This window comes from Trifolium pratense, linkage group LG6 (genome assembly GCF_020283565.1).
Source record: "Trifolium pratense cultivar HEN17-A07 linkage group LG6, ARS_RC_1.1, whole genome shotgun sequence".
Classification (NCBI taxonomy): Eukaryota; Viridiplantae; Streptophyta; class Magnoliopsida; order Fabales; family Fabaceae; genus Trifolium; species Trifolium pratense.
In genome coordinates this window covers 44,280,539-44,344,232 of record NC_060064.1, presented here as the reverse complement: position 1 = coordinate 44,344,232, position 63,694 = coordinate 44,280,539, and the positions used below count along the sequence as shown (strand labels likewise).

At 32.2% G+C, this 63,694-nt stretch overlaps 7 protein-coding genes across 7 annotated transcripts; 4 read left to right on the top strand and 3 right to left on the bottom strand.

The window, feature by feature from the left end:
• The first annotated feature begins 3,324 nt into the window (after window positions 1-3,324).
• On the top strand, window positions 3,325-7,353 carry LOC123888064 (cyclin-dependent kinase inhibitor 4-like). The gene is made up of 3 exons (XM_045937021.1): window positions 3,325-3,785; window positions 6,164-6,355; window positions 6,968-7,353. Exons 1-3 carry the CDS (start codon window positions 3,403-3,405, stop codon window positions 7,035-7,037), a joined length of 645 nt encoding a protein of 214 aa, XP_045792977.1. The 5' UTR covers window positions 3,325-3,402; the 3' UTR covers window positions 7,038-7,353.
• A 3,278-nt stretch (window positions 7,354-10,631) lies between these two features.
• Window positions 10,632-14,035, top strand: LOC123888063 (cyclin-dependent kinase inhibitor 4-like). Its single transcript, XM_045937020.1, has 3 exons — window positions 10,632-11,258; window positions 13,296-13,487; window positions 13,627-14,035. The coding sequence occupies exons 1-3, from the start codon at window positions 10,876-10,878 to the stop codon at window positions 13,694-13,696; spliced, it is 645 nt and encodes a 214-aa protein (XP_045792976.1). The 5' UTR covers window positions 10,632-10,875; the 3' UTR covers window positions 13,697-14,035.
• A 3,474-nt stretch (window positions 14,036-17,509) lies between these two features.
• On the bottom strand, window positions 17,510-19,997 carry LOC123888065 (protein-S-isoprenylcysteine O-methyltransferase A-like). The gene is made up of 2 exons (XM_045937022.1): window positions 19,723-19,997; window positions 17,510-18,708 (listed from the first exon to the last, which is right to left on the bottom strand). The coding sequence occupies exon 2, from the start codon at window positions 18,615-18,617 to the stop codon at window positions 18,024-18,026; it is 594 nt and encodes a 197-aa protein (XP_045792978.1). The 5' UTR covers window positions 18,618-18,708; window positions 19,723-19,997; the 3' UTR covers window positions 17,510-18,023.
• Window positions 19,998-27,304: 7,307 nt separating this feature from the next.
• Window positions 27,305-43,301, bottom strand: LOC123892338 (endoribonuclease Dicer homolog 2-like). The gene is made up of 22 exons (XM_045942128.1): window positions 43,160-43,301; window positions 34,375-34,456; window positions 34,077-34,254; window positions 33,863-33,976; window positions 33,653-33,787; window positions 33,461-33,545; window positions 33,260-33,324; window positions 33,032-33,163; window positions 32,821-32,949; window positions 32,627-32,735; window positions 32,237-32,532; window positions 31,984-32,144; window positions 31,673-31,891; window positions 31,310-31,524; window positions 30,682-30,953; window positions 30,187-30,581; window positions 29,962-30,071; window positions 29,654-29,850; window positions 29,264-29,473; window positions 28,525-28,932; window positions 28,135-28,413; window positions 27,305-27,658 (listed from the first exon to the last, which is right to left on the bottom strand). Exons 1-22 carry the CDS (start codon window positions 43,299-43,301, stop codon window positions 27,305-27,307), a joined length of 4,287 nt encoding a protein of 1,428 aa, XP_045798084.1.
• Window positions 43,302-45,951: 2,650 nt separating this feature from the next.
• On the top strand, window positions 45,952-48,015 carry LOC123892337 (calcium-dependent protein kinase 17-like). Its single transcript, XM_045942127.1, has 8 exons — window positions 45,952-45,961; window positions 46,136-46,279; window positions 46,367-46,519; window positions 46,637-46,752; window positions 46,841-47,008; window positions 47,127-47,254; window positions 47,364-47,463; window positions 47,923-48,015. Exons 1-8 carry the CDS (start codon window positions 45,952-45,954, stop codon window positions 48,013-48,015), a joined length of 912 nt encoding a protein of 303 aa, XP_045798083.1.
• Window positions 48,016-48,261: 246 nt separating this feature from the next.
• LOC123892336 (calcium-dependent protein kinase 17-like) lies at window positions 48,262-51,188 on the top strand. Its single transcript, XM_045942126.1, has 8 exons — window positions 48,262-48,268; window positions 49,144-49,287; window positions 49,375-49,527; window positions 49,645-49,760; window positions 49,849-50,016; window positions 50,135-50,262; window positions 50,372-50,471; window positions 50,931-51,188. Exons 1-8 carry the CDS (start codon window positions 48,262-48,264, stop codon window positions 51,054-51,056), a joined length of 942 nt encoding a protein of 313 aa, XP_045798082.1. The 3' UTR covers window positions 51,057-51,188.
• Window positions 51,189-57,958: 6,770 nt separating this feature from the next.
• On the bottom strand, window positions 57,959-58,483 carry LOC123888062 (the record flags this gene model as incomplete). The annotated part of the gene is made up of 1 exon (XM_045937019.1): window positions 57,959-58,483. A coding segment is annotated over one exon (357 nt), but the record flags the coding sequence as incomplete, so codon positions are not given.
• Window positions 58,484-63,694: the final 5,211 nt, after the last annotated feature.

The following is a 63,694-nucleotide window of genomic DNA, read 5'->3' as shown; positions in this document are numbered from 1 at the left end:
AAATTGGTTGTGATTTGGGCATCGTTAGTGTTTTGGAATGGATCACCAAGGTCCAATACGAGCGGCCCAACTAGCATTAATCCAATCCAACACGCCGCCTCTCCCATAGTGAATACAAGGTCACTTACGCGGAACATCGAATACTCCGTGCTCCCGTCAAAGCAAATTTGTCTTTCTAGTCATCTTGGGTCACCAGATTAATCTCAATAGCTACCTGCATTCCTCATTGGATATTACAGAAGCAGTTACAACGGATTAAGCCCGAACTACGTTCGCGTCAAAGTAGTATTCAATCACTTCTACTTTCAATTTCACCTTATATTCATACTGATTTGAGTGTCAGAGTGTTAACTCATTTTACAGGTTTTTATTTAAGAGTTATTCTTAGTGCTTGTAATATCGAAAAAAATGTAGTTAATTAACTCAAATGAATTTGACAAAAAAAATTATTCGTAATTAAAAGAAGTAAAATTAATCTATACCTATATATAAAGAGGATACATAAATTTTTAGCGTGAATTTTTCATAATACTAACAATACTATTTTTTTTTAATAGTCAAAATTTTTTATTAACAAACTACCATAATATAATACATGTCTTTTTTTAACGGCAAAAATCTTTTATTAATAAACTCACCAGTCACCATAATATAAGACTTTTTTTTTTCTAACATAAGTTTGCATAATAGATACAGACTAGCGCGAAACGCGCCTGTCTGGCCGCTAGTATATATTAAAAATATATAGTTATGTTAAAGAAATACCCAAAAAATATTTGAGTCTAGAATTAACTAACGAAAAATACAATGTGTCAAAAATATATATTTTTGAGAGAAACCAAAATTCCATTAAATTCAGGCACCAAGGTACACCTAAAAGTGTATCCAATCCAATTCTTTTTATAAAGTTCAATAAGTATTGTCTTTTGCAACTTTTTAATAATTATATACCAGAAACAAAATAGCCAACTAAAATAGCCAACAAGCAATAAAATACATGAAACTATACCAGGCCCCCCTAAGCCAAAACCATATACTATATGCCAACCATTATGTCATAAAAGTTTTGATCGCATGCATGATCAGGTAAAAACATAAACAGCTTCAGAAAAGCAAGAATTATTAAAAGTTGCAAAAGGCAATACTTATTGAACTTATATAAAGTATCGGATACACTTTTGTTTGTCTAATAACTTAAGAAAAGTTCAAAAGTGGAATCCCAAAAATAAGATTTTACAATATAAAAAATATTACACCACTGCAGAAAAATTCATTCAAAATCAACTAACTTTTTGTGAAAAAAGAAGTACTTTACATGTTGTATTTACAAGAAATGGGTTAGTTTATTTTTATTTTATTAAGCTTCCAATTTCTAGACTTTGACCGTGTAGTAAATAACGTCTGACAAAAAATTGTTTAAATTAGAATTTAAACTCTAGCTTCGAACTATTCATACTTAGTGAATTCGTTAATCACTTGAGTTTAATTAATTTGGTTAAAAAAACCCTACAAATAAGCTGCGTGGGAGCGATTGGAGTTTTTTTTTATGAAAAGCAAATGGAGAATTTTTTTGTTGTTGTTGAAAAGAAACAGCTCAACACATTTCATTAAAAATATACTCCCTATATTAATTATACATAAAAATCTATTTTTTTAGATTTATTGCCAAATACATCAGTTATTCAATAAATCTAAAAAATTTACGTTTGTTTATAATTTATGGAGGGAGTAACATATCGCATGCATGGAATCCAATATAAAATTTCATGAGGACTGGCCATGACAATGTCACCATAGCTAAAGTATGTAAAACTTGGTTGGTTTGTTTCCTTTTCAGCCTCACACAACTGGAGTTTGGATGTAGATAACAATATTCTCATTGACAATCTAGCACCTAATTCAATAAGCTCATTAAAATGATGATCAAGGGATCGTCAATAATATATTACTATATTTGTTAGTATTAATGACCTATAGTCCAACATTCATTAATTTGACCTATAGACCGATGTAAGATTTACATTTGTTTTTAATAAAATAAAATTAAAATGCAGTTTTTACATCGGATATGAAACCGATGTGAAATGTCTTCTTACCACATATCACCTCATTTCCATTTGGTCCAAAATTGATGTGAAAAGTCGATTTCAACGGATGTGAAATTTTCTTCCTGCACTATATCAACCATGAAGAGTATCCATTTTCTACTCCAAATCAGCTAAGGAACGAGGTGGCAGCAGTTTCAACATACTCAGAAGATTGAAGGATATATAATGCATGTGTGTGTGGTTATTGAAGATCTTGAAGAGAATCGTTGTGGCAAGTGTGAGTGGTTAAGTTTAGGGGTGCTCGCGGTTTGGTTTGGATCGGTTTTGTGGCAAAAATTTATCCGATCCAAAATTAAAATTACTTGCGGTTCGGTTCGGTTTTGGATGGCTAATTAAAAAAATCTGATTCAATCCCATCCAATTTTGTGCGGTTTAATTTGGATCGATTTTTGGATATCCAAATTACAAATTAAATTTTACTTATTTAAATATTAATATTATAAATACATGATAAAATAATATATTTTATGTAAAATATAAGACATAATATGTTAAAAATTAATATTTTGCAATGACAATTATCAAATATATTTGAAACCTATGAAATAGTAAAAAGAAATAGATGAAACCTATGAAATAGACTCTAATCTTTTCGAGTTGAAGGTTCTTGCTTCAAATCTTTTGCAATGTCTTTTTCTTGCGTAATTTTAGTTTTGGTCATTTTTTTTTTTCTTTCACCTCCAATTTAATTTGGTTTGGGAGTCGGTTCTGACATCAAATGGTTTAATCCCCCCTCTCAATCGTAGTTGCAGGGGATCGAACCGTGGTCATCTCTACCAAGTTCAGTGTCAATCACTATTGAACCAACTAACGATTAATAGTTTTAGTCATTTTAAGAGAAGATATACTTTTTAGATTCATTGAAAATCTAATATATTTAGTCTATATTATAGGCTAGATACATTGGATTTTGTGAGGATCGGATAAATATTTATCATGACAATTGTTGTAAAAAATGTAAGGATTTAATTTAAATACACCGACGGTGTAAAATATGTTACACCGTCAATCAATACCAACCATGTTTTCCGCCACATCACCCCACTTCAACCCACTTTCTTGATATGACATGGCAAAATGGTGGTTGTTTATTGGACGATCGTGTAAAACTATTTTACACCATCAGTGCATATCAATTAAACTCAAAATGTAATCGAGATATTTTTTTATTAAGACAACAAAACTATTTATACACTTTGGATTCCTCTCTCTCTCTCTCTCTTACACACAAATTTACCCTCCAATATCGTTTTTTTTTTCCTCTCTCTTTTTCAACTTTCAATTTTTGTTTCCAATGGGAAAATACATGAAGAAATCCAAAATCGCCGGCGACGTCGCAGCCGTAATCATGGAAGCTCCATCACACACCACTACTGTCGGTGTACGGACAAGAGCAAAAACCCTCGCTCTCCAGAAATCCCCGATTGCCTCGCCGCAACATATGGACTCCTCTTCCTACCTCGAACTTCGCAGTCGCCGCCTCCGTAAACTCCCTCCGCCGCCGCAACCTCGCAGGGAGAACGCCTCTGCCGGAAATTCGAGACTTCGAGAATGTTCTGGCAACACGTCGTCGTCCGTTGAAAAATTGGGGAGTTTTGGTGCTGAAGAGGAGAATGCTGATTTAACTGTGGAAGGTTCTTTTGGTGAAAATTTCTTAGAAATTGAAGGCAAAGATAGGTATATATAATCTTCAATTTCTTCAATTTTTTGTGTTTTTATTTTCTATTCAATTTTTATGGTAGATTTTTATTCAATTTCCTGTATGCATAAAAAAATTCATTTTTCCCCCTTTGTGATCTTTCTATATTTTATTTGCAAAAAATTAATTTTGTTGGGATTTATGTGTTGTATTATTTGCATGTTAGTGTTGATTTGGTTTTGAGATATTTCATAAGTGTAATTTCATGTTTTTATTTTTATCTGAATGATAATTGGGAACTTGAAATGAATAGTAGAGAATAGGGTTTTTAGATTTTGGTATGTTGCATCTTCAAAAAGTTACAGATTTTTTACTTCTACCTTATGCTTTTCCAATTTTATCTTATTAAAATGTATGCTCTTAGCCCTGTATTTTGTTAAAAGAGTATGTCTTTGTTGTGATTATGTAGTTTATTTTGGAAAATGCTAAATGTTACAAAGTTCCTAAACACAAAACAAACGATGCACTCACAAATATACTTGGGGACTTTGTCGATGTCTTTGTTTCTCCCCCTATCACTCATTATCCCTCCCTCCCTGCTGTAAAAATTGATGAAAAATTAGGATTCTCACTCAGCTTTTTTCTACTCAATGAACTACTATTTCTTCATTATAAATTTGTCAATTTGAGATGTTTATTTTTGTTTTCTATCTATCTTTGGTTGCAATATGATGATGGGATTTAATTTGGCTCACCTTCATGTTTTCCTCCACTAAGTCACCTTTTTGTTGCTTAGTCTCCCGTCACTTTGGCATATATGTATAGCAATTGTTTTTTTATAATTACTTTGGCATATATGTAATGCAATCTATAGAGGCTCCAATAGGGCATAGTAGTAGAAGGCTTAGTATGCGAGAGACTTCTGTTTGACTATTTCAGAGTGTACTACTAATTTTATTTATAAAAAAAAACTATTTAAGTGTGTTTGAGAGAAAGATCACCACTCTTGCCATTCATGAAATACAGATTCATCCTATATTGCATTACTCTTTTTTTTTTATTCAATGGAATGAGTTATAAGAATAAGAATTTTTCAAAGAAAAGGAGTTTACAATATTTTTTTGGTCAAGTGGCATAGCGGCTAGAATTCCACCCTTTAAGGTGATTAAGTGGAGTGTCGAAGATTCGAACCCCAACACCTGCATATATAATGTGATGTCCCTCACGGGATTTTACAATTTTTTATATGCCACTTGTTTTGATTATATATTTCCTCTCAGTGGTCACAACTCTATTGCTTTTACTCTTCCTATTGATATCTTTGTTTTTCTTCAATTACACAGCTTCTAGTACATTACTGTATTTATTAATGGTGAAATTTATTTGCTATAATTATCTCGTTACATTAATGAATTGTAGTATTGTTGGGTCATGATGGGTAGCCTAGGGATTACATATCAAACAAAATGGAAAAAAAGTTCTGGGATTTGATTGTAAGACAGTAGCTATCTCTGCATTCATATTTGGCTGTTGATTATTTGCGATTTAACAATCTTTATTGATTCATATTTTGAGGCCACTTTGTAATTTCCAGTTGTTTCCCACTTAAGATTTTGATGCCTTGAATACATGTTAGAAATGTATGGATTTAACATTGATTGTTCCTGTTTACTACTGATCTGGGTTCCTTGCTGCTAAGGAAAGCACGCATTTACTCATCCAGTACGTTGGTAGCATTGAATGAAGATTGGATCCTCTATGTTCACTTTTCAAATTGAATGTAAATTTACCTAGTGTAAAATATGAGTTGTCCAATCTTTGTCAACCAGTTCCAATTTACTGGCTTCTTGAATATGTGTTTTTCATGATCGAATATGTTGGCTCCTACTAGTTGGTTAGGCTTAAAATGCACATTTAGTTCTCCATAACGGTCAAGATAGAAAAATTTAACCATTAGTAATACCCAGCAGCCATAGCTCTCATGAGTCGTCATGTTATCAAAGGTTTGTCAAATACATGGGGCCTATTTGTGAAGGTTTCATGTGTTTTGGGTTCCTGTTTTGTTTTTATGCAGTGAATGAATGAGAAAGATTTGGCCATCTCTTTCTTTGTATTTTTTTGGTTGCTTGAGCCCACTGAGTCAGGGCTTGTCTCTAATAAATGCCAGTTACTTACTTTTCTAGAATAGTAGTTTGTCTCTAGTCTAATTTCATTTTGAAGAGTTTTTGTGTGAGCAAATCAATCCTTTTTATTTTCTTTTATTTTTCTGTCAGCAGTTGTCATGCAGTTCTGCTACAGAAACTTTTGATAACAAACCAACATTTGCATTTTCAATGACTGCAATTTCTTTTAATTTTTTTTTCTATAAGATTCTTTTGCTAAGCGATTTTAATAGTAATATTTTTGTGATTAACAGAAGCACCAGGGAAAGCACACCTTGTAGTTTAATAAGGGATTCAAGTGTCATTCATACCCCTGGTTCAACGACAAGGCAAAGGACGCAACGAGTAATTCACGAAAACATGCAAAGAAATATTCCAACATCTACTGAAATGGATGAGTTCTTTGCTTTGGCAGAGAAGCAGCAACAAGCAAATTTTATGGAAAAGTAAGCATATTCCTTTTAAGCTATATTTTGCAGATTAAACTACTGATTTTCTATTCTTTTTGAATTTGTTTCCTGATTATTAATATCAATATGCAATATGCCAATGTGTATCTTGTCTATATTTTGCAGATTAAATTACTGATTTACTTTTTGAATTTGTTTCCTAATTATTAATATCAATATGCAATATGCCAATGTGTATCTAGTCTATATTTTGCAAATTAAATTACTGATTTATTATCTTTTTAGAATTTGTTTCCTTTCCTGATTATTAATGTCAATATGCAATAACCATATGTTAGTTGGTTCAGTGGTGATTGGCGCTGAACTTGGTAGGGAGGACCACGGTTCGATCCCCCGCAACTGCATTTGGGAGGGGACTGGAACCACTTGATGCTAGAATTCGCCCCGAACTCTGGACTACTAGGGGCCCCTTCCCCTAGGAACCAGAGGGTGAAAACCAAAAAAATTATCAATATGCAATATGCCAATGTGTATCTTGTCTATATTTTGCAGATTAAATTACCGATTTACTATCTTTTTTGAATTTGTCTCCTGATTATTGATGTCATTATGCAATATGCCAATGTGTGTCTTGTCTATATTTTGCAGGTACAATTTTGATGTAGTTAATGATGTACCTCTACCAGGACGGTATGAATGGGTCCCTGTACTTAACTAGGACAAGCTTTAACCAGCCATTTGGATTTCAAGCAGAGCTATTAGACTTGTAATTTAGCAGAGCTAGCAACTTTCACTAACCATTTAGATCGCTTGAGATCTTCTTGTTCAACATAAGAGAAGGGTTCTACATAGTTTAGAAGACATTTCTAATATAAGTAATTTAGAGTTATTCAATGTATTTCTTATATGTAGGGGTAGGGGGTATATGGATCTCAGCATTTTCTTTTCTTTTTTGCTGTTAACTTGTGTCTATAATTTAGCAGGGATTTTTAATCTTTAATCAATGCAGTAACTTATCCTTTTATGGCTCACAATGGGTGTGTCTAATGATTTAGATTTAGACTTACAAGCTACATGTCAACGAGGCAACAAATACATACAAGCAAAATAATACGAAAAATTAAAATTTCGCGTTTTAAATTGGAATTTCATCGATGATAGGCTATATTTATTGAAGTTATAAATTGTAGCTTTAATTTTAAAATTGATTTGGTTCAAGTGGGTCGTTATCTGAATTACTAGGGTCCCTTCTCCCTAAAACAAGAGGGTTAATACAAAAAACAATCGGCCAAACCACCATTTTAATCCTTGAAAGTATAATTTGTTATCATATTGGTTCCTGATTATATTAAAATTGCAAATAGATCATTAGTGCCTCTTTTGTTAGTAATTTTATGGACTAAATTGGCAAATGAAAAATTTTTGAGGATTAAATTAACTACTAAAATTTTTTGAAATTTTTTTATAGACTATATATATATTTTCTATTAATCTCATGTGATGTCAAGATTTCGATCTTTTAGCTCATCATTGAATATGTTGTCTCAAGATTTTGCACAAATGATGACGTGACATGTTCAGTAATAGGGTAAACCGAAATTCACTAATATTTGAATGGGAAAAATGACGAAACCTTAATAAGCATATTCAATAATGAGCTAAAAGGGCGAACTATTTGGATTCGACTCCTCTAAAATGAACACTATTCATTATTGTGCATTTCGGGTTTAGAGTATAATAGCATATTCGTTTTAGAGTATATGAGCTCGATGTTAAATATTTGAATTTTTTCATAAACCGAACTATTGTAAATACATAATAATAAATCATGTCAAAATCTTAACTACACATTTGGTCCCTTACGTTTATTTTAGGTTTTAATTTGGTCTCTTACGTTTAAAAAGTATCAATTTAGTCCCTTACGTTTATTTTATGTTTCAAGTTAGTCCTTTCTGTTAGTTTTGTCAATAACACCGTTTGAACAGTACACGTGTCAGTGTGTCCAAGTGTCACGTGTCTATCCACATATGAAATTGGCTGCCACATGTGACAAAATTGACAGAAAGGACTAACTTGAAACCTAAAATAAACGTAAGGGACCAAATTGATACTTTTTAAACGTAAGAGACCAAATTGAAACCTAAAATAAACGTAAGAGACCAAATGTGCAGTTAAGCCAAATCAAAATTATTAATTTCTCTATATCAAAAAAAAATTATTAATTTCTTCTTTTTACAAGGATAAAACATATCAAAAGTATTTTCAATTTTTTCTTTTAAAACATCGCTTTATCAAAAGTATTAAATGAAAATTTAATTCTGTAAAAAATAATAAATGAAACTAAATAATATTTCCCCTCGGATCCTAATTATAAGAAAAGATTTACTTTTTAGATACATTGAAAATTTGATGTATATAGTCTACATTGTTTTTTAGATATATCAAACTTTGAATTATAATTAGGATCGGAAGGAGTAAAAAAAGAGTACTATCATCAGGGACGGATCCAGACCTAATATATTGGTGTGACTAAAAATGTTACCGGTATAATTAACGATAAATTTTGTAAATTTTATACTCGTTAAAATGTTACCGGTATAATTTAATTTCTCTAATATATATATATATATATTGATCACTTCTTTATAAAAAAAAAATTACCACAACTATTATTCTTGATTCTTTGTAGTTAACTAGCAACAAGGCAGCAATTTCTTTGTTAGAAAAAGAAATTAAAAGCCAAAAAGCAACCTATATAGGACTTGAACTCAGGACCCTTGAGTAAATGAGGGGATACATAACCACTAAGCGAAATGAATAACTATGATAATATTAGTAGTTATACATATATATACAATAATTCTGGTGTGGCTATAGCCACAGCCAGCCCCTACATGCATCCGTCCCTCACTATCATCCATAACAATGACGTATTCCGCACCAAATCACCTCAATACCTCCATCTTATTCCAATTTTTATTAGATTTCCGTGTAAAGATAGAGAAAGATTATCTACATTGGCTAGGATTGAAAATAGGCTAGAATTTATTTTTTAGTTAGACGAAATGACAAAATCATTATAAACTCACACATAAATGAGAGTTGAAGCTCGAAATCCGTTCATAATATCTAGCCTAACAATTTCGATATTTTTATCTATTTATTAATGTGGACAATTGTGTTTAATAATTCTACTTGATCCAAATAGATACTTAGATTTCATAGAATTTTCATATATCACTATAAAGCATATTTGCTCTCGTAAAAATAATTTATGCTAAGAAGTGTCTCGTCCCTCCGCATCACCCGCAAACCCCAACAGGGGATGTGTTTCCGACGAGGTATGTTAACTGCCATCGGCGGTAGTGCGACCACCCTTCATGAAGGTGGTTTTTTCTACAGGACGATGGTGCAACAAACTCTCCCTCTACATCTTCTCTCAAGACCGTTTATGGTGTTCTGTTTTGGTTTGTGTGGGCATCCTGCTGCAGTTATGTGGTAGTGGTGACGGGTCTGGCGACTATGTTTTGTTTGCCGGATCTAGTTGTAACAATGGTAGTTTTGTGGTAGTTTCAGTGGTTGTGGTGAGGTGATGTTGGCGTTGGCGCGTATGGTGGTGGTAGCGACGCGTCCGACAAAACCTCTCGCAGGCTATGTTATGTTTCTTGGTGTTTAGCTCATCGTTTTTGCGACGGGTTGTGGTCTGTTTCTAGTTAGTGGTGTTTTCGGTTTGTTTGAGTCGTGTTTTGTTTATTGGTGCTTGGTTGTGGTGGTTTTGGCGCTACCACCTCATGGTGGCAGTTGCTAGTCAGTGGTGTGTTGGTTGCTGGCACATGCGGTGTTTTTCTAAATTTTTGATTCGGTTATTGTTTTTCTAAATCTGTTGAGATATGCAGGAATATTCATGGTATCTAGTAGACCTCTGTTGCGTCAGTGTCAACTGTTTTATCTTTGGGTCGTTTTCTATTTCTTTGAGTTGAGACTTGTCTGCCTAGGTTCTAATTCTTCCTTTGCACCATCAGCCTTGCACCTTATGGAGTTGTTTTTAGGTTCTCATAGACAGATCGCTTTTGTTTTGAGATCGAGAGTTAGTGTCTAGTAACATCTTTCTGGGTCAGGTTGGTGTCTTTACTAATGGCCTAGAAGCTGAGAGGTGCCTTTCAAATTATGGAATTAGTCGGTAGACCACGTTTAGGCGGTGTTTATTTTCGGTGTTCCGCATATGTACGACACCCGCTCAGTTTTTTTCTCTTTGAAACATAATTTATGCTACGGTTGTTTTTTTTTTTTTTTTTTTTTTTTTACAATAATTAAACTCGCAAATATAGGGAGAGAGAGAGAGAGAGAGAGAGAGAAAAGACACTACTACATAAATTGCATTTCCCCCTAAAATCCTCCAACCCTAAAAAGTCACAATCTTCCCCGCACTTTTGATTCCCCCCCTTTCTCTCTCTCTCTCTCTCTGCTTTGCCATAAACTCTTCTCACTCTCCCACCATATACCCTCCAAAATCACTTCTCTTTTTTTCCTCTTTCAACTTTCAATTTTCATTTCCAATGGGAAAATACATGAAGAAATCCAAAATCGCCGGCGACGTCGCCGCCGTAATCATGGATTCTCCATCTCACGCTTCAACCGTCGGTGTACGAACAAGAGCAAAAACCCTCGCTCTCCAGAAATCGCCGGTTTCTTCGCCGCAAAATAATGACTCCTCATCCTATCTCCAACTTCGCAGCCGTCGCCTCCGTAAACTCCCTCCGCCGCCGCAACCACGCAGGGAGAACGCCTCTGCCGGAAATTCGAGACTTCGAGAATGTTCTGGCAAAACGTCGTCGTCCGTTGAAAAATTGGGAAGTTTTTGTGCTGAAGAGGAGAATGTTGATTTCACTGTTGAAGGTTCTTTTGGTGAAAATTTCTTAGAAATTGAAGGCAAAGATAGGTATATATAATCTTCAATTTCTTCAATTTTTTTGTTTGTGTTTCTAATTTCTATTCAATTTTGATTTGATGGTATATTTTTATTCAATTTCATATATGCATAAAAAAATATCATTTTATTCATTTTCCCCCCTCTGATGATTTTATTGTCTATTTGTAAAAAAGTAATTTTTTTTTTTGGGTTATTTATTGTGTGCATGTAAGTGTTGCTTTAATTTTGGGAATTTTCAATTTTTCATAAGTGAAATTTCATGTTTTTATTTTCATATGACAGAAATTGAAAACTTCAAAGGCATAGTAGAAAATAGGGTTTTTATATTTTGACATGTTGCATCTCAAAAAAGCTGCAACTCTTTTGCTTCTACCTTATGCTTTTCCAAATTTATCTTTTTTTGTAAAATAAATATGCTCTTAGCCCTGAATTTTCAATTTCATGTGACTGTTCTGTTTTTTTAATTTTTTATTATTAAATTTTTTTATGTTTTTCAGTGGAATGAGTCATAAGAATCAGAATTTTTCAAATAAAAGGATTTTACAATTTTTTAGTATGATTATATATTTCCTCTCAAAAGTTACAATTCTTTAGCTTCTACTTTTTGTATTTTAATAATATATTATTTTTAAAATATAACAATATATTACTATTTTTTTCTTAGAAAAATAATATATTATTATTTATCACTGAATATTGTGTTGTCATTGTCCCTAGTTTTTCGTTTGATGTTTTAATTTTCATGTGATTGTTTTGGTTTCTTTCTCTGATAGCCGGTACTGAGGTAAAGTTCTGTTGGTACAAAGGATTGCTCATATTTGTAACTTCTGTGACTTGTGATAGGTTCTCTGCAACTTGCATCCTCCTCAGTATAGTTATTTACTGATTACTATTTATTTTTTCTGTGCATTGATATCTGTGTTTTTCTTCAATTACACAGCTTCTCGTACATAATTTATTAATGGTAAAATTTATTTGCTATAATAACTATATTGTCACATTAATGAATGATAGTACTACCAATAATGCAAGGGGTTGACAAAGTTTATGTCTTTTTTCATGTTAATTGATTTATTTCATTACATTAATGAATGGAAAATAAGTTCTGGGATTTGACTGTAAGACAATAGCTATCTCTGCATTCATATTTTGCTGTTGATTATTTGTGATTTAACTATCTTTGTTGATTCATATTTTGAGCCCATTTTATAATTTCCAGTGGTTTTTCACTTAGGATTTTGATGACCTTGAATACATATTAGAAATGTATGAATTTAACATTCATTGTTCCTGTTTATGGTTGATCTGGGTTAATTGTTGGTAAGAAAAACACACATTTACTCATTCAGTACATTGGTAGCATTGAATGAAGATTGGATATTCTAAGTTCACGTTTTAAATTGAATTTAAATTTACCTAGCGTAAAATATGATTTGTCCAATCTTCATCAACTGGTTCCAATTTACTGATTGCTCCAATGTGTGTTTTTCATGACCGTATATGTTGGCTTCTACTAGTTTGATAGGCTTAAAATATGTCACATTTAGTGCTCCATAATGGTCAAGATAAAAAGATTTGGCCTTTTAGTAATACCCAGCAGCCATAACTCTCATGACTCGTCGTGTTATCAAAGGTTTGTCATATACATGGGGCCTATTTGTGAAGGTTTCATGTGTTTTGGGTTCCTGTTCCTCTTTGGTTTTCCAGTGAAAGAGAAAGATTTGGCCATCTTTTTCTTTGTATTTTTTTGGTTTGCTTGAGCCCACTGAGTCAGGGCTTGTCTCTAATAAATGCCAGTGACTTTTCTAGAGTAGGAGTTTGTCTCTAGTCTAATTCTATTTTAAAGAGTTTTTGTTTGAGCAAAAACAATCCTTTTTATTTTTTCAATTGTTTTTCTGTCAGCAGTTATCATGTAGTTCTGGTACAGAAACTTTTGACAACAAACCATCATTTGCATTTTCAATGACTGCTATTTCTTTTGATTTTTATTTTCTATAAGATTCTTTTGCTAAGCCATTTTAATAGTAATATTTTTGTGATTAACAGAAGCACCAGGGAAAGCACACCTTGTAGTTTAATAAGGGATTCAAGTGTCATTCATACTCCTGGTTCGACGACAAAGCAAAGGACGCAGCGAGTAATTCACGAAAACGTGCAAAGAAATATTCCAACTTCTAGTGAAATGGATGAGTTCTTTGCTTTGGCAGAGAAGCAGCAACAAGCAATATTTATGGAAAAGTAAGAAGAATATTCCTTTTAATCTATATTTTGCAGATTAAATTACTGATTTACTATCTCTTTTGAATCTGTTTCCTGATTATTAATATTAATATGCAACTTGCAACATGCCAATGTGCATCTTGTCTATATTTTGCAGGTACAATTTTGATGTAGTGAATGATGTACCTCTACCAGGACGATATGAATGGGTCCCTGTACTTGATTAGGACAAGCTTTAACAAGCCATTTGGATTTCAAGCAAAGCTATTAGACTTGTAATTTAGCAGAGCTAGTAGCTTTTACTAACCATTTAGATCGCTTGAGATCTTCTTGTTCAACGTAAGAAAAGGGTTCTATGTTTAGTTTAGAAGACATTTCTAATATGAGTAGTTAGTTTAGTGGTTTTAGAGATGGTTATAAAATGTACTATTTCTTACATGTAGGGGTAGGGGGGTATATGGATCTCATTCTCATCCTTTTATTTTCTTTTGTACTGTTAACCTGTTGTCTATAATTTAGTAGGGATTATTAATCTTTAATTATTAGAATAATTGTGTTTATCCTTCTATGACCCACAATGGGTGTCTGTAATGATTTCAACTGCAATTTACATGACAACGAGGCGACAATACATACCTGCAAAAGGGTACGAAAAATTAATTTTTTACATTTTAATTTTAAATTTGAATTAAATCGATGATAGTATTGCCAATAACGAACAAAAAGAAACACATGAAGTATAAATATATGAGTTTAATTGATATGCACCGACGGTGTTAAATAGTTTTACATAATCGTCCAATAAACAACAATTGTTTTGACATGTCATATCAAGAAAGTGGGGTGAAGTGGAGTGATGTGGCGGAAAACATGGTTGATATTGGGTGAAAGTGTAAAATTATTTTACACTGTCAGTGCATATCAATTAAATCCTAAATATATATTCAGTAATTAATTTTGGTTGTTTATTCTATTGATTAGAAATTTCACTTTGTAATAGTGATTAAGTGAAATGCTCAATTCTTGCCTATATAATGTAATGTTGCTACTAATTGAGTTAAAGTCATGGAGACTTAATTTTAGTTGTTTTAACGGTAGAAACATGAGTATGTAACCAACAATGAATTGATCAAAATTGTAAGGGTCTGGGGTTTGATTTTTGGCTCATGCGTTTATGTGTGCTCCACAGGTTCTCTGAAGGAGATTAGTCATCGCTAACGGCGGTATAAATTTCATACTAATATCATTGTAACAAAAACAAAAATGTAACAAAAACAAAAATGTGAGTATATGTCCCGTATAGTTCCACTTTTGGAGAAATAAAAATTTATTTTAGAGGTGTATAATTGATTTCAGCATGATTTTTTAAAAATATAATTGATTTTGCCTCAAGAGTTATTTAATTCTATTTACATCACAAAATTATTGTTTAATTCACTTTTATTGAACGGGTATCTATGTCTAACCGCAAACTCTAAAATTTAATCTAGTAATAAAAAAAATAGATCTTGAATTTGAGTTTTGAGAGTTCTCAAGTTTGAGTCCTACTTGTACTTAGTTTGACTACCATCCCCTTCCTAACTTTTATAAGCCAAAAAACAAAGTGTGCTCACCGCATACACTCCCTAAGTATTTTCTTTCTCACAAGCGACTTTTATCTTTCAGCTTTGGAAAGGAAATCGGAGGATAGCTCCTTACGCGAAGCAGATATACTGCTGCAAGATTTCTCACAATTTTGACACAGTTTTAATTTAGACAGTTCGATCTAAAATATTTGCGTGAAATCATTTTAAGTGATTTTATAATTTCATGAATTGAATCTAAACCGTCCGATCAATAATTAACATCCAAGATTGAAAACGGTAAAATTTTGTTCTTATTTGCCACCGCGAATCACAATTCCAAATGCCTCTTTACTTGTATATACTCCATTCGGTCCTTAATATAAGAAGAAATTCACTTTTTAGATACATTAAAAAAAATGATGTATCTAGACTATATTATAGACCAGATAAATTCATTTTTTAATGTATCTAAAAAGTCAAGTTCTTTTTATATTAAGGACTCGGTACAAGTTAATTTTGTCTTTTTAAAGCTTAAAATAATTTTGAGAAACACAAAAAAAAAGTTTGGCAAGGGATATCAACAATAAAATCAAAGTCAAAAAACGACACAAAGTAATTCTTTGGATGTGATAGGTAATTTACTCAACATGCTAAAAAATATATGCCCCCACCTTCCAAATTTGAAAAGCCTATTAAACCAACGATGGAATTGGCTAGATGTATCCTTTGGCATTTTAGAGCAAGTTAATAAAATAGTACTACTACTTGGTTGTTTTTTTTGTTACATTCAAAGAAGTTTATCAAAAGAAAATAAGATTCATAGTGATTTTCAAATACAGGGCTGTTACACCAAAATATATGTTAAAATACTTATGGCAAACTTCCATTTTGTACTTGAGAGATAGACCATATTTTCTTGACCACTACATAAAAACAAAGAAATAATCAAAGGGTTGTGCTAAGTGCTAACAGAACGAATTAACCATATACTTTATAGTTTCAGAATATCCTTAGGATCTATCAACTCAAATCGGATCACTTTCACCTTTACATTTTTTTTTACTAACCTCCAAGAAATCTATAGTTTGTGCACCAGTTAAGTAAAGTCTCACAAATAATTGAATTGAACGCAAGTTCTCTCAAACAATTCATTATAGTAAAAGTTTATTAACAACTCGAGTCTGATGTCTTTGTTACTTTTACCTTTACTTTTATGTAAGAGTATCATTCACATAACTATGACATTTTACTTTGTAATTGGATTAAACTTTTGAGTGACCAAGTTATTTATCAATATTCATGATAACGCTAAAGAGAAAGCTAACATGGGTTCTAAAGTCACATGTTAAAGTATTTAATAGTATAGAAAATTAGAAAATCTCGTTTGTCTAAATATAAAACTCCATTTTAAACTCCTTGATGAAATGCCTGAGAGGAACTTTGTTACTTGGAATCCTATGATATGTAGTTTGGCTTCTCATCATGGACATGTTGAAGATGCTCTTATTCTTATTTTAGAGTATGAAGAAGAAGGGGATTATTGTTTGTTCCCATTCATTGGGTGTTTTATCTGTTTGATTGATGTCGGTAACGAGGTTTTTTTTTCCGATGAATATTATGTTTGGAATTGAACCGAAGATTGAGCATTATGGATACATGGTTGATCTTCTTGGGAGAGGAACTGATAACTGGGATGCACGACGTCGATACCTGAGTATCTGACATGGTTATTTTGGGAGCTTTGCAGCAGATAGATTTGTAATACAGACATCAGCTGACTTAAATTTTATCAATCAAGCTGACTTAGATTTGGACATTTATGGTCTCATAACTTTAACAAACATATACTACTATTTAGGGACAAGATTGATTCAGCCAGGGTCTTAAGTTGGTAGACTAATAAATGTTTATGACATGAATCCATCAAGAGATATACTGTTAAATTCTGTTTGGCCACTGGATAAGTTTTGAGCAGTTATTGTTTTAACTTTTATATGAAAATATAACAGTGTTTCTAATGTACATAGGTTTTCAAATTTCATTGGAGAAATCTTTCAGTTAGGATATGACATGAACACAAATTAAAAGATATGAATATAAATAAAATGATAATTAATATAGCTTATTTTTTCTCAAAAAAAATAAAATTAATATAGCTTATTTATTAGAATATGGAATTCATGTTAATCTCAAAACTTGATCTCCCTTGCACTTGGATAAATATGGCTTGTTTTTGGTGGAATTATTGGTTCACTTACGGGATAAACATGAACTGGAACAGAAACCGGTTCACCAGTTGGTAAAACACAGTTTGAAGTTTTGTGAAAAGCATGAACCGGAATAACCGGCTGACCAGTTGGTAAAACATCTGAAGCAGTTGATTCTATGGCGGAAATAACAGTCAGAAAAATGGCACTGAACACTCATCCAAACACAGCTACACATTTATAATATTTATATCCAATGTAATGGCACTGAACATTAATATGACCTTTTATTAGTAATGATTTTAACATTTTTCTTCCAGAATAAGTTATCAAAGATTACAACAGTGTCCAGATTACATCACAAAAAGAGCATACATGTACTCGGGAACACAAACAGAACCCTAGTTCTCATAGTAACAAAACTAAATTTCATCGGCTAGTATATGACTGGGCAGTAGCAACCCAGAACAGTTTGGCAGAAGTAAAATCAGCAGGCTTGGAATCAGTAATCTGCAACAATCTGATCAAGACCCTGAAACTTAATCTTAAACACCGTCTACCGAACGATGATTTTTATCCATAGACGGAATCCAGCAGAGCTGCATGTAATAAAAGAAAGGGTTGGCGTAGCCACAGGCTGAAAGCAAGCACTTCATATCTAAAGTAACGTGAAGGACAGGTTGAAGCTGTTAGAGGAAAAATGGGTTCAATTTCAAACTTTATTGATTATTTTGAGTTAATGTTACATGATATACGGTTCATCTCACATAACTTACTGGTCTTCATTTTATAAATGGCACCCCAGACACAACTTGTTGGGCATATTCAACATACTGCATTCCGAAAAACTGTCTCAAAAAGTATTCCTCGTAAGGTATTCGGCTAGAAAAGAACTTCCAGACAACAACTGCAAATCCAATAGTCGATAAAGGATTACAGAGCATTATTTGAGTTCCAACAGACCAAATGAAGAAACCGCAATACCCTGGATGACGAATAAACTTATATATACCATGTTTAACCAATTGGTGACGTTCATCAGGACGAACCCTTATCATATGAGTGAATGATTGGCCTGCTGTTATTATTGCCATCTTCCTTAAAATTTCCCCGATAACAACCAATACCAACCCGAAATCACTGATAACACAATGTTCCTTTAAATCAGGGAATAAAGCAATCTCAATTAAATATTCTAGCAATGAAAATATCAATGCTAAAAGATAGTCTTTGCTAATCAAAAGGGACCTCAAAGTTACACTTGATTTCCCATGAATGAAGGCGGCTAGAAAATACTCTGAAACGTGAAAGAACATAACTGCAAGGAACATTTGAGATAACTGCCTGCAAGCAGTGTCGCTAAAGATTTCTGTCATTTTTGCCAAATTAAGACAGTAAACTAAACCTCTCTTGTTTTATGCCACAGAAAGACTTGGTTGATTAAACAATCTGAGATATAAGACAGACCTGAAAAAGATGCAAAATTAGTATGGAAATAGTATTATGTCCTCTTGTAGGGACGCAAAATCGTAAATCGGAAAGGGGAAGTAAAATCATAACACTAATCATAAAATTATACAAAGATCATAAAACTCAAATATATGCATATAAATTTGCATACAACAAAAAAACTTTAAATTCATATACATGCATGTAAATTTAATTTAAATTTATTAGCACGAGAGATTGAAGCCAATTGGAAATGAAATAGAAGAAGGATGGGGGATAAGATTATTATTTTTTTTAAATGGATGCAAGCAAAATCACTAAATCCCCAGAAGATTTGTGTGTACTCTTAATCACCGAGGGCAAGCATAATCGCAAAAGTGTAAGATCCTACGAATCAAATTGGGATTCCAGCTGATTCCACCAAAATAGGATTATATGTGTACTCTTAATCGCTAAGAGCAAGCATAATCGCCAAAATGTAAGATTTTATGATTGAAATCAGGATTTTAAGTACCATGAGTGAGTCTTATATAACATTATAGATTGAAAGTGTGACCAGTGTCAGACATCAACACAACACCTACACATTTTCTTAAATCAACATGTCAATGTCCGTGATGTGTCATATCCGGTGTCTGCCCGACATGATACCAACACATGCAGTTACATTTAATTACATCAATTTTTTCAAATTATTAAACATTGTCAACATGTCAGTGTTGTGTCTATGATTGTGTCCCCAAAAAATAGTTCAAGTACAGCATTAAGCTTTGGACACAGACACATGTAGTTAAGTTCAATTCAATTACTTCCATTTCCTCAAATTATTATGAATATCAATCGGTGTTATGTCGGGTGCCGGTGTTTGTGCTTCATAGATTGCATTACTAAATAATGGTTGAAATGCAAGATGTGAAAAATATAGATGTAAGTAGATCATAATAAAGGACCGTCGTTTGAACTAAGATAATGATAAATTCTAAAATGCAGAGTTTCATCTTCTACGAAATGCTTTTAGAATGGCGATGTTACCTGCAGTGTTGTCAAGAGAGAAATTGAGAAATTCGAGATACAGAGAGAGAGTCGGGGTGGACAAAAATCCGCAAGAGTCCGGGTGGGTGGAATCGGGTAAACGGGTTGTGAGACGTAAAAAATCGGTTTTGTTGAGGTTGTATTGGGCGGGTTCGGATCCGGAAAAGCTACCTGTCGGTGTCCGAAACCGACGGATTGGTAGAGATCTGACGGGAAGATGAAGATGAAGATAGAAAGTAAAATTACAGATGAAACAAACATGAACTGTAGTAATTTTTTTTCTCTCTCGTAAAACGTAAAAGTAGAGAAGGTGAAGCCGTTCATTTTTTAGTATTTAACCGCATCTCATGCGTACAAATCAATTTTTTATAATTTTTTTTATAATATTTCAACTTAGTATCTCTTAAAAAAAAAAAAAAATCTAAATCAATTTTACTAATTATCGTACATCGCATTGATAACTCTATACGATTATAAATGGATTCCACTAAAATATATAGGTAGCAATGTTTATTTAAAAAATAATATCTATTGGGTATCCAATTGTGTTTTGCTCTAATGGAATATATATTAAGTACTACTAGTACTTAAAATATAAGTATCCACCATTAAAGATAATTTAAAAGCCTAATTTTATGGTGCAGTGTTGCTAGTTGATAGTTGCAACACAGAGAACTTGGCAATAAATTCATACATGCGAATACCCGCTCCACTCGCCTCAATTTTGACTTTTTTGATGAGGAAAATTTGAGTTGATTGAGTTTTTTTTCGAGATATTGATATCCAACCCGATCCCCCCCCCCCCCCCCCCCCCCTCGTTTATATCAATTACATTTTATCAATCTTAAATTAGAAACTCTTATACAAACTCTATATTACATTCATATTTTTAACTTGAGTCTTTTTGGTAAAAATTAGCGGACCACTAATAATATACCTTATGGAGGATGAGCTTATAGCTTATAATATATAAACTAATTGATTGAGTTTGTAGTGTTTGATAAAATTAGTTGTTGAACTAGTTTATAAGTATGAAATGACATAAAAAATAAATATTTAATTAATATTTAATTTTTTTTATGTAGGATGATAGGGGTAAAATTTGAAGAAAATATGATAAGTTATAAGCTCGAAAACTAATTGAAATAACATCTGAAAAATAAGCCATAAACTAGTAAAATAAGCTATAAGCTTGTAGCAAAGAACAATTACCAAACAGAACTTCTTTTGTCATATTAGTTTATAAGCTAAAATTGAGGTCTTACCAAATAGAGCCTTAAACAATTTGTTTTCTCTATTTATTTTCCTTGTATAAATATCGTTAAAACAAAATTGTTTTTCACTTTTAGCTTTTTTTTAATTAAAAAACACCTAAACGCAACTAAGTTCATAAATAGTGTGGAATGAAGATACCCGAACCACGTTTATGTATGAGTTTGAGGTTCTAGTTTTCATCCCAATTAAGAATTAAGACGGGTATGAGGATACTCGAATTTTATAGGTTTGGGAGGACAAAATCCGTCCTTGCCCCGCCCTAATATGACTTAAAACAATTTTTTTTTGTTTTCTAAAATTTTAAAACATCATTTTATTTTTTAAAACATTTTGTTATTTATTTTAAAAATGTTTATTTAACTTTAAAATGTGACGTAAGCAATTGTTAGTCAAAAAGTCAATGAGTAGCAAATGCAAAAGGGGATAAATTTGAAAGGCCAAAATTGAGTAATTGAATCTTGGGAGGTCAAGATTGAACAATTATAAAATTTAGAGGGTTCAAATTTAGCAATTGAAACTTCAAAATCAAACAATTGTAAAATTTGAGTGTCAAAACTGTATTTAAACCATATTTTTTTTTTATTAAAGACAATCTTAAATAAAGTGTTTATTTCAATATTTATTTATTTATTGTGAAAGCTATTGTATGGGGTTAAAATATCATTAGTATATGATGTACTAATTAATATTGTTCAATTGTAAAATTAGTAAAATCTTAACTTTACTAAATACTTTGACCGGTCAATTTCGATAATAAAAGAATGAAAAAAAAAAAAATCATTTTTTATGTTTTAGTTAGGTTTGTGTATAGATTTTTTAATAAGTGTTTTGTTAAAATAAGTTATTCTTATGATGAAGATAAAAAGTTATTTATATTAGTTTTTGAAGAAATTCATTTTTAACATAAGTGACAAAAGTACAAAATCTCTTTTATAATTTTAATCAAACACAAAATAGTTTATGTTTTTCTTTTATTTTTTAATAATTCTTTTATTTTACTCTTAAAAATCTCTAAATTATTTACCATTAAAATCAATTTTTTTATCCACATTCTTGGTTTTGTGGTCTTTAATATATTAATAAATTATTTGCAACAGATACTCTCAACCCATCCTCCTAAGAAAGATAATTCTACGAAAGAGGTGCATGTAACCTCGCTTAAAGATCGAATATTCTCTGTTAGAGAAAGAACAAGGAATTGGAGAATTGATTTGAGTAAACGAGATGATAATCGAAGACGGGATGCTGTAAGATATGCCCACACGTTTTTTCGCGAATAATAAAATGATTTTTTTATTATATATTTAATTTTCACTATGAATTGTGACAATTTAACTTTTTTTTTGTATATCTTTAATAAATTTGGCATTTCGTGACAACTAACATTTTGTATGATTAGTTATGCAGTATTCTATCTATTTACCCTCAAATAAAAAGTTTCGTTCAAAATTTGAAGTCATTAATTTCATTCTTTACGAGGCTTCTCCAGATGCTAATTGTAGCAAGAAGAGAAAGTTGGATGAATTTGCTGTTGAAAACAATGTACATTATATTTAACATTCCAAACAGTGAATTATATGAAGAATTGTATGTTTCAAACATTACAATAACATGAAATTTTTTTCCTACAGGTTGTGATAGGTTCAACATCGAAGGCGCCAGAGAAGAAGAAAAAAAATTGTTCTACTAGGAGAAAAAAATTGTGTAAAATTCCACAACTTATGAAGACAGAGATCAATATGACGGAATGGTTTTCAAAAGAAAACGAGAAAAATGATACATATGGAGGTTCAACTATAAAGGGTAAATTTGGAAAACTAAATGAGCAACAAAGGAAGTACCTTGAAATTCTTGAAGACATACAGATGCGCTTAAGTAGAACGATGATACATGAATTTAAAGAATTTATTGATGTTCCAATAGTCATGTAGAAATTTTATTTTGTATATGTATAAAAAATTGAAACAATTTTTTTTCTTACAAACAACTATTAAGAGTAAATAAAAAAGACATTTTTGACATGGTTGACTTTAGCAATTTTTTTGGACATATATGGATAAAATCTAGACTGAATTTCTTTTTTATTTATTTTTAATAAATATAATAATAATAATATTAGTTAAGCCGCTATAAATTTGATCTAATGGTGCGAGATTTGAATAATATGCATGAGATTTGAATATTGACACATTTTTGTGGACTGCGGCATTGTCAAAGTTATACTTGTCACCCTACAGTCTGCCCTTATAAAGATTCCTGCATGCAGGGGTCATAGTTTGAATATTTTGGGGTGTATAAATGACATTTGGACCCACTTGATGTCACATTTTTGCATTTATATTCCCAAAACTATATAATAATGGAGGAAATGGAAATAATTGGAAATGGAGAGGATCCTAACTCTAGTTTGATAAGCATATATATCCAATTACTATTAGCAACATTTGCCCAATACTTGCATTTATCCATTGTATTTATATTTGTCTTAGCTTTTATTTTTCTGTTTCTAATTGATGATCTTATTTTTCGTCTGTGATCGTAAGATCTCTTGTTTTGTGGGTGAATGAGAGATTAAAGAGTACAACATTTGAATTCATTTTGAAATTAGTCCAGGATATGATGGTTCTAGGTATATATATGTGTTAATTAATTGCTGAAGTTTTGTAAGAAATTTGAATCATGGTTCTATTCTATATGGCTTTAACTTAGAAGATGGGATATGTTTTTGAAGGGATGGTTTAATATTGGTTTCTCTAATTTTGATGAAATTAGATGCTCATGTAGATATATGTTATGCTATATAGTGATGAATTCACTGCTGAAATTAAATTTATAATATAAAATAAATTTACAATAATAATTAGTTATAGTGACAGACAAAACCGTAGGCAAAAGTTATATATTTGCTTGCAATGTGATTTTTACCTACGGTCAATACCTACAGTCACAACTGTAGGTAGAACCGAAACACTTATAGTCAAGTGTTTCAAGTGACCTACTAAAAGGTGTCACAACTCACAAGTAGGGATTAAGATTTGTTGCCGTAGAAAAATCACACAGTTTCACACTGTTTTTGATCTCAACCGTCAATGTCAGATCGGACAATTTAGATTAAAACTGTGTCTTTTCGGCAATATTGATCACAACTGTTGATTTTTTATCGAACGACCACTATCAATTACTGCGTGTAACAGTGTGATAATCTGGCAGCAGGGAATCTTTTTACCGCAAGTAGGCCCCTTATATAGTTGACACTTGAGACCGGTGTCAATCAAAGTCCAGAAGACATACCTATGGGGTTATTGACATTAGCGACGAATATCGACTGTCACTCATAGTGGCAGAGCCAGACCTTGATCGAGGGGTGCAAACTATTAAAATTTAGGTTAAATTGCACTTTTAGCCATCTATGTTTCAAAAAGTTACAATTTTGGCCCCCTATATTCCAAAATAGCACTTTTGACCCACTATCTTTATCCCTTTTGCAAAAGCTCAATTTTGACCATGTCAAAGCTAATGTGACAAGTCACTTAACTGACTCAGCTGCCAAAGTGACTCAGCTACCAAGTTTTTTTTTTTGTTATTTTTTTGTCATCTTATAATTTAAAAGAATAAATAAAAAAATATACAAAAGGGGATGGAAGAGTCACGTTGAGATGAGAATATAAATTGGATTAACAGTGTACACTGTTTCATGTCACGTTGAATGAATTAATCAAATTGAAAATTTTCCGAGGTTGCTGTACTAACAAAAGATTTCGTAAACAAAAACCATTTGATTTGAGTTTTGCTAAACACTAAACTACCATACAGTGACTTTCTTCTTTCTCTTGGCATTATAATGTGCCGAAATAGTAAAAGATGTAAAGAAGATGTTTCGCCATGGATTGAAGTGGACTACTATATATCACCTTTTGTATATATATTTTTTTAAATTATAAGATGACAAAAAAAAAGATAACAAAAAAAAAACTGGTGTGACAGCTGAGTCACTTAAGTGACTTTTTTTTTTATAAGCAAAAAAATGAATTATAAGGAGTACAAGGGGTACTCAACCCTTACAATTCAGAATAGATCACTTTAGATGCGTTGAAAACAATATAAAGGATTATTACGCCATTCAGAAAAAACTAAATTAACATTGTTCTCTGTTCGGCCTATAAACCAAAACCAAGAAAAATAAACAATTTGCTCCACTAAAGATGATATGTTGACACAGTCTCCTTTAAAAATAATGTTATTACGCGTACGCCAAATACTCCATGTCGTCGCCAGCCAAGTCACTTAAGTGACTTGCCACATCAGCTTTGATTTAGTCAAAATTGAACTTTTGCAAAAGGGATAAAGATAGGGGGTCAAAAATGCTATTTTGAAACATAAGGGGTCTAAATTGCAATTTTCTGAAATATAGGGGGCTAAAAATGCAATTTAACCTAAAATTTAATTTAAATATTAGTGGGTTCAACTTAAAAAAAAAAAAAAATCTTACGAAATTTGAACAAAATTAAACCGATGAAGAACATATTAGTTTGGTAAGATTGCCACAATCAAATTGAGATTTGTCAAATTATCAAGTATTATATTTAAATTTTAAAGCAAGCAAAATTATATAATATACTATATTCATCCCTAAGATCTTTTGAGATTTTTCACCGTCTCTTTTTATAAGACCTATTTCAAATTTTTAAGAATATTAATTACTTTTTTATCAACATACTCTTAATTATAGTGCATCTTTTTTTATAATCTATAAAAAAAATCAACTCATTATCTCTCTTAAAAGATAAAATTATAAAAGCAAATATGAATTGTTAACCAATTTAATACTATATTTCACTTTCTTAATCTTTGCAATTTTTTCAAGGTGTAGTATAACAAAGTTATAGCTATATATAATAAATTTCCCAATTTTAACATTATTTATGTGCTATCCTAGTGGATACATTACTTTTATGTGTCTATTTCCAGACTTATGTTCCATTCCCATGGTCAAGTTTCTATTTTAATTCTAATAGCGCAGTGTCAATAATAGGTGCAAAAAGCAAAGTGTGCAATTATAGGTGCAAAGTAAAAATATGAGGGGTGCAAATTGAATAACAGTAGAAAAATAGGTTAAAAAGTCTAAAATCCAGGGGTGCATGTGAAGTGAACCCCCTCATCTCCATGTGGCTCCGCCACACTCAATTTTCCCGTAGTTCCTTACGGGATGTTTTCTCTTCAGGCCCTCATGGTTCTTTTCCTTTTCTGAAATTTACTTTTTTGCCCTTCAATAAAAACTTCGGTTGCTACGAACCGAATTTTTTTTGCCTTGAAAAAAAAATTCGGTTTCTGCTAACCGAAATTTTTCCTAAATTTGAACTAGAAAAAACTTCTATTTCTGCGAACCAAAATTTTTATCAAGGACAAAACTAGAATATTTGTTGGTATAAAAAATACATGGAAGACCTAGAGAAAAAACATCTCCTTAAGGGGACTGCTTTAGCCCAAACAGGGCCTTCTTTAGTCGACACTCGACACACCTTGTTTAAGAGGATCATGAATCATCTAAGAGCGAAGTAACACATAGGCATGGCAACAGAACCTGTACCCGCGGGTACCCGCCCGAACCCATCCCGAGTTTGACGGGGAAAAACCGATTTGACTGGGTTTGGGTTCGGGTTTGGATTTTCCCCGATTTCAAAACATGGGGATGGGGCGGGTAACGGAGATATTGGTACCCACCCCGAAACCGTCCCCGAACCCGCCGGTTTATATAAAATTACTATATTTTGGAATATTGGTTTGTACCGGTACTATTTTATGGTTTTGATAATTTTGGTTTGATATTTTGGAATATCATTTCATTTGTATGTTTAATGCATTGAAATTTTGGTTTGTACTTTATTATTTGAAATTTTTTGTATTGTATGAATGTCAGCGTTTAGGAAAATTTTGGGTTCGGGTAAGGTTCAGCAGGGCAGGGCAAGGTTCGGGGATACCCGAACCCATTTGAGTATACCCGAACCCATTTGGGACGGGGATTGGGTTCAATTTTTTATCCCCATCGGGTAATGGGCGGGGAACGGGTATTTATCAATGATTCGGGTATGGGGAACGAGGAAGGTAAAAACCGTACCCGCGGGTACCCATTGCCATGCCTAGTAACACACTTTTCTATACTTTTTTAATGTTAATGTATTTTTATTAATAAAAAACTTAGCACACACATGTTATTTATGTCTGAAAAATTGTGATAAAAAATACTAGTATAATAGTCACATCCTTGTGTTTTTACAATTCATAAGATATACTACACAAGTTAAGTATATCACTTGTCTTGTGTTTCCTTCAACTTCAAGGAATTCAAAGCTCTCTTGCATGCTATTCTTGTGGCTGTTTTTTTATCAGTAGAACCTATGTACTCATATTGATGAATTACTCCATCCACAGTTATATTGATTCCACAAGTAGTAACGCCATCTTTACAGGACAATCTCTTCTCCATGCTATAATTCATTGTTTGGCACAGTTCGACTAATTCTCGAACGGGATGGATCGTTAATGTTTCAGGTGTCACAAGTGGTTCCAAAAGTGGCCTTATGCATTGCCACACAACCTCTTTCTTGTATCCTGAATCCACAAGTATAGCACCAGCTAGAGACTCTATGATGTCGCCAAGTACCTGCAGCAACAATAGGAACAATCTTAATTGGTGTAACAATTTACTCATCCTAGTTGATTATCGGATCCTGATTCAGATTAGTCAAGATGCATAGTCTGCAGTCAGGCGTTAAGGACTGCCTGATTAAGATCAGACTGTCCTGATTTAAAAATCAGTGTTTTTTAAATTATTAAATAAAAATTATATTTTCTTTTTTTAGACCATCTGATTTTAATTAGACGGCTAAAAACTCGGTGACTGTGTGACTGCATGTAATCCATTTCCTTGATTGTCACATTCACATCAAAGAAAAATGCACAAACATGAATACCAGACACGCCACAAACACTGACATGTTCACACCAATAATAAAGTAATTGGTATGTCGGAGTAATATCGATGTCAGACACCATACACACTTTCAATCTAAAGTTTTGGTGCTACATAGATTACAAATGTAAACATCTAATATTTTGATCACAATTACTTCGACTAACCTTGGGGAATGAAGCCTCGGACTCCCATCCAAAAGTTGACGATGAAGATAGTTCGTTGTATTTACTAAGTGTCTCTGCAATATGTTTATGTAACTCCTGCGAGGTATGGAGTACATGTTTATGCAATTGAACCCTTATGGCAGACCTCGCGTAACAGTCATTGTTGACAGAGGCCGCCCTCATGTCTGTTAACATCCCGGGTGACATGCCGGGGTATTCTTTGTACAGATGCACTGTGATAAGATAATCCAACACTGCGTCCCCTAAATATTCCAAACGCTGCACGGAAAGGAAAATATCATACAAAAAATGAGACAAAACTATAAGACGAAAACATAATTGATATATATATATATATAGAGTCGAAGAAAATTATAAAACATTATGTACCTGATAGCATCTGGGAACCTCGGGCAGCATGTATGAAGCATGAGTCATAGCTTCTACTAACAGAGAACGGTCCTTAAAGGAGTAGTTCAATATGGATTGTAAGAAAGCGACATTAAGAACATTCTCGGGAATAGCATTCCATTGCCTCTCATACGGTGAAAATTTAAAATTAACTTTGATTCCCACCCAATCCATAAACATCAAGGCAGACATCTCACCACCAGCGCTGAGGAAGGCACCGATCAGTGCTTCAACCACATCAGCAACAACTTTTCTTTTCAGTTTTCGAGTTTCTCGGGTATAAACTTGTGCTCCCTTGTTAGAAATCACTTCTAATTTAAAACCCCTTGGTTTAGCTCCAGGAATGATCCAGTTCTTATGATCAAACGATTCAGTCCGTATGAAGCCCTGCAACTCCGAAGAATAGACTTTCAATAACAGAATTAATACATTATATATAATCAATAGCCAAAAAATACAAACATAATTATAAGTTCATAAGACATCATCATTATAAGATATATAAAGCTTAAATTATTGCGAAATGAATTTCCTGCAGGACGCAGTATTTGATCTGAGCCGTCCGATTTCAAATCAGCGGCTGAGATTATTTTTCAGTATTATGATCTGAACAGTGCAATTTGAAATCGATGGCGGAGATTCAATCCAGAACTGTGTGCAATCCTGGTCCAAATTTTTAAGTATAATATATTATGAAAGAGAGGGAGAGATAGAATACCGCAAGTCCAGAACCGCAACCTAACTTACAAAGGGAAGCATTAGAAATGATCTTCTCCCTCTTCACACTAAGAAGACCCTCATGCAGATTTTCATACATATGAAAAAGCTGTTGACTAACAGCATATTTCAAAAAAGAATCGCCAAGTGTTTCTAGCGATTCGTAGTGGAAGGTCTCATTGCATGACTTTGCAGTCATTGCTTCCAAGACCTACAGTGCAAAATGTAGATACCATGATCAGTGCAAATATCTTTAAAATGACTGGAAAAGAAAAAATCAAACATTCGGATACCATTCCACCAAGAGGTCCAAGACAAATTAACGAAAAAATGCAAGTGGAGAAAGTTCGAAACCAAATTTTTTCTCAATCTATTCAACTTATGTTCACACCTTGAATATTGGAATCCTGTTGTGGGTACAATGAACCAAATACATCTTCATGAAGTTGAAAGCTCCAAGCAATGACTCAACTCGATGCATGATAGATGGAATAAATGAAAACAAATAAACTGTGCTAACAGAAATCGGAGACATGATTATAGAGCATAGTTCAGGAGGTAATTCCACAAAGGCCTTCTTGCTCATATCTGAAAAAGAAAAATACAAGATTAAGATAAGATTACACAGTGATAAAAGAAGAAACTATATCTTTTGTGCCTCTAAGGAACGATTAAGGAATCGAAAAAACAAATTAAAGCTTAAACCTCTGTCTTTCGCTTCTCTGCGGCCATGAGAATAATTTTTTACAGCAAAAACTTGTCTTGCTTTAAGTAGGCGTTGATGTTCAAAATGTAATTGAATGCCATACCTGAAATTCATAAGAGGATAATTAGAACAATGCATCAGTATATAGATTAACTTAGAGAATAAATTTAACTGATGTGATTAAAAACTGCGTATAACTGTGTAAAAATATAACTTACTTCTGTCCATAGTACTTCTTGTACGTAGTACGTTGACCATTCCCTACTTCTAGAGTTGAGTTTCCATCCAAATCCAATATATCAGTGGTGATGTACGTACGGCCATTATGTGGCGTACAAATCAAAGCATTCTGCAATTTGCAACGGCAAACTGAACTCTCTGTAGTCCATATATGGGCTTCGTTTTGCAGACACCGGAGGTTATATGGATCTATCGAACAAATTGTTGACCAATCAACAACTAATTTATCATCTATTACAGTAGATGGGAGTAGAAGATAATCCATTTGAAGATCATCTTCCAAACAAGATTTTCCTAGATTTGATTCCTTATCGATTTTAGAATTCATAAGAATTCCGAGGATATTAACTTGAAATGTTTTACAAAAAAGAACCTGAAATATGAAAAAAATAAAATAATCATAATTGTATTGACGACATTTCCTAACACTTGCAAATATGTCGGATACAATTAAAGGAATACTAGAGAGATACCTGATTTTGTGAGAGGTTAATGCTTCCGTTGTATTTGAAGTTTACATGCAAGTTACCTCTATCGAAACACATATTGAATTGCATGCATCCGATTTCAGGGTCAAGCTTGACTCTAGTTGCAAGAAAGACGTCTTGCACAGTGATACCATAGCTAAAATCTTGTTTTAGCTCCATCAAATAACAATAGTACTTTGTGTTACTATTGTTCGACACACGATTGACCAATTCAGATGGTACATAACTCGGCTGTTCCTCATCGTACGGTTCATTCACTGTAATTTTTTTTTATGTTGATGTCATTCAAAGAATTATTATATGGTTAAATAGAATTCTACATTCAAGTAATGTGAAAAATGAAAGGCAATATACACTAAAGGAAATTCTTTCATTACCGACAAATAAGTCTCCACGGCCTCATTGTTGTGGGTAATTTTTAAAGTACCTACGACTTACTCACGACTAAACTGTCTATAAAATTAAAAAAATTTATTGTGAATTGTTTAAAATTAATACCCACTGTCTAGCTGTGTGGACAATGCGTTATAACAATTTTATATACTACGAGTAATAACATAATATTTTGTAGTTATATTAAAAGTAAAAATGAATAGAAGGCGAGAGAACTTACCAAATTCCTCCGCCTCTGCTTCTTCAACGAGAATAGAAGGAACGAGATTATCCGTCAAAGCTCCAATCTTATGAAGTTGTTTGCATGCTTCAAGGCATGCAATATTCTTTAAGAACTTTGGGTCACCTTGTACATGAATAGCCTCTAGAGGACAACTCTTAGGAAGATACAATATTCCTTCTTGTTTATCCCACCTCGGATTTGGTTTAAAGTACCTAAAAGTTTAAAAAACCAAACGAGATGAATGATGAACGGGACAAAAAAAATTTACCGGACCAGATTTATGCAAAAGAAAGCATATCTCAAGGTTCATTAAACGAAGAAAAATTACTATGGAATAAGGGCAGCAATAGACGAACTAACCCATCTGAAGGGAGCCGTGCACAATATAAGTGTATCAAACTAATGCTCGAACTAAGATTAACAACAGCTCCAGTGCTAGCAACACGATAAGCATGCTCACCAAGTCGATCATTTTCAACACTCTCAAATGGAAGGGAAGAATAATGCAAAGACTCTTTCCTCATCATTTCCTCACTAGCAATGTATTTTTCTATTCGAGCATGTGAAGCTAAATCGCCGCTGTAATTTTGGAACAAAATAAGAAGGTTTTATGAGAAATTTTACTTTGAATGAAACAAATAAATTTTATATTACAATAACACAATAGTTACCTCTCTAACATCAATATGTAATCTGAATTTTGCATTCTAGCACGGCCTCGGGACTGTACAAAACTGCACACGGTTTTAGGTAGGTCAAATCTAATAACCAAATTGCAACTTTGAATATCTAAACCCTCCTCGAGAACTGATGTCGCAACAATGATGTTCACCTGCAAATTAAAATATTTATTTAATAAGTAATAGTATTTATTTACTTATTAAAATTACAACACAATGGATATTATCTAAGAAAGAAGCATACCAATCCCTTGCGAAATTCTTCCACAATTTCATCTTGAACTTTCCTAGTATGGGTTTTCGATACACTACGGTTTCCAGCAATATGTCTAACCTTCCAGCTATTGTATTTCGGAAGCAAAATGTTCAATAGAATCTCAAGAACCCTAGCTGCAATAACCCTTTCGACAAAAACTATGCATCGCATTTCAGTAACACCCCTGTACTCAAGTAGACAGTCAATAAGACAGGACACTTTCGAAGTCATTAGCCCCATTTCCATGTCGGAATTCATATTTTCGCCAATAGTCCATTGAGGATCTGAGTAACAAGAAATTTTCTAAAATTAATTAAAGAAAGTAACAAAAGATTTAATTAAAATCTCACATTTTCTCAATGCTTATAGAATCATTACCAGATGGTATGTAACTTTGCAGTGTCAAGGTACTAGCCGAAATAAATTTTTTCACAATGGGATACCCTGCTGAGAAAGGTTCAATGGAAAATAACGACGTCTCCATAGCCTATCACGTAAAAAAACAGTTAATGTTACATATTTGAACCTACGACGTTTCCATAATAAAGTCGCGGTAGCAAAAGGGAAAGAACCTTCAAAGCGAACCAAACACCAAGTAGTCCTAAGCAAGATATTGAGGATTTCAAAATCTTTGAAATTTTTTTGTTTACAGATTTGACAGAATCCGCGGTAAAATCCAAACTTGTCACAGAAAGCTCGTGCTGAAGAACAAAATGCACCCATTTCAACAAAATAATCAATTTTTAGAGCATACATTTGAATGATTTGATTAAATGCACACACCTGTTGTTTTAATTCGTTGAGTTTTTTGGATACTTCTTTGCACAGCGAATCGAAAATCACATTTTTCTTATGATAATACCGGAATTTTAAGGTAGACTCTGAGATGACAACATCACTTAGACGTGTATAAACCTTCAATGCAAAAAGATATTTCAGAAAAGATATAGGGATAAAGTATTCCCGGTGAATACAATACATGTATATAAAGAGAATGACAATAAAAACAACCTTTGAATTCATTAGAGTCATTAGTTCCCAAACTTTTTCTGATAAGGTCGACTCAGAATTCGCAGCTGGATTAAAAAATAAAAGTGAAGAAAAAAGAAATCGAATATATTAAATAAATAAAAAACTAACACAGATAAATAATTAAGCACGAAAAAGCAAGAAATGTAAATAAATTAAAAGAAATTTTCTCTAGGCTTATACCTTTCGACTTAACTGGGGATGCGGTCATCCCAAAAATTCGAGGAAGCTCAGTGGTACCTGATCTTAATTCATGATGATAAAATTCCTGCACGTAGTCAAACAAAAGCAACTCTCAATTTCCACTATACCTCTATAGCGCCGCTATTTGACAACATTAGTTAAAATAAAGAATGTAAAGGGTATAAGACTTACATTCATGATACAAGCATATGGATGATCACCCGAAACATGATGGCATTCATCCATTATTAAAACCTTTATCATATTCAGTTTGATAAAGCTATGCCTCAGGCAAGAAAGCAATATTGCAGGAGTCATGACAAGCACCTGTAACAAGATTAATATTAATATAAAATTATAAGACATCTATTAGTCGCGGTAGAAATTCAAAAACCCCGTCACCTCGTGTTTCTGCATCTCTTCTTTCCACATATTTTCGTCCCAACAGTCACGACCCATGTTTCCCCAATACATTCCGATGTTTAAATCAGTATGGTTTCTCAAGACTTCAGCTTGCTAGACAAGTGAACAAAACAAACAAAGTGAATCCTCAACCGTCACATAAAAATCATTCATCGTTATGGCTTCTATCATAGAAGAGATCAAAGTAGCATACCTGTGTAATCAATACAATTTTCGGAACTAAAAAGACAGCAATGTATGGAGAAGGTTTCCGAAGGTGACAAGTATAGCTTCGGAGAAGCATGGTAGCTATCAATGTCTTCCCGGACCCTGTTTCCAGGTACACTATCGTATTTTCCCGAACTGCTTGCTCCAGTGCTTCAAGCTGATAGCTACACACAAAAAACAACAGCGTCAACAACCTAAATCATCAATCCATATATATGACATTACAATGGAAAAGGGATTTTTTTGAAAAAAACAATTAAAAAATATAAAATAAAATAACTAACCTTCTAGCAAATGGAAGAGGATCAGGTATAATCTGTTGTTCATCGATATCCATCATAACTTCTTCCATATTCTCTGATGAATCTACATTAATCAAATTAAAAAAATCATCAAAATTCAAACTAACTATGAAGCAATGGAAATAAATGAGCATCAGACACGACACCAACTTCATATAGACACGAGTAATAATTTAAGAAAATAGATCCAAACACAAAGAATATTAGACATCTTACGAGCATGTTAGACGCCAAACATGCTTTCGATTTAAAATAAGTGAAAGTGAAAAAATCTTACCTTTGTCTTTTCAAAGCAATGAAGTGGGTGCTTGCTTAGCACCCAAAAAGATACCAAGGACAAAGAAAAGCCCTAATGACTTAAGAGAGGAAAAGAAAAATACACTGTTTGAAGTTATTTTCAAAAGATCAATTTATGAACAAAGAAACATAGGTATTGAGGAATCTTAGAAATGAAATTTGAAAAAGACACCGTTTGGTCGGTGCGCGCGAATACTTACTGCTTTGTTTTTTTTAACCGTTGAATAAAAAGTTAATTACCATGGAATAGTTACATTTATTGGAAGTATTTTTTTTTTGTACAAGATTTTTTTTTTTAACAAGCTGAATGTCCACAAACCATGGTTTTATCCATTTTCACCCATATACTCCTCTAGTTAATTTTTTTTTTTTTTTATCAATTAACAACATTTAAACATCTATGGAAAATTATATCGGTACCCCTAATCACCTTCATCCTATAGTTAGTACATCAAACATTTTTTTTTTAAAAAAAAAATGTTAAATTATATTTTAATTTTATAAATGATAAATAAATTGAAATGCAAGAAAAAACCTTCTTTTTTTTTTGTTGAGAAATCAAGAGTATCTAGACATCAAAGAAAAATTAGAGATCTCAACTATGTTGACATCCGTAATCACCGATCCTATAGTTAATACATCAAACCTTTTTGTAAAAAAATTGTTCGATTAGATTTTAATTTTGTAAATAAATGATAAATAAATTGAAATGCAAGAAAAAACCTTTTTTTTTTTTTTTGAGAAATCAAGAGTATCTAGATATCAAGGAAAAATTAGACATCCCAACTATGTTGGAAGTCATAAATAATCACCTCCATCATATAGTTAATACATCAAACATTTTTTAAAAAAATTGCTCGATTAGATTTTAATTTTATAAATGATAAATAAACTGAAATGCAAGAAAAAGCCTAAGTTTGAACAATAGTTTTTTTCCCATTAAACCCTTCAAATCATTTGATTGCACCAAATTGTATAACAATGTATCATTCACACAAAGTCGATAAATACACTAAAAAGTAATATAAAGTTTCGAAGTACTAAAATTTCAACAATAATACAACATCGATCTGAAAAATGAAAAATAGATGAAAAAGAGACACGAGAAAATGGAAGCTAGAAATAAAATAAAGAGAAGCAAAATAAGTACCTTAGGGTGATGATCTTATAGGATCACACGACGAAGTCATAATGTACAAGTGCAGAAAAGGTAGGGTTTTTGTGTTACGCGGCTGTGTTATGCGGCTAACGAACAGAGCAATGGATGATGTAAAATGTGAAATAAGTAGTAGGGTTGAGAATATATATAATGGGTCAGTTTCAACATATTTTCTTTTTTGTTATAGAAAATATTCGGAATTGATTTTGCGTTTTTAGTTTAAGAGAGGAGGAAAAAGTAAAAAAATCACAAGAAAATAAAATAAAATAAAATAAAAAGGCAATTTTTAATTGGATGAGCTTTTAAATTTCCACAAACCAAAATTATCATTATTTTCATTTAGTCAAAAAAAAAATTATCATTATTTTCATGGTTTTGGGTCATAAATGTCGATGTTATTCACTAATTTTCTTTGTAATTTTTTTACAAAAACAATCTTATATTATTTCATGAAACAATAAAGTGGGCCATAAAAGTCGGATGTCTCTTTATAAACGTCACCTTGAAGCTTGAATCTAAAGACAACACATACTTAATCTTGAAAATTATAGAGCTAAATTAAGACACTCTGGCGATGAATTGCATCCAATACAAATTTAGAGTCGGTTTTAAATATGACAGTAGTAATCCCTATTCGATCCAATTTCTTACTAGCTTCTAGCAAGGCAATTGCTTCCCCTTCAATTATAGAGAAATTTCCTTACACCCAAGAAGTTCCAGCTAAGTCAAACTGACTCTCGTGCAGTTACGTACACATCAATCTGCACTCGTCTTGGATGATTCCCTACCAAAATGGTGTAGGCTAGACATCCCTGCTGCACATTTTGAATTCAAGCTTGTGATTTTTCAAATGCTGCAAACTATATGGAGCATTTTTTTAGTGTTGTAAAAAAAAAGATCCACAGTTTGACCTTAGACAATTTAGTGTTGTACTCATTGAGAGTATCACTGCAAACACTTATCAGTGTCCAACGGTAAGAGAAACACTTGATTGGACATGCAAAGAAGTCCACAAGAGTGCATAAAGTTGGTGAAACCACCGTCGTTGCTTCTCAAGTTGCTCAAATTCACAATATGATGAAGATTCTACTTAGATTTTTTCTAGTAACACCCCAAAAATACCTAGTTACACCCAAATTTATTTTAAATTTAATGACAATATCAATACTGCCCTTATTCTTACTTTTCATTTTATTTTCTGGGTGTGTCAGTGAATGTACGTGAAATCAAATTCACGTACTTATCTTAAAAATTGTAAGTTCATGTGTTATGTGAATTGAATTCATTTATAAGTTTGCAAACTCAATTCACGTATGAAAAAAAATCTTTGAAAATAGCACTCGGCAAAGTTTGTGGAAATTTTGATATGTGACGGTGATATGTATCTACCAAAGAAGTAGTACCTATCTAGTATAATCCATCTTTGCCCATTCACTGAGAGGAAAAATTTATCATATTTTGCTTTTACCTATTGCCATTAATGGCTGCTTTAAAGTTTTTTCTACAATAATACATTATAGACGAATTGGAGTAGTTCGACAAGCACAAGCCTTGAATGGGTTTAATCGTGGGAACAATGGTTCAAACTTTCAATAAGTACTACAAGCCTTGAATGGGTTTATATGTACTTGAAAAATGTTTGATTGAATGAATGAAGGAAGTGAAGATGAAGTGAAGAGAAGATGAAAAGGTTGAGAAAATATGGAACGAGAACATATTAAAGAGACGAAGAATATGGGGATGTTGGAGAATTAAAATTTAAAATAGGGATATTTTAGTCTTTTTGAGGTGTGGGTGGATAAATTAGGAGTGTTACTAGAAAAAATCTTCTACTTATACCATCTGTCGTGCCAGAAGTGGAGCCAGCCAAAGAAGTAACAGAACAATGTAAGTTGGATATTGGAGAGGGCTTTGCCTAAGGGTACCACTATCCAACAATGTAAGTTTTGGATATATAGTCTTTCAAAATTTGACCTCAACCCACATATTTGGTAATAGAGTATGTAATCTTTTATGTTTGATGTGTATATATGTGTATATTAGAGTATATCTAAACTAAATGTTATACTGAACTATTTTTATAAGTGGTTCACCGTGGATTCTGTTTAAAATTATCAGAAATTCTAAAGATTGTCGATAATACTCCTTAACAATAAAAATAAAAATAAAAATAAAATTATGACTCTCATTATGGCAAAAATAATGATAATTCACGTCATTTCAATAAGACTTACATCTTTATTTTATATTGTTTTAATCAAATCGGTATCAATAAAATCATTATTTCAATCTTAAAAATGAAGATGACAATTAATACATACTTTCAAACAACAACATATATCGTTGATAGAATTTTAAATACCAGTCCACAATAAACCATTTACAAAATTAATTCATATTAAAAATTTCCACATATCTAATACTTAGGTTGAAAATTTCACAATATTAAAGAGCCCCACTTGTCGCTTACCTCAGTTGATAGACACATCGCATATATTATGCAAGAGTCGGAGTTCAAATTTCAAACACTTCATTTATTTACCTTTAAGGTGAAATTTTCTAGCAACTAAATTACTAGGAACAAAAAACAGCTTAAATAAGTTTGAGATAAGTGGCTCCCCAAAAGGCCAAAACTAAAGTTGGATCACATGCCCGAACTTTAAAAAAAAAAAATTAATTAATTAATAAAAAATAAATAACTCTTATGTTTGGATATTCTCATCTGCATTATCGCTTAATATTTCCTCTTCCTCTCTAAATTTTTTTCATAAATCATATTCACTGTCAATGTAATTAGTTTAACTTTTATCATCCCACTTTTAAAGACATCAGTGGTTATGAGTTATGTGAGCTCATATTTTATCATGAATATTAAACTTAAATGATAAGGGGGAAGAAAAAAATATAAATTATATTTATAATTTTATCATATTGCACGGCAAAATTATAATTTTAAAAAATTAATGTATAATAAATAAAAAAATAAAAGTATTGAAATTGACATAAAAATTATTAATAATAATAATAATAGAATATTTATATAAATGACCATTGTACCAAAAACATTTGACTTTTATAAGAATGATAAAATATATTTTGCTAGTCTCATAAGTGTAGCTCAAATCGTAACTACAAAGGACATTATTGGAGTGTTCGTCTTGTGACACACACACACACACACACACACACACACATTTTCTTCTTCTCTTCCTCTACCCGGCCCTATTTTCTTTTTCTCTGAGTTTCTATTTCCTCTACTAGTTAGGGGTGATTTTAGGTCATATTTGGCCTAAAATCACCCCTCTTCACCTTTTTTCTTGTTGTTTTCAATCTAAATAAGTGATTTTTCACATAGATTAAGTTTTTTAGTTGTTTTTCTTTTTTATTTGTGTGATATCGTCGTCTGAGTGCGACGTTTGTGTTGATCGTCGTCTTGGTACGACATTGTTGAATTCTCCGTCTTGTTACGGTGTTCGTTTAGTTCATATTGAAAGATCATTTTCAATCAATTGCAGAATCAATCAATGATTTGGACATCAACGTTGCAGATCCGGAAGCATGGATATTTCGGTGACTTTAGTTTTTATCATATTATTATTTGTAGGCATTTTGCCGTTGTATGCTATTAACACGGATGCTGTGAGTTTGTTCGCAGATTCATCCTTTTTGTTTTTAGCGATGTTGAATGTGTATTTGGATCTGATGTATTATATCAATTATTGGAATGAATGAATATCGTTATCGTTTTAGTCAATATATATATATATATATATATATATATATATATATATATATATATATATATATTGCTTAATTAGTATTTTAGTCTCTTAAATAAATTTTTGGTTTTACGTTTGTCCCTTAATGAATAAACGTTCTATTTTGGTTCCTTAAAGATATCTCTGTTTGTCACATTAGTCCTTTCCGTTAATTTTTAACCCCAAAATTATAAGGTGAACCAACTTTATAGTGGTCTAGCATAGACCACATTAATTTTTTAAATTTTAACAATTTGATATTAATTATTATATATTATTGGTATCCATATACAATGATTGCATCACAAGATTTAATAGTTACTAAATTATCTTAATTTTGTCATCGGTTTAACAACGCAGTTTGTTGTCTGCCTACTTTTCATTTATATATGTTCGCTTACATTTCATCCCTGTATAATTATTTTGAATATATATATATATATATATATATCATTGTAAGAAAAATAGTTTCTAAATTTTCAATTTGATAGTATTATTATTAATTAAAATAACATTAATTGTAAATTTACAACAATCATGGAAGTCCATGAGAAATGTCATCGGCAGCAGCCGGTGGATATTTAAAACACCAACACCTCCCGCTAAGACACTTTGGGCGTTGGCCTGGCTTACATCCAGGTCTACAGTCTTCATTAGATTTACAAATTGCATCAACTCCATCTGCATACACAAACAATGCACGTGGATGTGGCATTAATCTCGTATGTAAAAAATGAAAAATATAAATATAATTTTTTTTAGGATTAAATAAGTTTTGTGTAAAAAAAAAAGTTTAAATAAGTTTTTGGTTTTTATAAATATCTCAAATTTTGTTTTTAATTTATATAAATTTTTTTAACAACTTTTGATCCCTCGAATATTTTCTGTCACAATTTTTGTTCCCTACTTTTCAGTCAATTCTTGTGTACTTTCAAATTTTTTAATTAATTATTTTTTGTATTCATGTTTTTAATATTCTAAAAATATCACCCATAAAAAAAATTAGAATTTTTTAACATAAAATAAATTATTTATGATTTTTTTTGCATAGAAAACTTAAAAATGCATATTTAATTTATATCTTTGTTAAAAAAAATATAAATTTTTGCAAGAGACATTACGATAGTGTACTAAATATTACCACGAAAAATTCAAAATTTTGAATAATATACACGAGTTGAATAAAAAGCATAAAAAATTGTGATAGAAAATATTTGATAGACCAAAAATTACAAAAAAAAATATAGAAACTAAAAATAAAATTTGAAGTATTTATAAAGATTAAAAATATATTTAACTCATTTTAAAATAATTAATGCTAGGATTAATATTAAATTGTCCGTATTATAAGATTTAAACTTCGAACATATCACTTATAAATTAATTTATCACTTCAATCATCAATTTAACAAAATATGATGAATAGGTTAGTTAACAACACAAAATGATGCATCGGTTAGTTAAAACAAAAAATGATGAATAGATAATTTTGTCTAGTATTCTAACCTGGTGTGAGGATGAAGAAAGCAAATAAAAATACTAATGCGAGAACACGTATTCTTCCGGCGGCCATCTTCATCTTGTACATATAACATACTAGTATAGAGGATTATTTATATATGCATATAGTGAGACTTTTCTTTGACCATAATAACTATTAAAAATTAATGTATTGAGTATATAAGACAAAAATATATTTTATATATTGTAAAGACAAACTTTTTTTTTTGGACTAAACAAAAGTTGATAGAACTAACAATAGTATAAAGTTGTTATTAAAAAAAAAAGAGTACATTCAAAACAAAAAAAGTATTTAAAGTTGGGAAAAAATTAATATAGACCACTTTTAGAGATAACTTACCGTGAATCAATACTTAAAAGATATTTGAAATTTTATTAACGATATGTGTTGTTATTTGGAATTATTTTATAGATGATCTACCTTGAATTAGTATTAAAAAAGATTTTAAATTTTATCGAGGATATAAGTTGTTATTTGAAAATATAAGTTATTAATGATCATCTTTATTTTTATATTGAGAATAATGACTTAATTGATATTGATTTGATTAAAACAATAGAAAATAAAATGATTAACTATATATTTGGTCTCTTATGTTTATTTTAGGGGACGTTTGATTCAAGGATGATAAATTTATGTCCCGGAATAATCTTCCCAAGAATTAATAATTGGAATCTTAATTCTGGGTATTTTTAAAAAAAAGTGTTTGGTTAATATTTATGATATTCCTGGGATTATTTGCAAACATGGGGTATATGTGTAGTTATTAGATGGTTACTTCATTTTTATTCACACCTTCATGGGCATATTTTATTTCCACCCATTTCCTTGAGAATAAAAACATGGGAAATGAGAAGTTATTTTATTCCATGGAATATTTTATACCTCGAAAATAATTTCCTAACTTTAAAACAAACATGGAAACCCATTCGTAACATCCATATTCCTGGGAATCATTTTTATAACCATGAAACAAACACCCTTGGATTTCAATTTAGTTCTTTACGTTTAAAACATATCAATTTGGTCTCTTACGTTTTAACCGTTTGCAATAGTTAGTTCTTTCTGTCAGTTTTGTCACGACCAGTTTGCATATGTGGACAGACACGTGGACACACACTGACAAGTATATAGTTCAAATGATTTTATATTGACAAAATTAACAAAAAGTACTAAATTGAAACCTAATGAAAACTTAAGGTACAAAATCGATACTTTTTAAACGTAAGAGAACAAAATAAATTTATGGAAAAAGAATTATATTATGATAGAGAAGCTAATACATGGGCTACTCTTTAATAGTCATGTCATTATTTTAGTCGTAAAGACGAGGCGTGTCAAAAAATTTTACTTTTAAAGAGTGCTGTTGACAATGGTTAGAATTTTTAATAATTTTAAACATCGAAGTTGTGGGCTAACATATACAATAGATAAACACCAAGCTGGAGGTGAATTCCGTTAATATTAAGATGGATAAAATGGTGAGAAGTAGAAATCATTGTAATAGGAGGACAAAGACACCAAATTCCCCTAAAAAAATCCAACAGCATCAACTCGAACATAATTATCCACCAATTTTCTTAATAACTTTTTTTAGCTGTGTTACCACCGATGTGAATCTCTCGAATGAAATCAATATGATAAATTCTCGTGTAATCTCAAATAAGTGAAGGAAAGTTATGGCCTCTAGCCCCTCTACAATTCCACACAAGACATATTTAGTACTACATGTATATCCTTATTAGACTTCTCATGATCACTATTAATAATGATCAAATTTCATGAAGTGATCAAATTTCAAGATGAACAACTCCACCTTCAATTAGCTCTAGAGTCTCAAAATATTCATTCTTTGTCCACATGTGATAGGAGCATCCAACGTCTATGACTCAATACTCCACTGATTCCCAACTTCCACTAGCACCTCCGGATAATAATAACGTTGTTGTTTCAGATAGTAACCCGAGTATTCTTAGCACCGCCTCTCCAGGCTGATGTCGAGTATTATTACCACCGCCTCTCCAGGTCGACCTTCTTCTCTATCTTCAAGGCACCAGATAACAACACTCCATGTTTTATCCATCATCCCAAACATTAAAGTTGCTTCCATCTTCACTTTCCATAATTCCAAATTGCTTTTGGAAAGTCCCTCGACATCCGACTTAGAACCCATGGCGCTCGCACCAATTATTGTGAATTCTTCGATAAAATCACACAAATACGAAACTTGATGTGTGGAGCAATAGAACGGCAACCAAAGCAAGCGGATAAGCAATAATATAACAATGATAAATTAAACAAGATAAAGGAGAAGAAAGAACACGATAATTTGTTTACCTAGTTCGGTCCAACAATGACCTAGTTTGAGGGAGAGAGCAGCCCCTCCGTTCCACTATATCAAAGAGTAACTTTATAAAGAAATTCTCAATTGGGTTACAAGAATTAATCCTAATTCTACCCAAAACCTGAATCTCTTCTCGTGGCCAAGAGACTCAATTTGATAAGGGTTTCACAAGGTGTACCACAAATATAGTTCGCTCACCCTAGAGTTGTACCGAGGGAAAACCTTTTTTATCTCTAAAACCCTAGCCTTGTGTGGTGGAAAACCCTAATCCTTGCCTCTATATCTACTCTCTTCCTCAATTTTTCTATGAATAAAGCACTTCCTATTTATAGAAAAATATATGCCAAAAAATTAATAAAAAATCGGTTTTAAAATAAAACAAATCCAAGTCAGAGTCCTCTAAGAAAATATATTTTTTCCCAAAAAAATCTCCAAAACAGCAAAGATGCAAAAGATTCAACAAAAAAATTTTTGACTTCTTGTAACTAATATTTCAAGGCATATCCAACATCTCCCAAATTCGATTCAAATCTTGTCTGCAGTATCCTTCGTGGAAGAAAAGGATTTGATAAAAAGTCTTCCTCGTAGTGAAGCTGATCTTTTTTGACCAAAAGATGTGTAGTCTGCAACAAAGCAAAAACATTGCTCTCAAAAGTCAAAACATTAATTTAATACAAAGATTGCTCTAAAAAACAAAACAAATCCCTAAAATTGGAAAGCCGAAATCCCCTACAAAATGATGATTTTTTTCTATAAACAAAATCACTTTTTTTTTGGAAGAAAAATCACTTTATATATACAACCTAAATAAACACATGACAACCTAAATTTTATTTGTCTTCTACAAAATCTTGGGACCGGCTCTGTTCTCAACTCCAATGCCTCTAAACTTCTAAAGATTTCGATCCACACCAAGAAAGCATTATTAGAATTCAAAAATAGATGAATCGACGACTCAATCATACCTTCACACGCCACACACCGGCCCTAGGAGCCTCGGGAGGAAGAATATTAATTCCAGAGATCAAGATTAATGTGGCCTATAACATATAAAGTATATTCTATATTTTAGTAAAAAGTTATAATAATTTACAAAATTAAACAAATTAAATGTACAAAATTGATTTTCTTTACATTGGATTATCATAATCATAATAAGCTAAAAATTAAAACATGCGTCAACAAACAAATGACATCACCTAAATCTAATACAACAAATGAAATCACTTTGAAAAATATTAAAAGTTCTATTTACCTCTTATCTTTTTAACCTTTAAGTCACAAGTGGAGGTAGAGAGAGATACAAACAAAATTAACATGTTGTTTAATCTTTTATCATTTGGCATATTTTTTTATTGAAAAACAACAATAAAAATATGCGAAATGATAAAAGAACAAACAATAAATGTTATGAATTTCTCCATTCCAAACATCATCATCAAGATTCAAGACTCTACATATAAACATATGTATTTGGAACTATATATCCATCATCATTGCCAAGCTAATTATGAATAATATTGGATTATCACTAGTACAAATATAACATATTACACAGCATGTTTACATCTGACGAGCATATGTCAGATGTAAAAGGCTATGTGGAGTAACCTTTTCATCTGGCTTCAATATCCACAGATGTAAAAAATAAATAGACAAGACTTTTTACATCTGACTTCAATGTACCAGAGGCATAACTAAACGCGGTGGCAATCTTGTAATTATGGTGAAAATTATCTAAAATATGTATGTATCTGGCCATATTTAGGCACAGATGTAAAATGTCAGGTTAAATACAAAAAAAAAAAAATATTTTTGGAACAAAGGTAAAGAGTGTATCTGTCTCTCTCCCAAAAGAACTAAACCCTCACCTTCAAATCGCGTCCTCACCTTCAAATCGCAGCGCCGTCCTCACCTTCAAATCCACAGCGCCGTCCTCACCTTCAAATCCACAGCGCCGTCCTCACCTTCAATTCGTAGCAACCCAGCAACACCCACCCTCTTCATCTTCACGAACGAAGCAAAACCCGTCTCACCTTCACGAACGAACGAAGAAGCAAAACCGTCCTCACCTTCGATTCGCACCCAAAACGCATCAACCCAGCGCCGTCCTCACCTTCGCAAGAACCAGCGCCGTCCTCTCTCTCAACTCACCACCAGCGCCGTCCTCTCTCTCACGAACCCTAACTCCAAATCGATTCAGGTACTCTTCTTTCTATTTTAATCCTTTTTAAATATTTTCCTTTTTGTGATTTCTGTCGTGATTTTCCTTTTTAATACTGGTGTTAAGCTAAATCTAAGTGCTTATAAATTTCTATCGTGATTTTTGTCGCTTATCCGTAATCTCTCGCTCTCTCTCTGATTTGATGTTATTTAACGCTAATACTGGTGTTAATCTCTTTCTAGAAAATTAGCTTATTGCATTGTGATTACTTACTAATAATTAGTTTATGCTATTAGTTTGTGATTGAATTGATTCATGGTTTGTGGTTTGTTACTTGGTTTTAGCTCTTAGAATTGTTTCTACTGCAATTGATTGCATAAACATTATTATGAATTACTGACATCCCAACTATGATGATTGCGGCACCAATTTTTTTAAGGTTTAGTTATAATTTACAAATTCAAGCATATTATAACATGGGAGTCATAATTTTTGACAGGAGAAACATTCAAAGATATTGTTGGAAGTGCATATTACATTGCACCTGAGGTGTTGAAGAGGAAATATGGACCAGAAGTAGACATTTGGAGTGTTGGTGTCATGTTATACATTCTTCTATGTGGTGTTCCACCATTTTGGGCAGGTTTATATCCACTCACTTAATTTTCTCTTTGAATTGATTTTATGTCTGCATAATTTGAAACTGAAACTAAGATTTGGTTTTTGACAGAATCTGAAAATGGGATATTCAATGCCATCCTAAGAGGCCACGTTGACTTTTCGAGCGATCCATGGCCCTCCATTTCACCTCAAGCAAAAGATCTTGTAAGGAAAATGTTGAATTCAGATCCTAAGCAGAGGCTAACAGCATATGAAGTTTTGAGTAAGTATATGCACTGCTTTTATTCAATTATGTTTACATGGTTTGCAAATTAATTTGATTTCATCGCTATCGAATTGATGTAAATCAATTCTAATTAAACACTTATGCAAAAAACAGATCATCCTTGGATCAAGGAAGATGGAGAAGCACCAGATACACCTCTTGATAATGCTGTGCTCAATAGGCTCAAACAGTTTAGAGCAATGAATCAATTCAAGAAAGTTGCTCTAAAGGTAGTGCCATTTTCGTTAAAACAAATCTTAGGTACAGTTTCTTGTAGTGCAGTTTCTTGACAGTATCATAAAATTTACATATGGATAGGTTATTGCTGGCTGCCTATCAGAGGAAGAAATCATGGGATTGAAGCAGATGTTTAAGGGTATGGACACTGACAACAGTGGAACCATTACAATTGAAGAGCTCAAGCAAGGACTTGCAAAACAAGGAACTAAACTGTCTGAAGCAGAAGTTAAGCAATTAATGGAAGCTGTAAGTTATCACTCCTTCATTTTTGTATTGCACTGCATGACAAAATGACTTCTGCGAAAAAGCAGCTTCTGTGCCTACCATGATTACTTAGTCATTTTTTTTCTTTTGCAAATTACAGGCAGATGCTGATGGTAATGGAATCATAGACTACGACGAGTTCATCACAGCAACAATGGCCATGAACCGAATGAACAGAGAAGAACATGTTTACACTGCCTTCCAATACTTCGATAAAGATAACAGCGGGTAAAGAAAAATAATTAAATAAAATCAACTGGATTGAACATATATTTACCCCTCATTTGGATACTAATTGGTGTTGAATCTTCTAATCTCATTGCTTTTCCATAATCAGGTACATCACCATTGAAGAACTAGAGCAAGCTCTCCATGAGTATAACATGCATGATGGCAGAGACATCAAGGAAATCATTTCAGAAGTTGATGCAGATAATGTAAGTCTTGTACTGGGCAAGTTAAATTTGATGATATTTTAGATAGTGTTTCTTGTGTGCTTATAATTGAGATTGTAAGAATTAAAAGATTAGTTTATGCATTAGAAATTGGATGCAGTTTCCTAGCTGTGTGCATTCTGCATTAGAAATTCTTAGCTGTGTTTTGGATGCAGTTTCCTGCATTCTTGTTCTTTCCTGCATTAGAAATTGGATGCAGTTTCCTAGATGTGTGCATTCTGCATTAGATATTCTTAGCTGTGTTTTGGATGCAGTTTCCTGCATTCTTGTTCTTTCCTGCATTAGAAATTGGATGCAGTTTCCTAGCTGTGTAGGACTTCCTTCCACATCTTAGCTGTGTTTTGGATGCAGTTTTGTATTTGGAATTATAATGGCATCATTTTAATCCTAGCCTTCTCACTTCTCATATGCTTCATTCTTGATCATGTATATGTATTGTAGGTGTTCGATGATCCCACGTCATTAACCGAGGAGGAGATGTATGAATTGCGAAACAACTGGGCTACTTGTTTTCTTGACCTGTACAATCACTAGTACAAATATAACATATTACACAGCATGTTTACATCTGACGAGCATATGTCAGATGTAAAAGGCTATGTGGAGTAACCTTTTCATCTGGCTTCAATATCCACAGATGTAAAAAATAAATAGACAAGACTTTTTACATCTGACTTCAATGTACCAGAGGCATAACTAAACGCGGTGGCAATCTTGTAATTATGGTGAAAATTATCTAAAATATGTATGTATCTGGCCATATTTAGGCACAGATGTAAAATGTCAGGTTAAATACAAAAAAAAAAAAATATTTTTGGAACAAAGGTAAAGAGTGTATCTGTCTCTCTCCCAAAAGAACTAAACCCTCACCTTCAAATCGCGTCCTCACCTTCAAATCGCAGCGCCGTCCTCACCTTCAAATCCACAGCGCCGTCCTCACCTTCAAATCCACAGCGCCGTCCTCACCTTCAATTCGTAGCAACCCAGCAACACCCACCCTCTTCATCTTCACGAACGAAGCAAAACCCGTCTCACCTTCACGAACGAACGAAGAAGCAAAACCGTCCTCACCTTCGATTCGCACCCAAAACGCATCAACCCAGCGCCGTCCTCACCTTCGCAAGAACCAGCGCCGTCCTCTCTCTCAACTCACCACCAGCGCCGTCCTCTCTCTCACGAACCCTAACTCCAAATCGATTCAGGTACTCTTCTTTCTATTTTAATCCTTTTTAAATATTTTCCTTTTTGTGATTTCTGTCGTGATTTTCCTTTTTAATACTGGTGTTAAGCTAAATCTAAGTGCTTATAAATTTCTATCGTGATTTTTGTCGCTTATCCGTAATCTCTCGCTCTCTCTCTGATTTGATGTTATTTAACGCTAATACTGGTGTTAATCTCTTTCTAGAAAATTAGCTTATTGCATTGTGATTACTTACTAATAATTAGTTTATGCTATTAGTTTGTGATTGAATTGATTCATGGTTTGTGGTTTGTTACTTGGTTTTAGCTCTTAGAATTGTTTCTACTGCAATTGATTGCATAAACATTATTATGAATTACTGACATCCCAACTATGATGATTGCGACACCAATTTTTTTAAGGTTTAGTTATAATTTACAAATTCAAGCATATTATAACATGGGAGTCATAATTTTTGACAGGAGAAACATTCAAAGATATTGTTGGAAGTGCATATTACATTGCACCTGAGGTGTTGAAGAGGAAATATGGACCAGAAGTAGACATTTGGAGTGTTGGTGTCATGTTATACATTCTTCTATGTGGTGTTCCACCATTTTGGGCAGGTTTATATCCACTCACTTAATTTTCTCTTTGAATTGATTTTATGTCTGCATAATTTGAAACTGAAACTAAGATTTGGTTTTTGACAGAATCTGAAAATGGGATATTCAATGCCATCCTAAGAGGCCACGTTGACTTTTCGAGCGATCCATGGCCCTCCATTTCACCTCAAGCAAAAGATCTTGTAAGGAAAATGTTGAATTCAGATCCTAAGCAGAGGCTAACAGCATATGAAGTTTTGAGTAAGTATATGCACTGCTTTTATTCAATTATGTTTACATGGTTTGCAAATTAATTTGATTTCATCGCTATCGAATTGATGTAAATCAATTCTAATTAAACACTTATGCAAAAAACAGATCATCCTTGGATCAAGGAAGATGGAGAAGCACCAGATACACCTCTTGATAATGCTGTGCTCAATAGGCTCAAACAGTTTAGAGCAATGAATCAATTCAAGAAAGTTGCTCTAAAGGTAGTGCCATTTTCGTTAAAACAAATCTTAGGTACAGTTTCTTGTAGTGCAGTTTCTTGACAGTATCATAAAATTTACATATGGATAGGTTATTGCTGGCTGCCTATCAGAGGAAGAAATCATGGGATTGAAGCAGATGTTTAAGGGTATGGACACTGACAACAGTGGAACCATTACAATTGAAGAGCTCAAGCAAGGACTTGCAAAACAAGGAACTAAACTGTCTGAAGCAGAAGTTAAGCAATTAATGGAAGCTGTAAGTTATCACTCCTTCATTTTTGTATTGCACTGCATGACAAAATGACTTCTGCGAAAAAGCAGCTTCTGTGCCTACCATGATTACTTAGTCATTTTTTTTCTTTTGCAAATTACAGGCAGATGCTGATGGTAATGGAATCATAGACTACGACGAGTTCATCACAGCAACAATGGCCATGAACCGAATGAACAGAGAAGAACATGTTTACACTGCCTTCCAATACTTCGATAAAGATAACAGCGGGTAAAGAAAAATAATTAAATAAAATCAACTGGATTGAACATATATTTACCCCTCATTTGGATACTAATTGGTGTTGAATCTTCTAATCTCATTGCTTTTCCATAATCAGGTACATCACCATTGAAGAACTAGAGCAAGCTCTCCATGAGTATAACATGCATGATGGCAGAGACATCAAGGAAATCATTTCAGAAGTTGATGCAGATAATGTAAGTCTTGTACTGGGCAAGTTAAATTTGATGATATTTTAGATAGTGTTTCTTGTGTGCTTATAATTGAGATTGTAAGAATTAAAAGATTAGTTTATGCATTAGAAATTGGATGCAGTTTCCTAGCTGTGTGCATTCTGCATTAGAAATTCTTAGCTGTGTTTTGGATGCAGTTTCCTGCATTCTTGTTCTTTCCTGCATTAGAAATTGGATGCAGTTTCCTAGATGTGTGCATTCTGCATTAGATATTCTTAGCTGTGTTTTGGATGCAGTTTCCTGCATTCTTGTTCTTTCCTGCATTAGAAATTGGATGCAGTTTCCTAGCTGTGTAGGACTTCCTTCCACATCTTAGCTGTGTTTTGGATGCAGTTTTGTATTTGGAATTATAATGGCATCATTTTAATCCTAGCCTTCTCACTTCTCATATGCTTCATTCTTGATCATGTATATGTATTGTAGGTGTTCGATGATCCCACGTCATTAACCGAGGAGGAGATGTATGAATTGCGAAACAACTGGGCTACTTGTTTTCTTGACCTGTACAATCCCGAGGTAGATTATGTTGTTTCCGATGATGAGGTTTAGGAGCTAGCTAGTTACGATAGATTGACATTAACTAGGATGTTTTGAATTGTAATGACTTGTATTTTGCTTGAATGTTATAACATTTTGGATTGTTTTGGTATTTTGCTTGACTTGTAAGACTTGGTATTTTATTTGAATTGTAATGACTTTGGTACGTAATTGTATTTTGGTTGAATGTTGAATTTTAATGACTTGGTTGAATGTAATTGTATTTTGGTTGAATGTTGAATTGTAATGCTATTTTGGTTTTTTTTAATTACAAAATAGGATTTAAAAATATAAAAAAAAAAAAAAACGCAGGATTTTGAAAAAAAAAAAAATTAAATATAGTTACTATTTCACATCTGGTGACTTGGTCAGATGTAAAAGGTCCAATTTAATTAAAAAAAAAATTGGTCAGCTGAAACTTGAGAACAGAGGTAAAAGGGGATACTTTTACATCTGGCGAATGTCAGATGTAAAAAGCATAAACTTACTACTTCTCGTACGTCTACCTCTGACTTGGGCCGGATGTAAAAGGGGGTTTTGGCCAGATGTAAAAAGTGTTTTCTGTACTAGTGAATCCCGAGGTAGATTATGTTGTTTCCGATGATGAGGTTTAGGAGCTAGCTAGTTACGATAGATTGACATTAACTAGGATGTTTTGAATTGTAATGACTTGTATTTTGCTTGAATGTTATAACATTTTGGATTGTTTTGGTATTTTGCTTGACTTGTAAGACTTGGTATTTTATTTGAATTGTAATGACTTTGGTACGTAATTGTATTTTGGTTGAATGTTGAATTTTAATGACTTGGTTGAATGTAATTGTATTTTGGTTGAATGTTGAATTGTAATGCTATTTTGGTTTTTTTTAATTACAAAATAGGATTTAAAAATATAAAAAAAAAAAAAAACGCAGGATTTTGAAAAAAAAAAAAATTAAATATAGTTACTATTTCACATCTGGTGACTTGGTCAGATGTAAAAGGTCCAATTTAATTAAAAAAAAAATTGGTCAGCTGAAACTTGAGAACAGAGGTAAAAGGGGATACTTTTACATCTGGCGAATGTCAGATGTAAAAAGCATAAACTTACTACTTCTCGTACGTCTACCTCTGACTTGGGCCGGATGTAAAAGGGGGTTTTGGCCAGATGTAAAAAGTGTTTTCTGTACTAGTGTATGTAGGTTGTTACTATCCAAACCCCTATGGGCTATGAGATCATTCCTTCATAGCCAAGCTAATTATTTAACGAAAAAGAATAACTTTTCAAGAAGAGCTTCTACTTTTGCAAAGAGCTTAGGCTTGGTAAACAAGATAATTTAGAAAGAGAATTTGTGATTTATGTGGCCTTATATTGATCTATTTATAAGACTATAAAATTTTGTTGCGATATTTGTGTGCACTAGATCTTAATTTATCCCATACTTTTAGATAAATTTTTAGTTACATGATTTTATTTTAAATTAAAAAGCAGTTAAGAAATAGATCCTTATCTTTGCTGGTTCTCCCTGACTTGTTGCTTACTTCTTATAGTATTATCTATCTTAGCTATTAATATTCAACTATAGGCAAATGATAATTTAAGAAATGGTTAAATATGTTTTTGGTCCCTATAGTTTTTCAAAATTTTCATTTTAGTCCCCAAAGATTTCACTTGTTTTATTTTTTATTTATTTATTAGAAATGAATCAAGAGAATTTGAAAGAAGAAAAAAAGAGTGAAATCGATTCATATTAAGTTACCCTGAAGTCTAAGGCTCAAGTTATGGTAGTGGAGACCGGAGAGCTTGCCTATTTTTTTTTTAATCAGCAAATATATTATAATACTCAACCATAAGTGTAACATATACAAATGGCGAGAAAAAAAATACAAAAATACAAATAAATTGTAGTAGAACAACAATAACATCACCGAATTAAAAGTACAAGTTACAAATAAATTGTAGAGAGCATGCCTTAATGTTGGGAAGATGAAAATAATTTGTGTGATAGTGGGGCAAGTGTGAGCATGATGCCCCTTTCAATTAGCAAAACTGGCATAATAGTCATACGTATGCACGGGTCACGGTGTTGCCGTGATATTTTTTATCATAGGATGATATTGTGTGTAGTGTGAAATTAGTCCCGTTAGAAAATATTCGTCATCGTAAAAATTGTTGTCTCTGGTGTATGATAGTTATATAGTAAGGTAAGATTATTTGTGATGGTATAACCGAAAACCATTTTTTTATCATTTGGAAACAGATGGAGTAGTAATAGGGATTCCTACCGACTTGCAGTTATTTTAAGCATCATTAATAAATATATATCTTGTATTCTTTTATTCCATATTTATTTGAATTATAAACATTACTAAGTATTAAAGTTCACATATTTGTTGAAAAAAATATTTTTGTTTATAATTAAAAAATTGATATATTAATTATTTAAATTTTTCATCAGCAAAAATATCCATAAAATCCTCCCTATGCAAATATACATTCGGTAAAAAATTTCAAACCTGCAAACATAACATATTATAGATAAATGTATAGGTTGTGAAAAATTAGACAAAACAAAGATTGCAATACAAATCAGTGTAACTTCATATCTCACAACACTTGTATGCTCCTAAGAAATCTCCAAAACATCAAAGATGCAAAAGATTCAATAAAGATTTTTCTGACTTCTTGTAACTAAGATTTCAAGGCATATCCAACATCTCCCAAATTCGATTCAAATCTTGTCTGCAGTATCCTTCATGGAAGAAAAGGATTTGATAAAAAGTCTTCCTCGTAGTGAAGCTGATCTTTTTTGACCAAAAGATGTGTAGTCTACAACAAAGCAAAAACATTGCTCTCAAAAGTCAAAACATTAATTTAATACAAAGATTGCTCTAAAAAACAAAACAAATCCCTAAAATTGGAAAGCCGAAATCCCCTACAAAATGACATTTTTTTTGGAAGAAAAATCACTTTATATATACAACCAAAATAAACACATGACAACCTAAATTTTATTTGTCTTCTACAAAATCTTGGGACCGGCTCTGTTCTCAACTCCAATGCCTCTAAACTTCTAAAGATTTCGATCCACACCAAGAAAGCATTATTAGAATTCAAAAATAGATGAATCGACGACTCAATCATACCTTCACACGCCACACACCGGCCCTAGGAGCCTCGGGAGGAAGAATATTAATTCCAGAGATCAAGATTAATGTGGCCTATAACATATAAAGTATATTCTATATTTTAGTAAAAAGTTATAATAATTTACAAAATTAAACAAATTAAATGTACAAAATTGATTTTCTTTACATTGGATTATCATAATCATAATAAGCTAAAAATTAAAACATGCGTCAACAAACAAATGACATCACCTAAATCTAATACAACAAATGAAATCACTTTGAAAAATATTAAAAGTTCTATTTACCTCTTATCTTTTTAACCTTTAAGTCACAAGTGGAGGTAGAGAGAGATACAAACAAAATTAACATGTTGTTTAATCTTTTATCATTTGGCATATTTTTTTATTGAAAAACAACAATAAAAATATGCGAAATGATAAAAGAACAAACAATAAATGTTATGAATTTCTCCATTCCAAACATCATCATCAAGATTCAAGACTCTACATATAAACATATGTATTTGGAACTATATATCCATCATCATTGCCAAGCTAATTATGAATAATATTGGATTATGTAGGTTGTTACTATCCAAACCCCTATGGGCTATGAGATCATTCCTTCATAGCCAAGCTAATTATTTAACGAAAAAGAATAACTTTTCAAGAAGAGCTTCTACTTTTGCAAAGAGCTTAGGCTTGGTAAACAAGATAATTTAGAAAGAGAATTTGTGATTTATGTGGCCTTATATTGATCTATTTATAAGACTATAAAATTTTGTTGCGATATTTGTGTGCACTAGATCTTAATTTATCCCATACTTTTAGATAAATTTTTAGTTGCATGATTTTATTTTAAATTAAAAAGCAGTTAAGAAATAGATCCTTACAAGAAAACTGCTTTGGAGCGTCGGCCAAAAAGAGACGCTAAATGGCAAAAAGCGGACGCTACAAGGTACTTAGCGTCAGCTTAGCGTCTACATCGTGGCAGACACTTAAATGCCCGAAGCTAGACAGTTGCGTCCAGCAGACGCTATTTGGCGTCCGTCCCGTTAGATGCTAAGCGGAAGCTAGTGACATGTATATGAGGCAGACGCTAGTAGCTTCGATTTTTGGGTGACGCTACACATATATATTGGTGTTATAAAACGTCACCCTTAGAGTCCGCTTGACAGACGCTAAATGTAGCGTCTGCTCTAAATAGATGCTATATTTTAGTTTCTGAATTATATAGCGTCCGCTAAAGCAGACGCTTTTGTTTTTTATTTTTTAATTTAAAAAACTCATCCTAGAAAGGAACCTATCCTGTATTTCTAAAAATACATCAAAAAATTATTATCTTTCATAGGTTTCGACCATAATTTCTCAACCATAAAATCTCTACCAATATATTCATTAAAATATCAAAACCAAAGATAACAATCATAAAATCTCTACCAATGTACTCATTAAGGTCATCAAAACCAAAGATAAAGAGTCAAAAGCATAAAAGAAAGCCAAGAACACAATTGTATTTATACAATTGATAACTTAGAAATGCGACAAAAATAATGTCATTAGTATAACTCATACTGCATCCTTGGACCAATATGCCTATGAATCTAGGAAAACTTTAAATACACCGGTTTAATAGAAATTCACCTACCTTCGACCTATGTAAATGATTGCATATCAATTGTACATATATAGATGCTAAGAGATTCAATTATACCAATCTAGCATAAGCAAGATATTTTGGTACAAGTGCTGAAATAGTGGCAATGATGTGCAACTTAATTTCATCATCTTCTTCGACTGTCTTCATTTTGTGTCAATTGACTCAAACTCAAATGTTCTAGATGTTGTTCCTGTAAATCGATATGACACTAATATCATTACAAACCCCAAAAGCACTGTCAATTGACTCAAATGTTCCAGATGTCTGTCCTGCATATTTAAGCATTCAAATATTCAATCAAAATTCCCACTACATAAAATGTACCAGCATATTTTATGAAAATGAAAATTGAAAAATCAATAAATCCAGCAGCTAGAAATTATAAATTCAGTTTCAAAGTGAGTATAGAAGACTAGTGAGTGTGGCAAGGTAAGCTTAGTGGCTTATGACTTTCCCAAAAATGCTATAATTTCAATTTACATAACAAAGAGTAAATACTAAGTTATTATCAAAGATAATCAAACTCAACTTCTTTACTAATACGTTATTAGCCTCTTGGTAAGATTAGTAATATTTGTTGAAAATGCCAAAATTTAAGCCTTCAATAATATCAACACTATGCCACTAGCAAAACTAACATGCAATATCATGTGCAAGTAAGCAATTAAACAATATGTGCCCATGATTTATAAGTATAAGTATGAATAAAATTTAGGAGTTTTTTCTCTATACTGACCAATTGTGAAATTTTCTCTTCAAGAGATCGGTCCATTTGATTTGAGGAACAGATCAAATTCAAAGTGTTTATGGACACATTTACTAAAAATTAAGAGTGTTACATGCAATACGTATAAAAGGTTTCTTACACTCTTGGAGAACATATTAATATATTCCCTATGGTAAACTAATTTTATAATAAAAAGCCATATATTGGTAAGTAAATCTGAAACTGGTAAGTCAGATCTTCATCAACACTTTAAAGAGATAATGCATAGAGGTAGATAATAAAAAGCCATATATTGGTAAGTAAATCTTTTAAGTATTTTTGTCATAGAGGTAGATAATTATATGCAAGTACATATATGTGTAATTATCTAAAGATAATGCAACAGCAAGCTTCTTATTGGTTGATCTTGTGCATTTTTAAACAATTCAAAAGAAAAATTCCCTTAAACTAAAATAAATCTTAAACATAAATTGGATAACTTAGCCATCATGCAAGCACATCAAAAGTCATCCAAATTCAAAGAAAATCATGCACAACTCAAGATCCAAACACAAATCCTAGCTCTTGTTTCCATTTCACACACACAAACACACACATATCTATATTATTACCAAAGAAAACACCATGTATCTATGGACAACCAATAAAGACACGACCACCTAACGTAATTAAAATCCAATTCTACATATAGAACCCACTAAAATGCATTGAAGTAGAATAACAATAAAAAATCACCTGCATGGAAGCAAGAAGGTCTTGGCAATGACCCTTCAAGATTGAAATATATTGTATCTTTTTGTTCCTTGACACAAGATTCATAGGGTTTACCTGCATATATAAAACCAATTTCAGTTTTAAGCACAAAGTAGGTACAAACTTTGAAGGCTTAAGTCAATGTCTATCATTAGTTTTTCATAAGAATCGAAAAAAATTGGTTAAAATGGGTGTGGTTAAATTAGAAACACTTCAATTCATCAGAATTTGAATATAATATACTATAATAAAATGAAAGTTAGCTTGTAAATGGTAGCCAATCAAAACAATCAATAGTGGGAGGGAGAATTTGTTTCCACCATCATCCAAATACACGGTTAGCTAAGGAGGAAAAAATAGACGTAAACAAAGAAAATACAGTCAGTGAACTCAGAAGATTAGAGATCGAGATGAGGGAGCAAGATTGAGATATACCAATTGAAGGAGGAGTCATCGGCAGTGAAATGATGACTGAACGACGGAGAGAATTAGCGAGTGGAGAGAAGTTTCCGTGACTATCAATTTCCAATTCCTTTGATTTTAGGGTACTTCATTTAATATGTGGTGACAATTTCTAAATCCACCAATCTTCTCTTTCGCCAAACCTGATAAAAAAAAAGCGCACGGAGATTGAAGCTATTCAAGAGAAACACGGACCCAACAATATTAGTGAACGCAGGTTGAACACAGATTCTGAGGTAGAGAAAGATTGGTGAATGGGTTCGTGAACAAAATCGGGTTCGATTGAGAAAAGAGTTGGCTTAGATTGTGGATTTGTGTAGTTGGGAACTGAAGAGAGTTTAATGAGATTGAGGGTTTGTGAGATTGAGGGTTAGTTCATCAGAGAGGGAAATTCATAGTTAGCCCATACAAAATTCCAGCTCTCAATAACATCATCGTAACCGGAAATTCCTTTCAAACCAGGATGAACACAGCATACCTCGTCCCTTTTCGCCCACATTGCTTGCATAGCTGCAAGGTCACCATTCCTGAATGAATTATAAAACTTGTTGTTTGCTCCAAGCACTTCTGTCTTGCTATCTTTATGAAGGCTTTTTAGAGTATCTCTTATTTCTGCCGCTTTAGCATAATTCTCCTCAGCAATTGCATTCTGTAACTCCTCCTCTAAAGTTTTTTCATCTAATGCAATGTTCTCGCTACTCAACATACTCTCTGAGTCTTCGCTTTTTTACTCCCTGTTGTGTCCCTGAGAGAAACCAACGACATTTTCATAAAATGAAACATTAAATTTAGTAAAATAGTTAGTACAGAATAATTAGGGCCATGGATGAAAATATAATCAGACTGCAGCAAAATCAAGACAACAGAAAGAAATAACCAACAATTTCTATGCTCGTTCACTAGACACAAACTATAATAAACAGTTGTTTAGGTCCTTGAACGTGTCATGGGCTCTCACTATATTGCTTGAATGTATTACAGTTACAAAAACATCCCTGGAATTGTCTGTCCTTAGAGAGTTTGATCCACTAATGTGTCTTTCATTAGTTAGAATAGTCCTTAAATGTCTCCTCTTAATAAGTTTAGTCCACAAAATCACTAACAAAAAACATAATCGAGGATGTTTTTGTAATTTCAATTCCAATACATTCAAAGACTATAGTAAACACAACTTTACACATTTAGGAACTAAAATGACGATTTACTCAATTATAATATTATACAAAAAGAGCCCTGAATTGATTTTTAAGGGTTGAAGCAAAAGAAACTTACCTAATCTTCTCATTTGAAACTTGAGGCATTGATTAGGAGAAATAGATAGTTGGTTTCCTCTTTCACTTTTTCCAAAAACCAACCTATTTGGCTCAAAGGATGACAGACAAACATGATGTCGCTTGTTAAAACTATTCATGAACAAACCCGGCGAGAAATTAAACTCCTTGAGAGTAGAAGAAAGTCCCTTCATGAAAAAACTCAAAATTAATCAAGATTGAAAGGGAAAACATAACTTCATCTTTATTCCTCAGCATTTCATGAAGTACAATTTCCTTTAAGTAAAATTCATAAAAAGGTCACCCTTTTTTCAATCATTCAACGAAATTCTAGGTAAACAAAATACTAACATTCAATCGATTAGAGTTATAAATCATTTCTTCCTCGTGAGCTTAGCTCAATTGGCAGGGACATCGCAGTTTATATGCAGGGGCCGTAGTTCGAACCCCCGGACAACCCACTTATTCACCATAAATAATGAAATTTCTAGCCACTAGGTTACTGACAAGAAAAAAAAAACTTATAAATCATTCCAAAATTTCCATTTCAAGTAGTTGAATTGAATCTATATTAAATCCAGGAAGTTTTAAATCAATTTATCGTTGATCAACACACAAATACTCTAAAGTGGTGATTTTAAAGAACCTATAAAAGAGACTTCTAAATTCCGCTAAAAAAAATAATAAGAAAAAGAAGCAAAGTTTTAAGGTTTAAAACAATGAGAAGCTTACATTGAAGGATAAGGCAGTTCCGGAAAGCGCCATAGTTGAAAGTTGTTATTGAAAGTTTACAACAAGTAGTAAAGGACTTGCATGAGTTGAACCGAAACACCAGATAACGATGCTTATGCTGAAATTCAGAAAATAAATAAATAAATAAATTAGTGATAATCCTTCACCAGAAATTGATGTGTACAAATACAAACTCAAATAATCTACGAATACAGCAGCGGCTGCTACTTTAGAAAGTATGAAGGAATATGAAACTGCTAACTGAGTATCAGCAACACAATCCTACTTGTTTCTATTAGCAGTATTATCAAGATTAATTGTGATGCTAACCTCGCTGGCAAGAGAAGGCCGATGGGGTTTGGGAGCTACCTACCTTTCGCGACTCCGACGGGTTCCTGGTGGCTGGCTGCAGCAGCGACTTGGGAAATGGCCGGGTCTGAAGACCCTGCTATATATCAAGCACTTCAGATGGCGTTGGATTGGATTGCAGTACTATCGTAGAGATGATGATTCAGGGAGAAAAGCAAATCCCTAGAACGTGAACATTATAGGGAAAAGATTATCCAATTTAGCAAAATCGGGTTCGATTAAGAAAAGAGTTGGCTTAGATTGTGGATTTGTGTGAAATTTGAGAAGTTGGGAACTGAAGAGAGTTTAATGAGATTGAGGGTTTGTGAGATTGAGGGTTAGTTCATCAGAGAGGGAAGATAATTGTTGGCAAAAACAAATATTTTTATTAATTTAAGTGTTTTATAATATACTGTAATTTTTTTTTTCTTAATTTGGTTTATTTAGCGTCTGCCATTATAGACACTAACATATTTTTGTATTTTTAATTTCTTTAGCTTCTAAGTAACGTCTGCTTTGGCAGACGCTATATTTAATGCCTCATTAAAAATTTAAATTAAATTGAAAAAAGATGTAGAGTCCGCCCAACAGACACAATGGGGACGCTTGTAGCGTCCGTGTCGTGGCTGACGCTAAAATTTTTGAAGCTAAAACACACTTTTGTTGTAGTGTTATCTTTGCTGGTTCTCCCTGACTTGTTGCTTACTTCTTATAGTATTATCTATCTTACTATTAATATTCAACTATAGGCAAATGATAATTTAAGAAATGGTTAAATATGTTTTTGGTCCCTATAGTTTTTCAAAATTTTCATTTTAGTCCCCAAAGATTTCACTTGTTTTATTTTTTATTTATTTATTAGAAATGAATCAAGAGAATTTGAAAGAAGAAAAAAAGAGTGAAATCGATTCATATTAAGTTACCCTGAAGTCTAAGGCTCAACTTATGGTAGTGGAGACCGGAGAGCTTGCCTAGAGCTTGCCTATTTTTTTTTTAATCAGCAAATATATTATAATACTCAACCATAAGTGTAACATATACAAATGGCGAGAAAAAAAATACAAAAATACAAATAAATTGTAGTAGAACAACAATAACATCACCGAATTAAAAGTACAAGTTACAAATAAATTGTAGAGAGCATGCCTTAATGTTGGGAAGATGAAAATAATTTGTGTGATAGTGGGGCAAGTGTGAGCATGATGCCCCTTTCAATTAGCAAAACTGGCATAATAGTCATACGTATGCACGGGTCACGGTGTTGCCGTGATATTTTTTATCATAGGATGATATTGTGTGTAGTGTGAAATTAGTCCCGTTAGAAAATATTCGTCATCGTAAAAATTGTTGTCTCTGGTGTATGATAGTTATATAGTAAGGTAAGATTATTTGTGATGGTATAACCGAAAACCATTTTTTTATCATTTGGAAACAGATGGAGTAGTAATAGGGATTCCTACCGACTTGCAGTTATTTTAAGCATCATTAATAAATATATATCTTGTATTCTTTTATTCCATATTTATTTGAATTATAAACATTACTAAGTATTAAAGTTCACATATTTGTTGAAAAAAATATTTTTGTTTATAATTAAAAAATTGATATATTAATTATTTAAATTTTTCATCAGCAAAAATATCCATAAAATCCTCCCTATGCAAATATACATTCGGTAAAAAATTTCAAACCTGCAAACATAACATATTATAGATAAATGTATAGGTTGTGAAAAATTAGACAAAACAAAGATTGCAATACAAATCAGTGTAACTTCATATCTCACAACACTTGTATGCTCCTAAGAAATCTCCAAAACATCAAAGATGCAAAAGATTCAACAAAGATTTTTCTGACTTCTTGTAACTAAGATTTCAAGGCATATCCAACATCTCCCAAATTCGATTCAAATCTTGTCTGCAGTATCCTTCATGGAAGAAAAGGATTTGATAAAAAGTCTTCCTCGTAGTGAAGCTGATCTTTTTTGACCAAAAGATGTGTAGTCTACAACAAAGCAAAAACATTGCTCTCAAAAGTCAAAACATTAATTTAATACAAAGATTGCTCTAAAAAACAAAACAAATCCCTAAAATTGGAAAGCCGAAATCCCCTACAAAATGACATTTTTTTTGGAAGAAAAATCACTTTATATATACAACCAAAATAAACACATGACAACCTAAATTTTATTTGTCTTCTACAAAATCTTGGGACCGGCTCTGTTCTCAACTCCAATGCCTCTAAACTTCTAAAGATTTCGATCCACACCAAGAAAGCATTATTAGAATTCAAAAATAGATGAATCGACGACTCAATCATACCTTCACACGCCACACACCGGCCCTAGGAGCCTCGGGAGGAAGAATATTAATTCCAGAGATCAAGATTAATGTGGCCTATAACATATAAAGTATATTCTATATTTTAGTAAAAAGTTATAATAATTTACAAAATTAAACAAATTAAATGTACAAAATTGATTTTCTTTACATTGGATTATCATAATCATAATAAGCTAAAAATTAAAACATGCGTCAACAAACAAATGACATCACCTAAATCTAATACAACAAATGAAATCACTTTGAAAAATATTAAAAGTTCTATTTACCTCTTATCTTTTTAACCTTTAAGTCACAAGTGGAGGTAGAGAGAGATACAAACAAAATTAACATGTTGTTTAATCTTTTATCATTTGGCATATTTTTTTATTGAAAAACAACAATAAAAATATGCGAAATGATAAAAGAACAAACAATAAATGTTATGAATTTCTCCATTCCAAACATCATCATCAAGATTCAAGACTCTACATATAAACATATGTATTTGGAACTATATATCCATCATCATTGCCAAGCTAATTATGAATAATATTGGATTATGTAGGTTGTTACTATCCAAACCCCTATGGGCTATGAGATCATTCCTTCATAGCCAAGCTAATTATTTAACGAAAAAGAATAACTTTTCAAGAAGAGCTTCTACTTTTGCAAAGAGCTTAGGCTTGGTAAACAAGATAATTTAGAAAGAGAATTTGTGATTTATGTGGCCTTATATTGATCTATTTATAAGACTATAAAATTTTGTTGCGATATTTGTGTGCACTAGATCTTAATTTATCCCATACTTTTAGATAAATTTTTAGTTACATGATTTTATTTTAAATTAAAAAGCAGTTAAGAAATAGATCCTTATCTTTGCTGGTTCTCCCTGACTTGTTGCTTACTTCTTATAGTATTATCTATCTTAGCTATTAATATTCAACTATAGGCAAATGATAATTTAAGAAATGGTTAAATATGTTTTTGGTCCCTATAGTTTTTCAAAATTTTCATTTTAGTCCCCAAAGATTTCACTTGTTTTATTTTTTATTTATTTATTAGAAATGAATCAAGAGAATTTGAAAGAAGAAAAAAAGAGTGAAATCGATTCATATTAAGTTACCCTGAAGTCTAAGGCTCAAGTTATGGTAGTGGAGACCGGAGAGCTTGCCTATTTTTTTTTTAATCAGCAAATATATTATAATACTCAACCATAAGTGTAACATATACAAATGGCGAGAAAAAAAATACAAAAATACAAAT

Bases quoted from the DNA above. Each gene is read 5' to 3' on its own strand.
- LOC123888064 (XM_045937021.1), top strand. From the start codon at position 3,403: ATGGGAAAATACATGAAGAAATCCAAAATCGCCGGCGACGTCGCAGCC. The intron at 3,786-6,163 runs GTATATATAATC...TGTGATTAACAG, and splicing joins GAAATTGAAGGCAAAGATAG to AAGCACCAGGGAAAGCACAC. The intron at 6,356-6,967 runs GTAAGCATATTC...TATATTTTGCAG, and splicing joins CAAGCAAATTTTATGGAAAA to GTACAATTTTGATGTAGTTA.
- LOC123888063 (XM_045937020.1), top strand. From the start codon at position 10,876: ATGGGAAAATACATGAAGAAATCCAAAATCGCCGGCGACGTCGCCGCC. The intron at 11,259-13,295 runs GTATATATAATC...TGTGATTAACAG, and splicing joins GAAATTGAAGGCAAAGATAG to AAGCACCAGGGAAAGCACAC. The intron at 13,488-13,626 runs GTAAGAAGAATA...TATATTTTGCAG, and splicing joins CAAGCAATATTTATGGAAAA to GTACAATTTTGATGTAGTGA.
- LOC123888065 (XM_045937022.1), bottom strand. From the start codon at position 18,617: ATGACAGAAATCTTTAGCGACACTGCTTGCAGGCAGTTATCTCAAATG.
- LOC123892338 (XM_045942128.1), bottom strand. From the start codon at position 43,301: ATGGGTTCTAAGTCGGATGTCGAGGGACTTTCCAAAAGCAATTTGGAA. The intron at 32,950-33,031 runs GTGTGTGCATTT...TTTGTTCTTCAG, and splicing joins TCAACGAATTAAAACAACAG to CACGAGCTTTCTGTGACAAG. The intron at 27,659-28,134 runs GTTAGTCGAAGT...TTGTTGCTGCAG, and splicing joins CCGAGGCTTCATTCCCCAAG to GTACTTGGCGACATCATAGA.
- LOC123892337 (XM_045942127.1), top strand. The intron at 46,753-46,840 runs GTAGTGCCATTT...ACATATGGATAG, and splicing joins TCAAGAAAGTTGCTCTAAAG to GTTATTGCTGGCTGCCTATC. The intron at 47,255-47,363 runs GTAAAGAAAAAT...TTCCATAATCAG, and splicing joins TTCGATAAAGATAACAGCGG to GTACATCACCATTGAAGAAC.
- LOC123892336 (XM_045942126.1), top strand. The intron at 49,528-49,644 runs GTAAGTATATGC...TGCAAAAAACAG, and splicing joins AACAGCATATGAAGTTTTGA to ATCATCCTTGGATCAAGGAA. The intron at 50,472-50,930 runs GTAAGTCTTGTA...TATGTATTGTAG, and splicing joins CAGAAGTTGATGCAGATAAT to GTGTTCGATGATCCCACGTC.